The 65,615-nt window shown below is 40.1% G+C and overlaps 5 protein-coding genes across 6 annotated transcripts; 3 read left to right on the forward strand and 2 right to left on the reverse strand.

The window, feature by feature from the left end:
- Positions 1-403: 403 nt before the first annotated feature.
- On the forward strand, positions 404-26,503 carry aldh1a3 (aldehyde dehydrogenase 1 family, member A3). The gene is made up of 13 exons (XM_028435926.1): positions 404-516; positions 592-696; positions 969-1,109; positions 2,144-2,273; positions 10,989-11,050; positions 13,950-14,078; positions 15,005-15,118; positions 17,795-17,897; positions 18,759-18,943; positions 20,462-20,626; positions 22,842-22,999; positions 24,704-24,778; positions 25,951-26,503. Exons 1-13 carry the CDS (start codon positions 436-438, stop codon positions 26,018-26,020), a joined length of 1,518 nt encoding a protein of 505 aa, XP_028291727.1. The 5' UTR covers positions 404-435; the 3' UTR covers positions 26,021-26,503.
- A 1,900-nt stretch (positions 26,504-28,403) lies between these two features.
- LOC114457834 (uncharacterized) lies at positions 28,404-32,757 on the forward strand. The gene is made up of 2 exons (XM_028439947.1): positions 28,404-29,661; positions 31,312-32,757. The coding sequence occupies exons 1-2, from the start codon at positions 28,467-28,469 to the stop codon at positions 32,457-32,459; spliced, it is 2,343 nt and encodes a 780-aa protein (XP_028295748.1). The 5' UTR covers positions 28,404-28,466; the 3' UTR covers positions 32,460-32,757.
- Positions 32,758-35,053: 2,296 nt separating this feature from the next.
- Positions 35,054-51,258, reverse strand: il16 (interleukin 16). 2 transcript variants are annotated; one of them, XM_028443133.1, is made up of 8 exons: positions 51,169-51,258; positions 49,465-50,475; positions 45,811-45,938; positions 45,543-45,675; positions 44,175-44,276; positions 37,184-37,409; positions 35,994-36,122; positions 35,054-35,924 (listed from the first exon to the last, which is right to left on the reverse strand). In XM_028443133.1, exons 2-8 carry the CDS (start codon positions 50,323-50,325, stop codon positions 35,764-35,766), a joined length of 1,740 nt encoding a protein of 579 aa, XP_028298934.1. In that variant the 5' UTR covers positions 50,326-50,475; positions 51,169-51,258; the 3' UTR covers positions 35,054-35,763. The 2 variants fall into 2 exon arrangements, with proteins under 2 accessions (XP_028298934.1, XP_028298936.1); XM_028443135.1 differs by having other exon boundaries at positions 49,465-50,472; positions 51,169-51,244.
- Positions 51,259-60,066: 8,808 nt separating this feature from the next.
- LOC114459318 (uncharacterized) lies at positions 60,067-61,148 on the forward strand. Its single transcript, XM_028441613.1, has 3 exons — positions 60,067-60,461; positions 60,858-61,074; positions 61,143-61,148. The coding sequence occupies exons 1-3, from the start codon at positions 60,067-60,069 to the stop codon at positions 61,146-61,148; spliced, it is 618 nt and encodes a 205-aa protein (XP_028297414.1).
- Positions 61,149-61,283: 135 nt separating this feature from the next.
- Positions 61,284-64,371, reverse strand: LOC114459339 (uncharacterized). The gene is made up of 4 exons (XM_028441627.1): positions 64,038-64,371; positions 63,602-63,883; positions 63,382-63,531; positions 61,284-61,540 (listed from the first exon to the last, which is right to left on the reverse strand). Exons 1-4 carry the CDS (start codon positions 64,369-64,371, stop codon positions 61,284-61,286), a joined length of 1,023 nt encoding a protein of 340 aa, XP_028297428.1.
- Between the last annotated feature and the right edge of the window lie 1,244 nt (positions 64,372-65,615).

Below are 65,615 nucleotides of genomic sequence, written 5' to 3' on the forward strand. Positions count from 1 at the left end.
TAACAATGCTTAATGAGGAACAGATTTTTTCAAAAACAATTACAATTCTAATAAAAATGAATTTTCAATTACACGATTACAATTATAATTGACCCCAACCCTGTGTCAAACAGCTTTCCATGCTATACAAAATTGTGTGGGAGAAGAAATTATACACATTCATATTTCATTTAATCCTTTATTTTTTATTAACAATTTAAATCATTTAGGGCGTAAAATTACGCTTTGCTCTGATATATTTGGAGAAACGAAATAAAGAAATAAAATAAAGTTCATGTTGTGTTACAGGATCCATGTTTCCACTGAGACCAGGACCTGAATGGGTTGGGATTGGGCAGTGTGTGTGTGGGGGGGGGGGGGGGGGGGGGGGGGTATCAGTGGTATAAAAAGGCTGAGGGTGGACCGACTGCACTCGGTCTGCACCGCTGACAAAGGATGGCCCAGAACGGGATCACAGCAGCAGGGAGTCCCGGTCTGCCAGAGCCGGTTCAGGTCCAGGAGGTCAGACACACTAAGGTAAAGCAGCTGAGCACATTATACTCTATGACTGATCCAGTCTAATAACACAAATCAACTATCCATACTTATTAGATCTTCATCGGGAACGAGTGGCACACGTCCCAGAGCGGGAAGACCTTCCCCAGCTTTAACCCGGCCACAGGTGAGAGGATGTGCGACGTGGAGGAGGCGGACCAGGTGAGAACCACAAACACATAGTTTCACTATTCAAAGATGGGCCTTTAAGTAAATAAATGTAACATTAATACATTCTTTTGTTATTTCTAACAGGAATGTGTTTAAAACGATATTGTTGCCTTAAGGCTGATACCCGATATTATATTTGTTCCTTAAATTGATAAAGTAAACTAGACCTTCAGCAGCGCGTGTTTAAAGTGTCTCTGCTGCTTCTAACACAGTATTTTTACAGTATTTTATAGCGGTAGTTATCTTGGCTTTATTCCCTGTAGGAGGACGTAGACCGGGCGGTGGAGGCAGCTAAAGCCGCCCAGCAGAGAGGCTCTGTGTGGCGCCGCATGGACGGGTCGAGCCGCGGGAGGCTTCTGCACAGACTGGCCGACCTGATGGAACGGGACCGGAGACTGCTGGCGGTCAGAAACATACACTATCTATAGTAGGAATTAGATTCAGTTGGGTTTGTAATTGCTCAGAGATTTTGTTGCAATTTGAAATAAATGGAAGCAGGACATTCATTCTTAAATTCCTGTTTAAAATATGTGTATCTATTTGTTTCTATCTATCTATCTATCTATCTATCTATCTATCTATCTATCTATCTATCTATCTATCTATCTATCTATCTGTTTTTTTTTTTTAATTATTTTTATTGAAACGTAGGAAATGTGTAGAATACATTTATCTCTTCTGTTCAGCAACACTGGCATCCACTGTGGATGCCAGTGTTGCTGATCCACATCTGGCTCTTCTGTGAGTGAGAAAACATTGTCATCATCACTGAATGGAGGGTTGGTTAATCAGCCCAATTTTACCAATTCTTTTCAAATTGAAGTCTACAAACTTCTTACAAGTCTTACAAACTGATTTTCAGTGGTAAATGGTCATCAATTAGATTTTTGATGATTTCCCAAAACATTTTTTTTTTTTAAAAACACTCCTTGTTTGTGTTTGTAAAAATTAAATAATAATAAAAAATAATCGACTCATAGTTGTCAATGATATAATCATGATTAATCAATAAGCGGTTTGTTTTTTTTACATTACCTCTCCCTGCTTCTTCAGTCGTTTTAAGGTTTATAGAGGGATCCATGAAAAGATCTTTAAATTTATACACCTGGATTGATAGTTCATTAATTCATTATAATCTTCACTGATTGGCCAAATATATAAAGGACAAGTAATGAATAGTTGTGAATAAATCATGAAAATGCATCATTTACTTCACAGCAGGCTAATGATGGTAGTTCACACTCACTGTTATAGATGCACAATCCAATGCTTTGTACATTTCAGGTAAAATAATAACTGAATCAATAATTGTAAAAGAATCAAATTTGGTCTCTGGTAACAGGAAATGATCAAGCTTTTGTTTGTGATGCATATTAATCATTATTTCCCTAAACAGACCTTTAAAAGTGAAGTTTTCTTTCTTTTTTTTTTCTGTCAGACACTGGAGACCCAGGACACAGGAAAGCCTTTTCTCCAATCCTACTATATTGACCTTGAAGGCAGCATCAAAACATTGCGTTACTTTGCTGGCTGGGCGGACAAAATTCATGGGAAAAGTTTGCCTGTTGGTGAGTGACCGTTCTCTTCTACTGTACCTTTCTTTGCTTCATTAGAGATATTAGAGTGTGTGTATCAAGCAGCCACAGTTTAATGTGGAGGGTCTCAGTCTTCTATTGGTGTGCCATCTAAGGAACCCCACGCACCCAGTTAGGGTGCTACGATTCAATTATTACGATGTTAACGATTATCACAATTTTTGATGCATCTGTTTTTTTTGGGTTTTTAAATAAAGAGTGGATGATAAAGTTACACAATGATTTATTAAATCATGCCAGGGCATGAAAGTGTAGAGGCAAGCAACTCACCATCATCATCATCATCATCATCATCATCATCATCATCATCATCATCATCGTTACTGTCTGCCAGGGTTGGGGTCAATTATAACTGTAAACGCGTAGTGCATAATTAATTACAATTATGGCATAATTATAATGGTATTTTTAATTAAAAAAATGTAATTAAATTGTAATTGAGTTCAGATAATTGACTATGTAATTTTAATTGCCATGAAAATATAATTAAAATTGTCAATTAAAATTTACTGGAAAACTGGGAAACCATTTTACAGTTCTATGTACAGTTCTACATATATGTAGTTAACAATTATTAAAATATGTTTGATATCAAGCTTTCGCACATTTTATCATTAAATTAAATGTACACCAAAAATATTAAAACCCATATTTGTATTTATTAGAATCATCATAGACATTCAAGAGTAGCATCCTGCTTACTTTTGAGTTTGTTTATCGCTACGTTCACACTACAAGCCTTATGGCTCGATTTCGATTTTTTGCTCAGATCCGATTTTTTGTTTGTTCAGATTACCATTTAAAATGTGACTTGTATCAAACTCCAGTGCAGGCCCGGAGTGGATAATCGGGAGGACCGGGACAATTCCCACTGGGCCGGTCTGATGATTAGGCTGCGAGGGCCGGTGTCACAGACTGAGTTTACCTTGTACTGAGATCGATTATGAGCATATATGCGCATGCAATCCTAACTCTAACCCCAACCTAGTCCAATAAACTAATAAAACACACGCTCATCTTGAAATAATTCTACATTTTGAAGCAACCCTTACCTGCACTGAATTGAAATATTTTAGAACAATCCACTGAAATACAAGACTTTACCATACCTGTCCAGTTTTGGATTTGAAAACAGGGGAAATTTTCTGGCGTCCGCTATGAGCCCCCAACACCCCAAACTAAGCTCCAGTATCCCTTATATTTTAAGACAAGTGTGCAAGAAATCTAAAATACCCACTTGTCAACCACTTACACTTACTAATTGCAATTATGTGATTAGAATCTGGTATGCCGACCTTTATTAACATTGAAATGCTTTGAACATTCTGGGCGATATGGACCAAAACTCATATCTCAATATTTTTTCTCAGAAAGGTGATTGATGATATAAATCTAAATAATTTTATCAAATGAAGTATGACCAGAAAGATAATTCAGGGTTAAATTTGCTGATGCAAAATGCCACACAGGCACATTTATTAACAAACAGCTGCACAATATGTGCCACTTTTTGGCTTTTTCACCTGTAAGGGACAGCACGTGTGAGTGAGTTCTGTAGTATGGCTTGTTATGGGGAAGGTCTGGGTTAGTACACACTCATTAATCTATCTAACTGAGCTTTACATGTTGTTCTGAGAAGTAAAAACAGCGACTCCTAAAACTAGTATTTTGATACAAAATAAGCTATTATATATATAATAGCTTATTTTGTATCAAAATACTAGTTTCTATATTTATATATATATGCAGTATTGTAGTTTATTATATCGCCAAAATAGAAAACTTGATACATCTTGAATCTCAATATATTGCCCAGCCCTAATTCCTAATTCATAATACAGCCTAAATAAACATAAATGGGTATATGAAGCACATGTGTTTATTTAATATACTTGCAGTTTATATACAAGTCAACACAGTGATGTTGATAGGTTTTCAATGTAGTGAGTCCCGGGACCCACAGGTGGTGATTTATGTGGGTCTCTGGGAAATTCAATTGGTCCCCAATAAAAAAAAAATATTTCTTTCTATTTCTTATATTCTTCTATTTCTTAAATTGTAGTGTCAACTCTCTTAAAGGTGGAATGATATGGCTATAATTAGCAGATGTATGTTCAAAATGTATCTGAAATTAAACAAATACAATTTCAAATCTGAAAAGTTTATTGCACAACAACTGTCACAGTGGCAGGTTATAACGCACTTTTGTAGCAACATAAAAGAGCACCAAAATAAATTACTAAAATTCAAATGAAAAAAAAAAAAATAATGTCTGTTGTACAAAAACAAATTATCAATAAAAATGCTGATTTTAACACAAACAAAACATTCTCATCATCATGACAGAGTCAAAAAATAAATTGTCACCAAAATAAGACCAAAATCTTCTTGTCTGAACATCAACTAAATCAAATGAAGCATAAAAATTTTACTTAACGAACAGTGCAAAGTCCGTTGAGAAAAATAAAATGATGCAGATTTGTTTGTGGTGTATTGTAAGCAGCTAGTTAACTTGCTAGTTGTTGTTGTAGCGGCAAAACTAACATGTACACAGGGGATCATGTCTGCGCTGAGTTAATGCGTAAAGGGGTCTGCTGACGGCTATGTTTCTTTTGCTAGTTATTGCGATTTTAAACATAAGTTGTTGTTTACAATGTATCGTACCTAGCAACATCACTGCTCATTACTAAGAAGTTTGTATCTTTGACTTAGGGCCTTTTAAAGTCCGTTTTATTTTTTTCCAAATTTCTTTTTATTTTTTCCCAAATTCTGTGTTTTCCACTTTAATTTTTTTAATTCCATTTTTTAATAAATATTTATAATATATATATATAAGATTAGATTTTAAATCCTGTGAGAAAACAAAATAAATACTAATAATAAAAAAAAATCATAATTAAACAAAAAAAATCTGTCAAAAATTAAGGGCGATACAATTAAAAGGTAGATATAAGTTGTAGTGACATGGATTATTCTAATTGCTCCTTTTTAATTATTTATATGTCATATAAAGATGTACGAGAACAGCATTAATGTCACCCAATTTCCTCTCAGGGATCAATGGTTTACTGAATCTGAGCAGGTTTCATGATTAAGTTTTGATCAACTTAGTTTAAATTAAATTAATTTAAATTATCCTATCTTTTGTAGCTCTGAGAGAAGTTGTTAGAATGTAACATTCTAATAACGTTGTTCCAACTGACTTTTATTTTGTAAAGTTCCCACTGAAACTGTTGTACTGAATGTGTAGCTACAAGACACGGACAAAAGGACAACAGGGATTGAGTTATTCTTAGTTAAAGCTGATGACGTTCTCGCGGAGCCCCGCGGCACTACATGAAAAACGGACGGAGCTTTCAGGGGGAGGGCGGTGCACTTAATAAGCGGTCCAAGGAAACATTGCGTTAACTTGCTAGTTGTTGTAGCGGCTAAACTAGCATGTACACAAGGGGATCATGTCTGCGCTAAGTTAATGCGTAAAGGGGTCTGCTGACGGCTAGGTTTGTTTTGCTAGTTACTGTGATTTTAAACATAAGTTGTTTGTTCACAATGTATCGAAAAATGATTTACTGCGTCCTTTTAGATTTGTATGCATCAGGTACGCAGGACGCGTACCTAGCAACATCAACACGTTGCATGTTTACTGTTAATTACACGTTGCTTGTCTTTAAGTTAGACATTTACATTTTATTTTCATTACATATTGTCTTTTAATTTCTCATGCTCACTCATGTGGTTCTCTGGTATTCACTAATGACTTGTTGGACACATTTGTTGCAGACTTTAACACTTTTTGAAAGCAGTGTATATTTGTGGCGCTTGTGATTGGCTGAAATTTCATGGTGACTTAGATGGTTCCTTCCCCCATTGGAGACATTCAAATCTCAGTTACTAATCTAACAGAAGGTGTAACTGTGTCCCATCCTGCTGCTCTTTAGGAAGATAAACTCTCTGTCACATTTTACAGGACAGCGTGCTATTGTAGACTCAACATGTAAGGTTAGAACATGATTTTTATAATAATATTTGTTTATCTAAAGTGGGCCGGTCTGAGGTATGAAGCTCCAGCGCTGAAAATGAGTCCCACTCCGGCCCTGCTCCAGTGTGAACGTATGTGGCTCCAATCTGACCCGCATGCACATTGTCGTGTTTGTCTCAAAGTTTTTGTGCAGTGGAACCAGAGGAGGATGAGGAGAAAGAAAAAGCTTTTGGCTGTGCACAACACTTTTTTTTTTTATGCAGCGCAGCCCTCACTGCTGCCTACAGTTGTGTTATAAAGTGACGTCAACGTATGTCAAATGCACATTAAATCCTCCTTGACCGTTCACACAGAGGTCGCATTGACAAAGATCAGATCGTCCTCAACCGAGTCCATCGCGTATCTACAGTAGCTGCAAATGTTAAGTCAGGACAGGTGGACTCACCTCTGCCCATTCTTTTTGTTAAAAAAAATTTTTTTGATTGCATTGAGAGACCAGCTGTTCAATTCCATAATTTTGGATTTGGAGAGAGATGTAGAGAGAGGCTCCTATTAGATTCAGACAAAAGACAAAGCAGCAAGCAGGGGCAGATAAGGACAGGAGGGAGCGAGAGAAAAAAAAGCGGAAAAAATGCTGGTCACTGTAATCGAAACTGAATTGTAATAGAACGTGGATAATTGAAAATGTAATTGTAACTGAAAAATGTAATTGACCCCAGCCCTGTTATGGGCCAATGAAAACAGTAAAAAAAAAAAAAAAGAAGGATTTTTTGGGATTTTAAGATGTCCCTTTAAAGATGTCTCTTTAATAGACCTTTGCGCATCACACAAGAGCTTTTGTTTCAGAAAAATTCTCATCCAGTAATTATTCAAAAGTTTTTAAACTGGCTTTGATAATTTCTCTCTGAAGTGTTTGGACCAAATAAAGTCACTTTCTTTTTATCCTGGTTAAGAAGGAGAACGTTACGGCTCATCCAGGATGTGATGTCTTTAAGACGAGCCTGGAGTTTTACTAACTGATGAGTTTCTTCTGATTTAACTGACAAATAGAGCTGTGTATCATCCGCATAGCAATTGCAATTTATATTATGTTCTCTGATAATGTTACCTACTGGAAGCATATATAATGTAAAAAGTATTGGTTCTAAAACTGAACCTTGTGGAACTCCATGATTAACTCTGCCGTGCGCCGAGAAGAGATTATTAACCTGAACAAAGTGGGTTCTGTCTGATTGGTAGGATTTGAACCAACCTAGTACCGTTTCTTTAATCCCAAAAAATCCCAGTCTCTGCAGCAATAAATGATGATCCACTGTATTGAAGGCTGCACTGAGATCTAAGAGCACCACAACTGAGATTAACCCTCTGTCTGAGGCTAAGAGGACATCATTAGTTACTTTTACTAAGGCAGTCTCTGTGCTGTGATGGGCTCTAAAGCCAGACTGAAAGCTCTCGTATATATTTAATGTTTACATTGTTAGATAGAGCACAGTTCACCAAGTCAAATTTCTCATGTGTATAACATACATTACATGGGCCAATATAGTTGATTCTGATTCTAAGATTGGATATTGGCCTATAATTGGACAAGTCCCTTGGATCAAGGGTAGGTTTTTTTAAGAAGAGGTTTGATTACAGCAGTTTTCATGGCGTACATACTGTATACATATACATATATATCTAAGGCGCTCTGTAAAGAGATAACTGGTAAAACCTGCCTCCCATTCAGCTCACCGACCTTCTCCAGTTTCCACAATGACTGATCTAAGACTTACAGAGTCACCCACAGCAGGACTTGTCTGTGTGCCTTTACACTGTATAGTCCCAGATGAATCACTGAAAGCTTTCTGTCAATGTGTAACACAAGATTCAGAGGAGCAGACCAATGAGCCGTATCGTTTTCATATGTCTTCCATCACACACTGTGAAATCTGATTTAACAATTAGATTTTATTTTTTTAAAGCTGATGAAGATTATAATTATTTTTATCAGGTAAAGACATCAGATAGGGCCTCAAAGATCAATAAATCAAAGATTATTTGATGTTAAAATAAGATGCAAAACCTTGAAACTGCCACATTAGGTTTGTTGATTTTCAACTGTAAACACTCGGGTTGTTGTTGGAAATGTTTAGTGCAATGCATTGTGAGATGTGGAGTCCCATAAACGGATGCATAGAAGTGTTTTTACTTAATGGAGCAGTATCATGAAAAATTAACTTTTTAATGGTTTTGCTACAGTGATGTACTGTACATCCCTTTAGCCTAATTCAGAAGGCCATAGTTGAAAAGTTCTGTTTCCTCCCTCCTTTGCTATTACACATTTTGTAAAAAGTCAGCTCTAAGCGGTCGAGCGTCATACCGTGAGATTTTTCTCACGGTATGACATCATAACACAGAAACTCCTCCTCCTGACAATCCTTGCTCCTCTTACTCTACATAAGAATGTGAGCTCCTCCCTCTCAAACTACCTCACAGGTAAAACGAACACTGTGGTTTAATATAGAATATACATTGTAATTTATTGTCATATATGTAAAGCTCCATACACAAAAGCACCCAGGAAGCAGTTAGGGTTATTATAAGGGACTAAACAACATCACACAGTAATGGACCAGGTGAGATTAGAAACATTGAGCCTACGATTACAAGCCTGCTCCCTTAACCACAAGCCCCCTTATCCACAGATAATATATTTACATTCAGTATATACAGTAGATAACCCAGTATATACAGTAGATAATCCAAAGGGCAGTATGATCGCTCACAATCAGTTCCATTTTTAGTAGCCGTGATACCGCCTCGTATTGCCTTTGACATGATCTGATGTGTTTGTGACCAATGCGACGCAGTGGTTGGACATAACAGTGGACTATTGTCTTAAATTGACTATTGCTGTGGTCAGAATTTGTGCAGATGACAAGAAAGTGACGTAGCAGCTCTGGTGAGTGTTTGAAAAAGCTGACAGACTCCGCTGCTGATGTGATAAACCGTGGAGCAGCGTTTGTTGGACTCACAATCACAATAGCCGCATAAATAGCCATGTGTTTTACCGTAATGTGCAATTTTTTGGTTGAAAACAATAACAAGAGTGTGTGGATAGCAAAAGAATATTGCTATGGTGTTCTGATCACCCTCTCCAAGAGCGAGGCATGAAGTCAGCATCTACAGACACACCCACTCATGCATATGCATGAAGGCCCCAAAACAGCCTGTTTTTAGAAGCGTCATGAAAGTGACTTTTCAGAGGGCTAAAACCCCAGAAAACAGGCGAGTTTGGGAAAATAAACCTCAAACCTATGTTGTTGGAGTTCTTTGAACAAATAGAAATGTGTGAAAAATAGCATTATACTGGACATTTAATTGTTACTGCGATTTCTTGTGTTTGCCCCACAAAAATTCTGCCAAAGTGACTTCCCGACATCTGGTGTTTTCACGGACTGAACAATAGACTTTACAAACGTGCACACTGTGTTTATGTCATGTGCACAGAGTATATCAGAAGTATATTAACTGTAAGTCTCCTCTCAGCCTGTCATCACAGCTGGGTTCACATTCATTAAAGCTGTGTGTGCTACAGCTCAACAGTAGAAGCACATTCATTAAACAGCTAATAACATTTTTGTTGCTACTTTGTATTTTTGTTTTTATTTAAGTCTGTACATTGTAAAAAAAAAACATTTCTCTCTACATTTTTTTTTTGTAAATCTTTCATATTTGATCACTGTTTGAGCTCCACATCTAAATCTACATCTTGTGCTTTTTGATAAGTAACCAAATCCCTAAAAGTGCAGTTTGCGACTCTCAGATCCCTCTCTCCCCCTCCCTCCCCGCTGCTTGCCCTGCCTCCAAACTTTTCAAAGTCCCTCCCTCAGAGGAGCTAACAAGCTAACGTTAGTCTGACAGCAACATCACAGTAATATAACATGCTCTGTTAAAAGCATATTACTGCAGTGCTTCTCTCTCTCAATGTGCACACAGTACACCAACCTAGCAGCAGCAGCAACACAGTGTGTCCTACAGCAGCTCAAACGGATGCTGCTGCGCGCACACACAAACACATGCACCACAGAGTTCTAGTGTAACAATTACAAATCAAACATAATGTAAATCAAGCAGCAGTAATTACCTTTCAAGCAGAAAAGTCACCAATTCCATCTTCTACTCCTCCAGACCATACACTGTAAAAAACCGGCGTTCCAGCCCGGTAAAGGTACGGGGCCTGTGAGCAACAGCTGTCAGACAGCCCATCAAACACAATCCTGGCTCTGATTGGTTCTTTTTGCTCGGTCGTGGTGCATTCTGGCAATCTGCCAAAGGCTGCAGGAGCAGCAGGCGGGACTCAATGAGCCTGTTTTTTCACACAAACTACTAGTTTGATGTAAAGCTGTCCTTACATAGTGACAGCTTTAGCAAATATGACAAATATCACTTTTATAAGAGTTGCAGACGGCACCTTTGAATTTGAATATTTTTGACTGTAAGAATATTAGGCATGTGTGGACTTCTACACAGTACGGTAATCTTATATAAGGTGAGACAAGTGAACAGTACTACAGTTATTTTTACTGTATTGCTTTGTTTAATAATGCAATGCTTCACCATTTCAAAAAGCTGATAGAGAATAACAAAATAAATATGAAAATGGAAAATGTGTCCACTGAACATCCGTAGTAAATAAAAACATTTATGCTGTGTGTGTTTTACAGACGAGAGCTACGTGTGTTTGACCAAACACGAGCCTGTTGGAGTCTGTGGAGCCATCATTCCTGTAAGTGCTGAGTGTTCTGCATTTCTGCTAATAATGATAATATAGATTTATGTTAACTGCTTTAGTTATGACAAGAAGTTTTAATTTAGTTACACGTTTTATCTTTTGACACTAAATTCACAAGTAGTTTAGTCCACGAGAACTGTCTAACATTTAGGTGACTAAAATGATTATTTTATTTTATTTATTTTTTTATTACTTCTCATTCACGCACTAAACATGATCATACTGAGCTTCTTACACCTCCACTCATTGAATTTAGGACAATTAACACTTTTTGTAATAGTTTGTCATTCTGCTTTGTTTATATTTGGACATCTTAAAGTTTTTGTCAGATTAAAAAAATCACAATGATGAAAATTATTAGTTGAGAAAACCCTCCACTGATAAGATTCAGGAACTTTTCGTGGGTGCAACCCCAGGGTTGGGGTCAGTTACAATTCTGTCTTCAATTATCTATGTTTAATTACAACTCAATTCCATTGACCAGCATGAACACCTGGGAACACAAAGACAAGAGTTAACACATGAAACTAGAACTATAAAATAAAACAAACTAACAAAGACTTACAGAGCAAAAAGTGGACCACAAGACAAAAAAATAAAAACAGCACCTGACACCTTGTTGGCTTCTTTATCCATGAAATATTAGTAATGATATTTTTGTTGGTGGCTTCTGAGCCTTTTTTCTGTCGCTATACACCTCGATTTCAATTTTTTTTAAATGGTAAAATGATCCTCAAGAGATCTGACAGGTAAACTTGATCTAAAACATATTTTAATAATTATTAACTACATCTGTCTGAGCCGTAGAGCAGGAACAGGTTCCACAGGTTTGCGTTTTAATTAAGTTGTAAATATTAGTTTTTATAGAATTACCATGCCAATACAATTACAAAGTCAATTATCTGAACTCAATTATAATTCAATTATGATTACAACAACAAACTTTTTTTGTAATTGAAATTGTAATTACACCATAATTGTAATTAATTATCAATTACAATTATTATTTAACCTCAATGCTGAAGCTCTGCTGCTCATCCAATACATTTTCCTCACAAATGTGGCGCTGTTGAAAAGGTAAATAAACAGGCTTTCCAACAATATATGATTTATTACTAAGAAACAAAGAAATAATCCAGCAAACACACACTTCCTTACTTTTTAATAGTGTTGTGTTCAAGACCACAGTTAAATAACATTCTCTCTTTAATTTTAGTTTCTTTTAAATACATTTGACAAACAAAAACTACTACTGCTACTGATAAATTCACAATTATTCTACATATTTGAAAACAATATTTTTATGTCAGCTGAATGTACAGCAAGTGTTTAAAAGCATTTCTGCCAATAAATAACATGGCTTGTCACCTACACGCCGCAGAGTGTTTCCTCTTTGCTAGGGTTGGGCATCGTTTGGATTTTAACGATTCTGATTTCGATTCTCAATTTCGATTCCTGTTCTAAACGATTCTCGATTGCGATTTTTTGAGTTGTGCAGGTCAACAGGTCACAGATTTCCCAAGATAATTTCTCAGTTTGAAAAAGCCTTTAATTTGGTTGCTGTAATGTAACTAGGATATTCAATTACTAAGGTCCCCAACTGTAACTGTAAAAGTGTAACTTGCTGAAAAAAAACTACACACAAGTTGTCATCAGTGTAAAAAACAAAGAGCTACAGGTAGATGTGAAACTAAATAAAACAAACTCAAACCCTGGAACAGTCATGTGACAAATCAATCAACAGTTCTTGTTGAGAAAGATTATTATTATTCTGGATACAGTGGAAACAGAAACGATAAAAATTAGTTATATTATGAACCTGTTTATATTGTAGGGAACATATTATATACATAAATGCAATTGGAGTCTAAAGACACAAAAAAACACCACTTTAAAAAGAAAATAGACTAATATAAGACCTCTTTACAATTATTTGAGTCACTCTGCGCTTGCGCGACTTGTGGCGATGACGCGCTAGTGACGACATAATCCAAGATGGTGGCGGCTCGGACTACAGTCGACACTATGTAATAAAAGCCTTAAAAGACATGAATATAATGAAAAGAGTGGATGGACAGAGGCATAAACATGCAGACTTTCACACGGACACACACAGATTTATTAAACACACACGGACCTCGGTAAATGGAACAGGCGCCACCGGCCGGTAGGCACTAGGACCCAGAGGTGGAGTAAATGCGTCCCCGTACTGCATGTACAGGTTGTAATATCACCAGTTTATCATTTTACCTGTTGTTAAAGCTACTATCTTTACTATGGAGCAAATATTTATTCCTGGTGATTGTTTTCCAGAGTTTTACTGGGCTTTTTACCAGTGATATGTTTCTATCTCCCTTCTGCTCCGCGGTCCAAACTGAAACCGTAGCCACACACACACACACACACACACACACACGTATGCACAGTCACAATAAGGAAGGCTGTGGTCATTATACGGGGTTTATTAAAGAATGAATAAAGGATTGTTTTATCCTGTTCTTCTCCTTGTTATTATCACATTATAAAAAAGTTTAAAAATAGCAGGAATTAGTGCTGGTTTGGAATGGTCTTGAGGGAAAATCCCGAGCCCGGGCAGCCCGAGTCCGAGACAAGACCGAGTCAAAATGCTTCCGAGACGAGACCGAGACCTTTAAAATTTGGTCTCGAGACCAAGACCGGTCTCGACTACTACAACACTACTTTTTAAACTAAGTGGTTTTCTTCACCACATGAAGAATATTCAGGACTAAGATCTACTCGGTGATTCTTGCATTTTCACCGCAGATTAACAGTTCATCATGTTTTCAGATATCTGACTGCTACACTATGGCCTGTGTTATTTACTTCATGTACTTGTGTTTTATTTGACTGTGTGTCAATGCTTGTTTCACAGTGGAACTTTCCCCTGCTCATGTTCACATGGAAGATCGCCCCAGCACTGAGCTGTGGAAACACTGTGGTCATTAAACCAGCAGAGCAAACTCCCCTCACGGCCCTCCATGTTGGATCGCTCATCAAAGAGGTCGGATGTTAGACTGTGGCTGATCGAGCCCGGAACTCAGAGGGGTTTAGACTTTAAAGCTGCTGGAGACTCATAAAATTGACTCTTTTTTAACAATCTCCTATAGACATTGTCAGAAAAGTTTCATGCATTGCATTGTGGGATGTGGTGTTACGTAGACAGATGTATAGAAGTGTTTTTACCTCTTTGTTTACCTCTGTTTGCCCCAAAAAACTCTGCCACTTCCAACACATTTCTGATGATTTTACTGGAAGTTGCTACAAAACAATGGCAGATGTTTATTTTGGAAGTTACACAGAAATATCTAACTTCGACAACCTAAATTTCAACGTCTGGTGGAGTGAAGTGATGTCACAGAGAATACTGGGAACAAACTAGAACAAAAATGCAGTCAAGCCAATCACTGTCCTCTTGGTTTGGCAAAGAAACACAATAAATCACAGTTAAGCAACTTTTGACGACTAGCGAGAAAAAAGCACGACTATGTTCAAGTGACTCATCATGGGAGGTTTAACCAACTATAGTCACTGAAGTTGCGTTCGGTGTGAACGCACCTTTAGAATGAAGTAAAAACACTTCTATGCATCCGTCTGCGGGACTCCACATCCCACAATGCAATGCATGAATCTTTTTCCACAATGTCAATCAGAGTGTTTACAGTACAGATTAAAACAAACTTTTCAGCGGCAATATCAAACCTTTTACATCTTTTGTTCAAGCAAATGATTTGCATTTGTTGATCTATGAGGCCTACACTGTCTCCATCTGATAAATATTTATCGTCTCCAGCACCTTTAATAATTGACTGCAAGGTCGTTGAAATATGTAATTTCATGGATTAATAATAGTAAATGTCATCTGCTGTTCACTGTTCTATGTAAAACAGACCTGCTCCTTTAATGCATTCTCTGGGTTTCCCTTTGAAGGCGGAGTTTCCTCCTGGAGTCGTGAATATTGTTCCAGGATTTGGTCCCACAGCAGGAGCAGCAATAGCCAACCATAAAGACATCAACAAAGTGGCATTCACCGGCTCCACAGAGGTATGAAGTGTTGAAATACCTTTAGCATACATGTTTTGGATACATAAATAACGCTAACATTAGGCTACGTTCACACAAATTCAGATTTTTAGGCGGTGTGAGCACTCAAATCGCTTTTAAGCCATCCACCGTTGATACGTACCTTTTTCTGCACAAGAACATGGATTATCCTTAGCTTTGATACATGGATTATGTAAGTACGTCCACTGGGTCTCTGTTTGTACTTGATGTTGGCTTGTTGCCCTGTGAACTGATCGAACGTTGACATTAATTAATTGTTTGTTGATGAAACGTGAATATGTTATTTGTATGAGGAAAAAAATGGGGTTTTAACTGTTGGTTTTGGGTCAGGCTTGAGTATAAATATCTGAATGTCTGTTGTGTTTGGGTCAAAGCTTGATGTCCTAAATGGTTTGTGTTTAAAAGCATGTCAGGACTGTTTCCTTTTCCTTGTCCTCATCTACACCTGCTCATTCATTCTCCGGCTCCCACTGCACAAAAACTTTGAGACAAACCCTAAAATGCTAACTTCCTCCGTGTTTACATTTGTGTAAAAGCGTGCGTCGTCTGATGTAATTTTTCCTGTTCTTTTGCGCATGCCAGTCAGTTCGGAGCCGCAAACAGTTCACATCGAAGTCTGACACAGGTCACATTTTATATGGTAATGTGAACTGCCAAACAGAAAATCTGATCTGAGCAAAAAAAAAATCAGAATTGACTTTTGTGGCCAGCCAATTAGCTCTGTGTTTGCACAGAAGAAGCATGTACTGTATATTTGTCACAAACATATTGCACTACGTGTTGTTAATAAGCCTTTTTTCACTCTGCAACTGCGCATGCAAGACCTGTAGGGGTGGAAAGTAACAAATTACATTTACCTTGTTACTGTAATTGAACAGCTTGAGAATCTGCCGTCTGAAATAATCAAAATGTCCATGTTTTGTGTAGTTTAGGGCTGCTCCAATCGTTCTAACCGAGAAAAGGAAAATATATTTTGTAGAGTACCAAAAATTGTCCTTCACAAAGGTGAGAAATGTAAAAAGCTCACAGAACAACGGCGTAAAGAGTGGATTTTAAACCTACGTCTGTTGGAGGAGCAGAGTCTGCTGATTCCCATGTTTGTAGCGACCACTTCCTCAGAGGTATGTTAACGAACTAACTTTGTTTTTATGGCTGTGTTTATATAGCATTAGGTTGTCGTTAAATGCTCATTTACTGTTATTTACCTTCTTTCTTTCACCCCTGCTGCACACTGTGCACATAAAGCTGAACACCCTAATATTATTTCACTACATATCATAAAGTACTAGTCAGTATGTATGTGACAAAAAACCTCATGTATCCTTAACTGTCAGGCTAACGTCGTCGTTAAGATGTTTTGCAAGTTTATTTACGTTATAGCCGTTACTGATGAGGAGGTTGTAGACCCACCCGCTCAGAAGTGTGCAGATTTTGGTGGGGGGGGAGGGTCTCCCATGCGCCTCGTCCTCCAGCAGTGCCTGATAAGCCACTCTGCATCCTTAAGCATTGTGAGTGCGTAATTACGCAATTGGCTGCTACAGGTGTTGCAGCCAATTGATCAGCAGTTTTGGGCAATGATCATGTGATTTTAATTACAGTTACTATTATTAATATAAAACTGTATCTGGAGGCACATGCACGTCACTCTGGGGCGTCACTATCATTTTTTCCTCCTTTGTTTTTGGCAAATCTATCCTTCATATATGTGTTGTGAAATATGCATTGTTTGATTATTTCACACAAATGTATCAATTTCACAGAGCTGTCTTTAATTTCATCCTTCTCCTGTTGGGGGTGGAGTTTCCCGTTTCTCATGATTTTGTACGTATGGCAGGGTCAGAGCTGCCGTGGAGGTGCGTACGTCATCTCGCCAGGTTTTTTTTTAATAAGTCCCAAATGTTGCTTATACGTGGCGTACGCTTTCTTTTTTTACGTATTCAGGGTTTATAAATGACACCCCTGAAGAATGGTTCTGTTACTTGAAAATGTCTGCACTGACACAAGCACTGTTCAATTCAATTCAATTTTATTTATATAGCGCAAAATACAACAAAGTCATCTCAAAGTGCTGAACAAAACACAAAGTCCATAGTAAAAAGAAAGAACCCAACAAGATCCACATGGACAAGCATTTAGCGACAGTGGGAAGAAACAACTCCCTCTTTTTTAATTTCTTTAAGCATTTTTTGAACGTTTTCTTTGATGTTTATGCACAATTTATGCACAATCAATGTAATCTGTTCATTAGACAGTTTGTTTTAAATGCATAGGTGCATACAAAGTTTTTGACATTCCACCGAGAATGTTTTATAGACTTTATATAACATACTGTTTGCAATTCTTGCTTTCAGAGATTCCTAAAGATAGGAATTGTTCTCTTACTGGAAAATGTTTCATTGGATGCTCTGACACATTGGATGTATTGACACAAGCGCTTACCTCATCGAACTGACATCTTTGACATTTATTTTATTTTATTTACCAGGTTAGCCACACCAGGTCTTGTTCTCATGCACGTTATTTTGAAATGGTGTTCTGTAGTAATAATAATAAAAAGAACCTAGTATGATCTTTATACACGTCGTTGTACTTTTTTATTGCATGGTAGAGATGAGAATGTTGCTTGTGTTGAAGTGTCGACTCGTTCCTGGACAGGTTGGTCAGCTGATCAAAGAAGCTGCAGCTAAAAGTAATCTGAAGAGAGTAACGCTGGAGCTGGGAGGGAAGAACCCATGCATTGTGTTTGCTGACTGTGACTGTGAGTAACTAAGCTTTGTGTTGTTTTTCATCTAAACTGCCTCAACACATGCTGGAAAGATAATAATAGCACAGAGTTTTACAACCTTAGGCTCGTGATCTCATGCGGGGTCGTCTGAAATGTCTAGGAATTGATAGAAAATAAATGATTAAAGTTATATTTTTGTAATTTTTAAAAAGTATTATTCTTTTTCAAATTAAAACACCACACACAATCTTAAACTACTGTATTCTGTACTTTCACTTCCTGAAATATAAATCTAGTAAATAAAAAAAAAATCTAATCTGTATGAGAATTAAAATAATAATGAAAATTTAAATTATAATTTTGTAATTATTCTTTTTAAAAAATAAAACACCACTTGGAATCTCAAGCAACTGCATTCTATATTTTAACCTCTTGAAATATAAATCTTGTTTCAGAAAAATTACATTATAAAAATTAAACAATCATAAAAATAAAAAATATAATTTTATATTTTTTTTCTTTTTCTTTTTCAAATTAAAACACCTCACACAATCTCAACCAACTGTATTCTATACTTTCACTTATGCCTCTAAATGTAGTTAAAGAAAAAAAAAATACAGTATACAAATGAGGTGGCGCATCTCGTCACTATAGTGCTACTCTTAACACTACATCACATATATGATCAAAAAGTAATAATAAAAAAAAGAAATTTGTGATATTAAGATGGGGTCACGGCCTAAAAAATGTTGGGAACCACTGGGTTATGTTACTAAGACGTGTTCTTTAGTTCCCATATCCACCCAAAGGAGGATTCTGTTCTGTTATTACTCCTCTACATTCAGGTCTAAGGCACAAACCAAAGCTCTTTTCTCGTTCTCGTTGCTTCCACAGTGACGATGGCTGTGGAGGAGATCCAGAAAGGAGCTTTTTATAACCAGGGCCAGTGCTGCACCGCCGCCTCACGCGTCTTTGTGGAGGAAAGTATTCACCAAGAGTTTGTCCGTCGCAGCATAGAAAACGCCAAGAAGATCGTCATTGGAGACCCCCTGGACCCCCAGACCACACATGGACCACAGGTGGAGGCAAATGCTGCGCTGTGTTATCTGCTCTATAGAAGAAAACCTGAATTTTTATTCGATAATATGGATTAAATTTTTTTTTTTTTTTTTCATTAAAACACAAACTCCAGTTTATCATTCTGGGATTCAAAGATCAGCTGGAACAGAGCTGCTGATAATTAAAAAAAAAAAATTGGACTTTTACACTTTTAATGTGTGGGGTGTAGATACAAAAAGAACATGGCTTCAAGTTTATGATTACCTGGAAATTGAGAAACCAAATATCAGTAAGAAGTATCTTGAGAAAGACTAAATGCTCATTTAAAGAGTGACTAAACCCTTGCTTTCTGCTGAGCTGTCACTAGGAGGGAAATTCAAAAAATGCCAGTAAGACACGCCCAGTCAGGCACCCGGTCAACGCTGTTTGCAGAGACAGAAATACACACAATGATGTGTCTGTATACACACAAAGTGAGATTACAGCTGAGCTTTGTCTGTACAACCACAGGCACACGCAATCATGACGTGAAGCTCACAAACAGCCCTACTTTCCCTCCACCTCACGCACATAGTGATAAGACATACACACACGTCCGCGCACACGCAGAGACAGACGGGAATACACACATGATCTGTCTGTAAATACACACATGGCTTGATGAACCTTCTGATAAGTGCAGAATCTGCTCTTTATAGAAGCACAGTTACAAACATTACCGCTAAAGCGTGCTGTTTTACACGGAACACAGTGGACTTCCTCATTGAGGCTGTCACTCAATGCTCACTGAGGGCTGCAATTGGAGGAAACCCTCCTCCCTCCTGTCAGCTTTGATCGAAAGGGCGGGGCCAACAGTGAAAGTTGATGACGCAGGGGAATCCAAAGAATCCGTTTCAGCCAATAGCAAAATTCAATTGTAATAGCCGGCGTTCAACCCTTAGAGGCCAGTAACTCTAACATTTTACAGCGCGCAGCTGACGTGACCTACATGTGTGTCCAAATCCGGACAGACCCGTTTGGTTCTGTCGGGCTCGGGTCAGTTATGATATCATCCAATCCATCCTGTGTGAGGAAAAACAAGGAGGGATAAGTATAAACTGACATCTGGATAAGGGATCCCTGTTTTATTTCTACCTGGTTTCATCCCAGCCTTCAGCTGAAGCAGAGAGGGGCGGGGCTTATGGTTAACACACCAGGCTGAGCTCCGAGCATGTTAACATGTTGCTTTTTCTGAATAAAAAGCAGCGCTGCAGGTTGGTCGCTCCACATCACTGGGTCTCATCAGTCCCGTTTACAGAGTGACCTGGAGCTGCAGAGCTGCTGAGGTGTTGCTCGCTTCTTATATTAATGAAGCCTTAATCACTTCACAAGCTTCAATTTTTAAAATTTCCTTTTTATTCTTATAAATTCCTGTTAATTCCAGTTAAAAGTTTCCAACTTTATTATTTCCATCCTTTTGCAACTCCGACTCTGTGTGTGTGTGTGTGTCTCCGTGTGTGTGTGTTTGCGTGCATGCGTGTGTGTGATCTTTGTTGCAGATTGACCGAGGGCAGTTTGATAAAATCATGGAATTGATCAAAAGTGGCATAAAGGAAGGAGCACAGCTGGAGTATGGAGGAGCAGCTGTTACAGACAAGAGCCTCTTCATCCAGCCCACCATCTTCTCTGGAGTCAAGGACCACATGCGCATCGCCAAGGAGGAGGTTAGCACTCACTTTACTGTACACACCATTACTGACAGACCAGGGTAGTGGTATTGTGTGGAAACCAAGCCTGATGCTATGTGGAAACGTGCCTACATTACACCACTGTAACACAATGAATGGTGAGCAACTACTGTAAATGTGAACTAAACATGTATAATATTAATAATATATAACAGGTTAATTAGAGTTTCTACTGTGACTGTTGTGGTGTTTTTTTTAAAAAAGGGTAAAGATTGATTGGTTAATTGACAAAATGGTATATAATATATAATACTGGTGTCAAAGCAGTAAATCCAAGCAGAATTAACAGGAATTAGTTCCTATTTTCTCACAGTAATTACACTGGCACTGTGATCACTGTTGATTTGCTGAGATAAGTCACATGTATGTATAATAATTAGTGGTTAATTAATTAATCTAATAAATTAAAGACTTTGTAATGAATTAATCTCGATTAATCAAAATAATTGGCCGAACAGTATTTGACATGAGAATCAAAGTTTTTCCAGTTTAAATGTATTTTGGTATATCACAATCACAATCAGAAGTACTTCATTTATCCCAGAGGGAAATTACCACAGATGCTTGAGAAATATTCCAAATAAAAGAAAAAACAAAGAAAGAAAAAGAAAAAAGAGAACGTACATAATTAAATGAAAGACTGTTAATTAAATAACGATTAAATACAATATATGACTGAATCAATGAAAACAATAGATTAGCTTAAACAACAAAATAGTGTTTATTATTTTCTTCACTGAGTGCTAACATAATGTTTTATATGCAGGGCTTTAAATTAACTTTTTAGATCACCAGCCAGCATGGCACGATCATTTGCACTAAACTCGGCTGTTGTTTTCCATCCGATGTTATTATAAACTAAAATTAATGCCCACAACTTCTCTGGTTCTACTGTTTCTTGAGTTGTGGTCTGTGTATCAGTATTCGGGGGTTTACTGGGACTCATAAAGTGAGAAAAACAAGCGATTAACTGCGGTTTCTTTTAGTGCGTTATTATTCGGAAATTTATCAATCACGTTTAACTTTTTAAAGTCCCTGCCCTAGTAAAAAGTTAAAATTAACCATGGATATGTTTCTCTTTGGTTTACAAGCGATTTATCCCATCTGTTCTTGGTATCCCTTTGACTCGGTATACTGAGTCAGAGAGACCCCCGTGAGTCCGTTTCTTCTGAGTATGTTTGTCCTTTAGACTGTTGTTACACCACGTCAGTCTTCCTTTTTCCTCTTGCTTTGCCGTGTAACCGTTGTGTCTAACGCTGTGATGGAGACTTCTGCTGGAACAATCACCATTACACTTTAACTATCAATGGTACATGAACGTGCATTAACTTTAGTCAAGCAGCCAATAGTAACACCCAAAACAGCTGATGGAGCAGTCAGTTTGTAGATAGACCTCTGATTGGCTGAAATCCATCATCACGCTCTTTGTTTTCTAAAGCTCATTTACAGAGCCACGATAAGGAGAAGAGGTCCAGTTTCCTCTCAGAACACTTTGATTTACAATATGCTCAAAGGTGATTTATGAATTTTTAAACAAATAGCGCCAAAAAAACTTACCTACTGCAGCTTTAAATTAGTATTTTAATGTAAGCTTTAGAATAAAAATATATTGATATAGACGATAGCGTATATTTTTTATCGCCAAAATATAAAACTAGATGTATCTTGATTATCGATATATCGCCCAAGCCTACCCGTGATATCACTTCATTCTTGCAGAAATGTATTTTTAGCTGGACTCTCATCTTTCTGTGTAAGCCCCGAAATAAACATCCTCCATTGTTTTGCCGCAAGTTTCAGTGAAAACATCAGAAATGTGTTAAGAAGTCACTTTGGCAGAGTTTTTGATATGAGAAATCACGGGAACAATGAAGTAAAAACATTGCTTTGCATCCGTCTGCGGGACTCCACATCCCACAATGCAATGCACGACACTTTACCGGGTATGTCTAGAAGAGAGTCTAGAGTTTACAGTGGAGATCACTTTCGAGGGGCAATTTCAAACTCATACAGCTTTTTTTAAGAGCCAAATCTTTGATTTAACAACAACGCTGACACTGTGTCTATATTTGATCAAATGTTTTTTTTGTCTCCATCAGCTTTAATACAGTATTTGTGTAAATGAAGGTTTTTTGTTTTGAATAATGTTTCCCTGACATCCTTCCGAGTCCTTACTGGTGTCTCGTTGCAGATCTTTGGTCCTTTGCAGTGTATATTCAGCTTTCAGAGCCAGCAGGAGGCGATAGACAGAGCAAACAACTCTCAGTATGGGTTGGTCTCAGCCGTGTTCACTACCAGCATGGATAAAGCTCTGTCTGTGTCTGCTGCTCTGGAGACTGGCACCGTCTGGTAAACCCCTCCTCACTGTACAGAACACTCAAGCTTTCCTTTATTTCTTTTTATTTCTTTTATTCATTATTGCAACCGGTTATAAAAAGGTAACTGTATTGTTTGTTCCAATCAGAAACATTTTAAAGAAAACCTTAACCAAACTAAGTTATAATTTATTCATCAACAAATCAATACTCAGCCTCCTTTATTCACTCTGCTTTTAGGCTTTAAAACTCAAGATGTGTCTATATTATGTTATATACTGTATATATTATAATACTCCTGGTATAAAATCAGTCATATTTATTGATAATAATAATAATATATTGCTGAACAGTGTTTTGTGTGGCACAGAGTACGCAGACAAGTTCGCAAGGTTGTAAAATTTTGCTCTTAATTCGCCTGCCGCTGGGAGTCTGTTAGAGCCTTAACTGTTAGAAGTCAAATTACAAGAATTGATCAGGAAGAGTTCACAGTGCTTCTCGTTATTATCAAATTAACTCACTCAGTGCCATTGATGAGATAACTCGTCATTTCAAATCTAAATGCTCAGTGCCATTGACGAGATAACTCGTCATTTGCGTTTTTTCACGGGGATTACTAGAAAACACCCTGGCGGAGGTCCCTCATCAATATCTAAGCTGTAGGGTGTTGTAGAGACCAACTGTGCCCTGAAGATGGCAGCAATACACCTTTAGATGAGAGATTAGCCACTGATGCTAAGGAGGAAGAAGCAGGAACGAGCGAGATTGTGGCGCTAACGGAGTGATATTGTGACGTATCCAGCAGCTCACAGCTCCACATACTAACACAGAACATGTATGGACATGAGTAGATTATTAATAATGTTGCGATGGTGAGATAAAACTATCAACTAACCGAGCCAAACGGGTCATTGCTGTCGTGAGGAGGAGGGGGGGGTACAAAATGCCCCCAGCCTGTGGGGGCCTGTGAGCCAGATAGCAAAATAATAGGTGACACGTAGGAGGTAGCAGCGCACCTTTGGATGGGAGATCATCCATGCTCAGCAGAGCTAAGAGGGAGAGGAGGAAAGGCATTTACGAGACAGAAAATTGCGCTACGTACGAGAGTTGACATTCCTAGCAGTGAACAGCAGCGCACAGCAACGCACACTCAACCAGAGCATGTGTGGAACTCATGGATAGTGTGGCGATGGTGAGATAAAACGATATAAAAAAACGGTGAATGCAGTGACACTCAGCATGTCCAGGAGGAAGAGGAAGTTGCGTGTGTGCAAGACTGATGGGAGAGAAACTTGGAGGAACGCCAAAATACAGTAAGAAATCCATTCAACCCAGAAACTTGCTCTATTCAACGGCTGAATACAAAATAACAAAACGAGCCAGAAACAATCTTTCAGAATCTGGTGTCATATTTCAGATAGTCATAGTAGAAAATATTCTGTGGGTCTTTGAAATCAGTCAAAATGCTCAAAAACTTCTGGCACTGATGGGGGGTAGAAAATTTGAAAATGGCTGGCACTGAATGAGTTAATGAAGGTGAACAATAGCAGATCTGTGCTGGTCTTAACTGGTCTTAATGGAAAATCCTAATTCTGGCCAGTCTGAGACCAAGACAAGACCTTCAAAATGTGGTCTCTAGACCAAGACTGTTGAGTACGAGAACAATGTCATGTTGTACTGCTCTAATAACATGTATTAATTAATCTCTTTCTGTGTGTGTGTGTGTGTGTCTGTGAAGGATAAACTGCTATAACGCCCTCCATGCTCAGACTCCTTTCGGTGGCTATAAGATGTCAGGAAATGGACGAGAGCTGTAAGAATCATGATATCATATTTTGTGTTAGATGTTTGATTCTCTGTGTGTGACCTCAGTGCTCCTTGTCAGTGCCTCATCTATGCAGATCCTTTCAACGCATGTACAAAACGTGTCTACATCCGGTCGGCCTATTTTACGGCAATTCATGTACTATTTAAAAGGTGCAAACCCTGCAATTTAGAAATAATTTGTAAATTTTAAACCAGCTGCCACGATTTCCCAAATTATTGGATATTAATGTTTTAATAATAACTAGTGCAGTGCCTGTAAGAAGTCTGTATTCATACATGTATGGGTAGAATATCTAGGCTCCGCCCCTGGTGGACAATTTTAAGAAATAATTCATTAATGGCATCATTACAGTTCAAACACACTCTTGAACCAAGCAGCAGCAACAATAACTGTAGAGGTAGGACCAATGTTCCATTGTTCTAACTGATGACATCATCACTGTATCAAGCTAGGACTGATGACATCCGTCGAATCAAGAGGTGGGCGTGGGGCGTTCAAACAAATCCGACGTTGCACACCCTTGAATCAAGCAGCAGCCATGTTCCACACACAGATTCCTTGCTTTTATAGAGAGATAATGCACTGGATTTTATATAGCGTTTTTTCATAGACAAAGTGCTTTACATTGATGTGCATTATTATTTCACTCCACACACAGTGGTGATAAGCTACTATTGTATCCACAGCTGCCCTGGGGCAGACTGACTGAAGCCAGGTCCCATCGGTCCCTCTGACCAACACCAACACTCACTCATTCGTACTAGGCAATGTGGGTAAAGTGTCTAAGGACACAATGAGTTGACCAGAGCGGGATTCGAATCCCCAACACTTCAGTTATTGGACGACCTACTCTACCACTGAGCCATGGTTGTTTTGAGTGAATTCTGCTTTATTTTTGTTTGTCAATTTTGTGTATTGTGTTGTGTTGCATTTTTATATATATCATCTTGTGGAGGTTTTACCTTTTTGTGTTTTTTTATTTTTCAATTAACAATTAAAAACATCACAAAAAGTGTACTAATAAAATATTTAACAAATGTCATATGGTCGGTTTACATTCAAAGGAGCTCTGTCGTATAGATTGTGAGTAAAGGAAGTGACATCGTATACGCTCATACATTGAAAGGATCGGCACTGACGCTCCTTCTGTCCCTCAGAGGGGAGTACGCCCTGGCTGATTACACGGAGGTGAAAACAGTGACCATAAAGCTCAGCGCACCTGTTTAAGAAGAAGAAGAAGAGGGGAACCCGAGGTCAGGGGTTCTCTCTCTGATCGGACTTTGTTTCACACGTGAAGTTGGAGAATCACTGTCTTGCAGTGTATGCTGTTAGACACAGAGCTGTCACTCATCATTCTGTGCACCAACATGTGTGTATGTGTGCCTTTTAAATTCAAATCAAAACAGCTGTTCACAAACATTTACACCACTGTTTATCAACCTTGGGTTTGTGACCCCATATGGGGTGGCCCTGGGGTTGACTGCAATGTCTAGTTAATGATAAATTTTAAAAAAAATCAGGTTATTTCGTAGATTATTATTCCTTTTCAAATTTATTTCACCAGATTATGTATTATTTACTTTCACTTACTCAAATATAAATCTAGTTTTAAAAAATACTGTAGAAAAATGTAATAATTAAATAGTTATTTAAGTAATAATAAAAATAATATTTTTGTAATTTTTTTAATTATTCTTTTTATTTTCAAAGTAAAACACCAAACGCTGTGTTCTATACTTTAACTTTCTCAGATATAAATATAGTTAAAGAAAACACAGTAGAAAAATTAAATAGTCATTGAATAATGATAAATATTTAAATTGTATTTTGTTGTCTTTTTTAGATTATTATTATTTTTCAAATTAAAACACCATCAAACAATCTCAAACAACTGTATTCAGTAATTTCACTTCCTCAAATATAACTCTATCTTTACAAAATACAGTAGAAAAATTTAATAATTAAATAACAATAAAAACAAAAATCTAATTTTGTAATGCTTAGATTATTATTCTTTTTAAAATCTCAAACAACTGCATTCTATACCTTCACTTCCTCAAATATAAAGATAGTTTTAAAAAATAGTAGAAAAAAAATTCAATATTTAATTCAATAAAAAATATTTTTGTATTTTTTTTTTAATTGAAATGAAAACATCATCACAAAATATCAAACAACTGTATTCCATAGTTTCACTTCCTCAAATATAAATCTTTTTTTTTATTATTATTTTTTAAACTGTATAAAAAATATCTCAGCTGGTGCATCTCGTTACTATAGTGCTATTTCCTCAAATATAAATTTGGTTTTAAAAAACTGAGTAAAAAAAAATTTGTTTATGAAATAATAATAATAGAAATAAAAATCTAATTTTTATAATTATTTTTCAAATCTCAAACAATTGTATTCTATACTTTCACTTCCTCAAATATAAATAGTTTTAAAAAATACTGTAGAAAAATGTAATAATTCAGTATTTAATTCAATAAAATAAAAATATTTTTGTAATTTTTTCAAAAGTAATATTCTTTTTCAAATTAAAACACCATCAAACAATCGCAAACAACTGTATACCATAATTTCACTTCCTCAAATATAAATCTATTTTTTTTAAAACAGTATAAAAACTATAGTGCTACTTGCAACACTTTACCACAAACATGATCAAAAAGTAATACAAAAAAAAAATTGAGAAATTAAAACGGGGTCAGACCCAAAAAAGGTTGGAAACCACTACTGTACACAGTGGGAAATGTCATTCAGTTCATGGAGTCTAACATGTTTGAATATTCACTGAACAGCCATTAAATTATGACCACAGGGTTCCATGATCCATGTTCTGCAGTGAGCTGTCCTGAGGTAAAGGAAAAGCATATGTATGGAGCTGCAGAATTACAGCATGTACATTATATTACATTCATTATATTATGACTGTAAAAAGTGGGAAGATTCTACTTAAAATGTACACAACTTAGGGCTGGGCGATATAGACAAAAAGTCATCTCGATATTTGTTCTCAAAATGGCAACATACAATATTCAATTCAACTATATTTATATAGCGCAACAATTACAACAATAGTCATCTCGAAGTGCTAGCAAAATATATAATTCTTAAGAAAAAAACAACAAATCCACATGAACATGCATCAGCTACGGTGGGGAGGAAATAAATATAAATCTTTTTAATTCTAAAAAGTCTTACCAGAAAGATAATTCTGGGTTAAATTTACGAATGTATGTATGTGTGTAGCAGCAGCTCACTGTGACTGTTAGCTATGAGTTTTCTCAGGTGTTGAGAAGACTGCATTAAATTAAAAAAAACTAAATAAATCTGAATTTGTATCCTGTCATTATGTGTAATTCTGCCTCGCTCAATGTCCTTATGCCTTTGATTCTTTTCTTATTTTCTGTTCTTCTCAACCCTGCTTTTAAAGAGATTTTTATTTTCACTCGTGTATCCATGACTCAACAAATCCAATACATATTGTTAAACTTCCAGTGTGTTACATACCACTGTGACCTGCATATTTGTAGGTGTGTGCGTCGACAGTGTGACGTAAGCGGGAGTCCGGTCTCCCGGGGAATTGTGGGTAATGTTAACAAAAATAAAGCTGCTCTCAAAAGCACACAGTCGCCGTCCTCCTGATTGAAACACAATATTGGCGACAAGGATGGAGTTTTTTCCCGTCTCACCTGTCTCTCCGTTCCTCGCTTTGCCGGGCGAGCCGCCGATCCCGTGGCCCCGCTGGTTTGAGTCCTTTGAGACGTTCATCGCCGCCGCCGGTATCGTTGATGCTAGCGATGCTAGGCTAAAGGCTCTGCTCATCCACAGCCTGGGAAACGAGGGACAACGTATTTTCCGCACGCTCGGCCCCGCGGATAAGTATCGGGACTGTGTTGCCTTACTGACCGGACATTTCGCTGCTCCACAGAGCGTCATCGTCCGGCGAATCATCTTCAGACAGCGCCGACAGAGGCCCGGTGAGTCCGTCCATCAGTACGTCACGGACCTCCGATGCTTGGCTAGCGTTTGCAAATTTGAACACCTAGAGGACGAGTTTATTCGGGATCAGTTAGCCGAACACGCAGCTGATCACAAACTGCGTGAGAGACTGCTTTTGTCCCCGGACGACACAACTCTGTCTAAGGCAGTGGAAATGGCGTTTCAGCTTGAGTCGGCTGCTCTGCTAGCATCGCGGCTAACGGCTACAGGTCCACCTCCTTCTCTCTCCACTCCGCTAGCTCAGACTGTGACACCGGCAGACCAGGCTCCCGGCCCCGCTTTTCCTCACACCGAGCTCGAGGTTAACGTCGCGGGACGTCAGGGTGCCTCAGCACGCCGGCCATGCGGGAACTGTGGCTCGTATTCCCACGCCACAAGGGCACCGGTTTGCCCAGCTACGGGACAGAGATGTCAACGCTGCGGTAGGCTCAATCACTTTGCTAAGGTGTGCCGCTCAGCACCCGCTCCCACAAGAACCCAGCGCCACTCATCCCGCCCATCAAGCCCGACCACCATTCACTCGGTGGGTGCCAACAACAGACCTTTCACCTGGTGCACGGTGGAGCTGGATAACGTGTGTTTACCGCTGCTACTGGACACGGCTGCCTCCAGGTCTCTTCTCAGTGAGTCCACGGTTCGGCGACTCTTTCCCAGACACACTATCAAAGCAGGAGCAGAGGAGCTGTACGGCTATGGACACACTAAAATTAACATGTTGGGCACTGCTACCTTTTCTGTTCGTTATGGATCTAGGACCCTCCCAGCATTTACGTTCCAGGTGTCTCGGCATGGTGCCAACCTCCTCGGTTTTGACCTGTTCTGCGCCCTGGGTTTCGCCATCACTGACAATCTGGGTGCTGCTATCCTGACCGTGACCACGCCATGGCAGCTGCGCTGGCCGTCGCTTTTCACTGGGCTGGGCTGCCTCACCGCCTTCAACCACCAACCGCTCATAGACCCAGCTGTGAAGACTGTCATCCAACCTCTGCGCAGGCTGCCCCTCACTTTGCGTGATGATGTCACTGGCGAGCTACAGACACTGCTGGATGCTGGCATCATCGAACGAGTCGATGCATCGCCCTGGATCTCCAACCTGGTGGTGGCAAAGAAAAAGACAGGCGGCCTCCGCCCCTGTGTCGACCTCAGACAGGTAAACAAAGCGGTGGTCCCGGACAGATACCCACTGCCCACAGTGGAGGAGCTCTCTGCACAGTTTCATGGCTCAACAGTCTTCTCGAAGCTTGACCTTCGCCAGGGCTACCTGCAGGTTCCCCTACACCCTGGCAGCCGCAACCTCACCGCCTTTGTGACCCACATGGGGGTCTTTCGCTACACGCGGATGCCCTTTGGACTCAGCTCCGCTCCCAGCTGCTTCCAGAAAATCATGGCCACCATCTTCGCAGGTATTCCTGGGGTGGTTGTGTACCTGGACGATATTGTGGTGCACGGAGCAACATCCGCCCTGCATGACGACCGCCTTTCCAGGGTGCTGGATGTGCTCGCCGGTCACAACCTCACACGGAATGGGGAGAAGTGCATCTTCGCCGCTCAGGCTATTGAGTTTGTGGGGTTCCGCTTGACCGCTGAGGGGCTAAGTCCGCTGCACTCAAATGTCGATGCTATCCTGCGTCTGCCTGAACCCTCCTGCCCGGCGCAACTATCATCGTTTCTGGGGATGACTGCGTTTTACTTACGTTTCCTTCCCCTCTACTCAGACACTACTGCGCCGCTGCGTGCTCTCCTGAAGCAGGATGCACCCTGGATCTGGTCTCCTGCGTGCTCAGCTGCAGTCCGCCGGCTTAAGTCACAACTGACCTCTTCACCTGTTCTGGCCCACTTTGACCTCGACAGCCCGACGTTCGTGACCTGCGATGCATCCAACACTGCGGTAGGTGCGGTCCTGTCTCAATCTCACCAAGGGACTGAGCGTCCAGTGGCGTTCGCTTCTAGAGCGCTTACTCCAACGGAACAGAAGTACTCTGTGGGAGAAAGGGAGGCGCTAGCCTGCGTCTGGGCATGTGAGCGGTGGCACATGTACCTCTACGGTCGACATTTCACACTACGGACCGACCACCAGGCCCTCACGGCCCTCCTAGTCACAACAGGTTCAGGCCACAAACCGCTGCGGCTTTACCGGTGGTCTGAGAGGCTGCAGGCATACAACTTCTCCACACAGTTTACCCCAGGCAGGGAGAATGTGGTAGCAGATCTCCTCTCCAGAGCCACACCTGCCTCTGCACCAGACACCAGCCAGGATTCCTCAGAACCGGAACTGATCCACTTGCTTCACACGCCCCTCGAGGCAGCTGTTTCACTGAAAGACCTTCAGTCGGCCTCTGCACAGGACCCTGTTCTCACCCAGCTCTGCACTTTCATTCGTAACGGCTGGCCTGCCAGGGTTCCTGAGGAACTAGCGCCCTTTCACCGGGTCAGAGGGGACCTCTCCTGCTGGAATGACGTCTGCGTGGCGAGAGGGCTATGCACAGTGGTCCCGAGCACTTTGAGAGAACGGGTCCTGGCCATGGTCCACGACGGCCATCTGGGCGTCGTGAGGGTCAAACAACGCTGCAGGGGCCTGGTCTGGTGGCCGGGCATTGACCGCGACATCGAGGACCTGGTCAGAAACTGTACAGCCTGCCTCACCAGTGGTAAGACCGGCTCTCCCCCGCCCCCACCCTTGCAGCCCGTGCCGTGGCCTCGGGCTCCCTGGACCCACATACAGGTGGACATTTGTGGTGAACTTCATGGCACCCCTCAGCATCAGCGCTTCCTCCTGGTAGCTTACGATCTCCACTCCAAATGGCCGGAGGTGCTGCCTGCCGGGTCTGTCACCACTACAGTGGTCATCGGTTTCCTCTCCTCTTTGTTCGCTCGCTGGGGTGTCCCTGACGCCATCACCACTGATAACGGGCCTCAGTTTGTTTCGGCTGACTTTGTGGCTTTTACAGAGGGGAGGGGGATAAAGCACATTAAGACTGCCTTTTACCACCCGCAGGCCAACGGAGGCGTGGAGAGGTTTAATCAGACCCTTAAGAACGGGCTCAGAGCACACATGGCAGATGGCCTGTCGTTCTCAACATCACTGCAGAGCACCCTACTGCACTACAGAGCAACACCCCACACTACCACTGGCAACTCTCCAGCCCTACTGATGCTAGGGCGTGAATTACAACTTCCGTTGGACCGACTGCGCCCTCCGGTGAGAGTTACTTCAACAGCAACACCCTCCCCAGGCGACAGAGTGGATCAGCAGCAACGTACAATGAAGCGGTGGTTTGACAGGAGACACCGTGTGAAACCGCCTACACTCACAGTATCAGACTGGGTCCGAGTCCGGCGACCCACTCGATCGCACAAGCTGCTCTCTTTCTGGTCTGCACCAACACAGATCACAGCACAACTGGGGCCAGCCACCTTCCGCGTTACCGATGGTTCACGCTGGCATGTCAGCCGCCTCCGGCGGGTGAAGCAACCGTCTGTGGCGGATCAGCAAGCCGCAGCTCATCCACGCTGCACCAGTGGGGTCTGGGACCTTCCAGATGTACTGGCGGAGACCCAGGCTGTACCAGATGTGCGGGCTGAACCCCTGCGGGTTGGACCCCGTCCGGTCCGAGCTCGCCAGAGGCCCTTGTACCTCGATGACTATTTTACTGACTTTTAATGCACCAGCATAGTGTATAGCCTGTGAGGTGGCAGAATAATCCACCGGGCTATGCGGGTAAACCGGCAGTCTACCCGGTTTATCTAGCCAGGTTGGCCGTTTGGCCTTGATGTTAGTTTGTGCACTAAAGGGGGGGGGTCTTAGCTCATGACCATTGTTCAGATGTTTTAAGGGGGGGGGTAAATGTTACATACCACTGTGACCTGCATATTTGTAGGTGTGTGCGTCGACAGTGTGACGTAAGCGGGAGTCCGGTCTCCCGGGGAATTGTGGGTAATGTTAACAAAAATAAAGCTGCTCTCAAAAGCACACAGTCGCCGTCCTCCTGATTGAAACACAATACAGTGCCTAGTGATGACTTCTTGCTGCACATTTAATAATGGTTGCATGTACCAAAACCACAGAAAATGACAGAAGAATAAAGAATATGATAATAGAAATGCACAAAGGGTGTCATTCCATGTCATTTTAAAACTGGCCCACACATGCTGTTTCATAGACACCATGAAGAAGAGAAGAAGAGCAAAAAATACGGACTCAAACCATACCTTCAACCATTTCTGACGAGAACAACAGGTCTTTGCAGCAGACAGATTCAACGTGGGTCGGCATTAATGAGCACTGGATCCTGGTTGTCTGTATTTACATGCACGAAGCTTTTCTTCATGGTGTCTATGAAACTGCAGTGATGGAGCTGTCACCCCCTGTGGTCACAGATTTTTTTGGCTCACGGATTTTGTTTATCAATATTCGGTAAACAAAAGAGGTTTACATTGACTTTTTTAACTTTTACTGATTTTTAGAGCAACCCAAAGCAGCACAAGTTGTCATTTTGACTGAAAAAGCTGCTAAATGATCCTGAATGCTTCGCCTCCCATAGAGAGTTTTCATCAACCCGGAAGTCACCATTTTGGAGTTAAGCAGCCAGTTTACAAACAGCACACAAACGAGCAAAACCCAAATTTTGAGAGAAAATGGTGAACAGCGTGTTAGTACAGCGTGTTTTTGGCTGTACTAATCAGCCAGACCGTGAAAAACGTGGAGTTTTATAGACTGCCAAAAGTTATAACAGATCAGGGAAGAACAATGTCTGCATTTTATAGTCAGTAGTTCTACATCAGGAGAGCAGTGACAGGTGACTAGCTCACCGTTGTTCCACCAGTTGTTATCTGTGTATAAGCAAACACAGCCGCCCTCGTCTCCCGTCTTGCATTTAAATCCAGCTACAGGTAGCCCAGTTTTTCCTCCATGGAGTGGACATTAGAACACAGGATGGAAGGAAGCAGCATTCTTTGCAGGCATCACTACGTCAATCACAGGGTTATGAAAAAGTGGATAGGAAAGGAGATAGGAGCAGTGACGCGCAGTCAGGGTAGGCAAGGTGCCTACCTAAGGGTGAATTGATATTTTGATTATTTGTTTTAATTATAAATTATTTAATTTTCAATTTACAATACCTATAAGTTTGAAAGTGTCAGCATTTTGTGCTTTTCATAGCCCAAATCGCTAAACATCGCTAGTTCCTAACCGCTGTAAGGCAGGAGGAGGCCACACCCCAAATAAAGTTGAATTGAACTGAATTAACACTTGTCAGCAGAAACATATGAAATTGTCATTGGTGTTGACATTGGTGGTCTCGATTTGGAACGCCCTGCCTACCCAACCCTAGTGCTCACGGCACGTCACTGGATAGGAGGGACTCTTCGGACGCAGCCAAGGTCCTTTAGGAGAGCTCTTCTTCTCTACTTTATTGTCTACTACCCAGGGTTGGAAAGTAATGAATTACATTTACATTAATGTTTTATTGGATGCTCTGACACATTGGATGTATTGACACAAGCACTTACCTCATCGAATTGACATCATTGACAAGGGATTCTTTTGACAATGAAATATGAAGGAAAATAGTACAGTATTTTCTAATTTTTTTCCCCAAAAAAATTATCGTCATCATTTGTCTACAGTCCCATTTTGTAAAATTAATCGTGAGAGATCATACATTAACTTAGTATCGTGAATGGAATCGTATCGGGAGTTGAGTGAATCGTTACATCCCTATATTTGAGTCATAAATATCAGACACGATGCGTTCCTCAGTTCAGTCTGTGTATTGACTGAGGAGAAAGCGGACGCACGTTATTGTACATTACTCAGTTCGATTGCTTCCCCTGCTGGTGTCTCCTACTTACTGCCTCCACATCTTACAATAGTTTTCACATAAACTTAACACGTCTGTAACTGACTGTATTTATTGCAACAGGTTAAAATATCTTAAACCATTTCTAACCATCACACTACTACCAAACCTCGGAGTTGGAACTGTCGCCCACTGCTGTCTTAGATTTTACTGCTTTTATCCTCTTTCTGTAAACAAGAGGTTAATTTTGACATCTTTAACTTTTCCTGATTATTTAGATCAATCAACAGCAGCACAAGTTGTCATTGTGCTGAAAAAGATGCTAAATAACCTAAAAAGCTGCTAAATGATCTAAAAATCAGGCTGAATGCTTCACTCCAATAGAAAACAGTGGAATGTTTACAGTACTGTGTGACATCATCAATATTGTGATTTCAAGATTGCGTAACAACGGCTCTAAAAGTATAAAGTAGTTTATTTTTAAAAGACAAAAAAATGAATATAATAATAATAATGTGTTTTGTAAAACATAGATCTACTAATGAGGACATTTAAAAGATTTTAGGAAACATTTGTGGAAGATCTCTCAGAGTTTCCCTCATCTCAGGATTTTCTTTAGGATGAACACGTGATGAATCAATGTGAGTATTTACAGATTCCTTCAGAGAGGAAATCTTTGCACAGAAAATCAGAAGTGCTCCATGTGATGAACTAATCAACTATAAATCAGCTGATTGAACATGTGGTGGACACAGAGTGAGTGGGAACAGAACCAGAACCTGTGACAGTGTTAGTGATGCTGAAGATCACCTCAGACCTCAGGGAGTAACAATCATACAGATTTATAGAAACATGACGTGTTTAATATGAACTCTGCGTGTGTTGGATCTATCCAGATGTTTGATCTGTGTCCATGTGCTTTAGTTTCTTTCATATGAACAGCTGATGAATGCATAGTGTCAGTGACCACAGCACACCTTCATAGCTGCTCTAAATGATGACGGATCTTCAAACAAAGCTAAAGTGAGCAGCCACTGAGCCGTGCTGAGATTTTCTGCTCAGGTTAGATGATGATGGTCCATGGTTAGTCCATCTTGGGTCTGCTCCTGACCACAACACGCCTTTAGAGCTGTTCTTAATGGTTCCGTGGTGAGATGTTCTGTTCTGTTATTCCACCCTGGTTCTCCTGACCATGGCCGTCACTGGTCCTTCGGGTAAAGCTTTGATCAGGTTCCAGGCCTCAAAGCGACTCATCTCCACCACGCTGATGTCCTGGATCATCAGCAGCTCATTTCCACACTGCAGACCCTTCTGCTCTGCTGCTCCACCTGAAACAAACATCAGCTGATGTTTTCTGACACAGTAAGCAGATCATCTCAGAGATGTTCCACCTTCACCTCGAAAGATTCTGTTGATGACCAACGGTCGGTCTCCATGGATCGAACCTTTCCCTCCATCCAGAGTGAAGCCCACACTCCCCCCCATCTTCTCCAGCTCCACCACATGGACCACAGCCTCTACAGCCTCTACAGACACACACACACGCGCACACACACACACACACACACACACACACACACACGCACACTCTCGCTGGTTAACAAGATGATTTCTTCTGGACAAATGAACTCAACTCTACTTTTTTTTATTTCTATAGAACCTTTCATACAATGAACATGTCGCCCCAGTTTTGGGGCGTCAATTGTAAAGTTGCACACGATAAAATAAACAGCAACATTTAGCAACAAACCACGTTATGTTATTTTTGACAAATTTACAGCAAAATTTGTGAAATTTGTGATATTTCTTTCTTGAAAAAATATAACTTCAATGTTATTAAGAATCTGTTAGGGATCTGTTATGAATCTATTAGGAATCTGTTAGGGATCTATTAGGGATCTGTTAGGGACATAAAACCAGAGAAGGCTTGTAATGTATGCAGGAGCTTGAAAAAAATATTGAAAGAGATCTATTTTTTTAAATGTTCAACTCTCTTCTTTCTGGATAAACTGTAGGTTTTTTTATGACTCTTGGGGTAATCCAGTAAAAAAGATTAATTGACGCAGCTGGAGATCTGTGTGTGTGTGTGCGTGTGCGTGCGTGTGCGTGTGCGTGTGTGTGTGTGTGTGTGTGTGTGCGTGTGTGTGTGCGTGTGTGTGTGTGTGTGTATGTGTGTGTGAGTGTGTGTGCGTGTGTGTGAGTGTGTGTAGTGGTTTTGTGTACAATTAGCTATATTTATAAGTCTTTAAGTCGCTTGTAGGGCTGGTTAATCTAACTAATTTGATTTGAACACAAAATAATTTTTGATTATTGCTGATTCTTGCTGATAACATCAATTACCTGCTGAATGATTAACGCCTTACAGTACATTTTACACTGTGAGGAGAGTAACTGAAATTAGGTTTGGATTACAGTTAAAAAAAATGTGAATTTTTGGTAATGTAAGAACTATTGTGATAATTTTATGGTTATTGATTATTTTTTCCACCCTCAGACATTTGATGATGAAGAATGGTGTGTGTGTGTGTGTGTGTGTCATCTTGTGTGAGTGTTATCAGCAAAGATGTCAGAATCTGTAGAGTTTCACCTTCAGCCTTCCTCTCATCCCTCCCTCTCTCTCCTCTTCTCTCCGTCTCACTCGTCTTACAGACGACGACCACGACCAGCGTCAGGTTTCGGACGTGTCGCACAGCGGCGGTGGCAGCAGAGTGTGTGACGCCATACAGAGTCTCCCCGTTAATTGACAGGACCACGTCTCCTTTCTCAATGACTCCTCCCACAGCAGCCACGCCCCCAGGAAACACTTTGTGGACCTGAAGAGTGACAGCGCAAAGACTCACTGGGGTCATTCCATGACATTTCAACACGTTTTAACGACATCCCACACACGTTGGTGTCAAAAATTCCGACATTTTTACGTGATTATTCAATAGTCACACTGTAAAATTTTAGTTTGATAGGATGAATGTGGACAATTTAGTGAAAGGGGAATGTGTCAATTTTCACTTGTCCTTATTTTTCTTTGATTTTCAGCTTCCGATATCTCAGGAACTACACTAGCTCGGAAACTGAAATTTGGTATAATAATACAGATGCAGAGCCAAGTTACAATGGCCTCATGGAAAGGATTTTCAGTATTCTCGAGTGGTGAAATAACCCAAAATTAGGATCCAAAATAAAAATGAAGAAGTCATATCAAGAAAAATTGTTTTACATTCCAAGAAAGAGTAAACTTTATACTATTTTTTTTTCTTATATTCCCACATGCAGATATGGGCCAATGAAAATGGTAAAACAAAAAAAAGTATGTGTTTCAGATTTCCAGTGCGTGTCACCCAAAAACCAAAGCATATATGTGACAGTCTATGGACTGTATACAACTCAAAGCTGATCAAATTACAATGAGCTGAGGCATATGCTAAAACGAAATGTTATGTCTATAACTTCTGTTCCCTAAAGGAGAGGAACAAGAGGTACAACACATGTAGAATATGATATCACGCCCCTGCTTGGCCTACTGAAGAACCCACTAATCACGCCTTTTAAGGCAGATGATCTGTGATTACGTAAGTGAGGCTCCGCCTGCCTCATAAAGACCTTGTCATCACAGTCATCCTTCAGTTCAATAGCCGCTCTTCACCAAGCCCAGCTGTGTAGCGGGGCAGACAATAAAACCGAACAAAAGTGTGTGGTGAAGACCAACTGGTGGCACAACAGATGTCACTCAAAGATACCCCCGAAACAAAGCCCACGATGTACATATGCCGAGTGTTGGGCGGTTACAAGTAACGCGTTATTGCCCCAACATCACTTTTCACAGTAACTAGTACTGTAACGCAATGTTTTTCTAAAGAAATAACGCCGTTACCGTTACAATGTGGTGCGTTTGTCCGTTACTTTGCTAGCTGCAGTGTACTTCCTGTTCACAGTGGCGCTACATTTTTTTGCGGTACGCCGTGCCAAACACGGTAAAACAGAAGAAGAAGAAGCATTGTCAGTGTGTTTCTGTTTACATCACGTGCGCCAATCATGGCGAGTCAATGCGAGAGCAGGACGAGCTTCTCAGAGTGGAAATACGTGCTTTATTTTTGTCTCCAAAAGATGCATCAGTGAAGCTAAGCTAACGCTGCGGCTGGATTTTAACGGACTGTGACTGTTATCCAGGAACAGGTCAGCCAAACTATTGCACGGTATGTTGTTGTAAATAAGCAGCCTGTCGCTGCTGCTGAGTCACTGCTAACAGCAGCTCATTAGCCTGATATGTTTAGCACTGTGTAGCTGAGAAAAATGCTGTGAATTAGTTTTTCCACATTTATTTTTATAAGCATTTTTAACAGCAGAATGTGCATCTGGAATATGCACAGCTTACTTTACATTACTGTGCTAAGGCTGAAAAATTACAGTTTTAATTTTGGAGCAGCTGTTTTGTGCTTTATATGCACATCATTATATGGTTGTTTTATAGCAGTTGATCAAAAGTGGATTATTATATTATTACAGCACTAATATGAAGCTGTATGGACACAAATGACCCAAAATAAATAATACACTCTTTAATTCTAAGTAACTCAAAAGTTACTTTTTCCAGTAACGCATTACTTTTTGGTTAAGTAATCAAAATAGTAACTGAGTTACTTTGTGAATGAAGTAACTAGTAACGGTAACTAGTTACTTTTTTTCAGTAACTAGCACAACACTGCATATGCCCTTGGTCAAATGTGCTCTCACACCCTGAGGTAACTGAAGACTCCTGCTGTTGTAGGCCCGGGCCACAATGCAGTGAGAAAGCCGCTGTTCAGACAAGGGTTTACCCTTAGGATTAGCAAAACACACAAACAGCTGGTCACACAAACGCGTACTCACAGACATAAGGAATGTAACCTCCTTTGCTCCTCGATGCAAAAGGAGGAGGGCAAAAACTCATTCGCTCAAAAATCATGGAGCTATGAGATGAAGGGATGACCTTAGGCACATACGCCATATTCGGGCGTAATGTGACCTTGGAACCATCTGAAGTGAACTTGGTACAAGAAGGATGCACTGACAAAGCATGAAGGTCGCTCACTCACCTAGCCTATGACTCCATAGGCTCAAAAGGGGGCCACAGAGAACATCCAGCACTACAGTCAAATCCCATGAGGGGATGATGGATTTCACCACAGGCCTCAGCCGGCGAACTCCCTTTAAAAACGCATGGTCAGTGGATGCGCACCCAGCATCACTCCATTGAAACCAACATAGCAGGCAGATATAGCTGCCAAATGAAATTTAATAGTGGAAAAAGTCAGACCTTTATCCAACAATTACTGAAGAAAAATCAAAACCTCCATAATTGAACACTGAAATGGGAGTACATTTCAGTCCAGATCCTGAGCCATTAAATTTGACCTTTCAACAAGTAGGCATGTAGCTGCCACAATTCTGGGCATGGATGAACCACTTCTCCACTCGCCTGCAAGAGAAGGTCCCCGCGTAGTGGAGGCTGCCACGGCTCCGCGGCCAGCAGATTGATTATCTCGGCATACCATGATTTCGCAGGCCGTGAGTGGCTCTCAGAGACAGAAAATAAACATTGCACCACATCAACAATAAGTGAGACAGTTTTAGCAGGGAAAGGGATCATGTCACCCCCTGCCTGTTTATGCGGGAGACCACTGTAGTGTTGTCTGACTTATCAGAACATGTTGGTCTGCTAGCACAGAGCGAAAATACTTCAGGGCCAAGAAGGCTGTCAGCAGCTCTAAATAATTTATGTGAAGCCTGCTCTGTACTGAGGTCCAGAGTCCTCTCATTGCTGCTCCATCGCACAGAGCCCCCCCACCCCATCAGCGAAAACACACCCTCCCCACCGGGGAGCCCTGGCTTAGTAACGCGAGTTCCCTCCAACAGTGGAGGGTCATTTTCTCTTGTTTTCTTTCTCTTTTTTAATACAAGACGGAGTTATTATCAACATCTGCTGGAGGTGACGCTATGGACACAGCCGGTGTGAGCGAGACCAGCACTGAAAAGCATGCATCTTTAACAGCCCGAGCGGCACTACAGCAATCATAGATGCCATCATGCCCAAAAGCTGTATGACCAACTGGAAACACATTTTGCATCCCAATTAAAATTGAGCGAGGCAGTGGTTGAACGTGCTCTTTGCTCCAAGCTGAGTGGTGTGGAGCATGATGTGGAGCCTGAGGCGCAAGAGGCTGCACCTTCTCCGGTTGTCCAGAGGTGTAGCCCTCTTGTACGGTTGGGGAGGTGGCACTGCAGGCCTGCAGGCACCTGCAGGTTGATTAAGTTTAACGTCATGCCTGGGAATGATGCTGCGCAGGGCATCAGCTTGCTTCCTTCCCAACTCAAAACGCACCTGAATTGATTGCCCGAACAAACTCAAGAGACACCAGCTCGTCCAAATAAACGGCCCGGTCTCTCTCCGGTACATAAGACACAGTCAGCCACATGTGTCTCTGTGACACCATTGTAGACGTCATTCCTCTGCCGAGGGAGAGCACTGCACAGCTGGGCACCCGGAGAATATAATTCGTGGCGATCCTCACCTCATTAAGGAGAGGAGCCAGAGAGCTGTTGGGGGGAAGCAGCAAACTGAGCTCAGCCAGCCGCATAGCCTGATAGGTCTGCGGCATGGTGACAGAGCTCAGTGCAGCGGTGCCTGCCTGCACTCTGTAGAATGTATCCAGCTGCGAGGAGGACAATCTACATTGCTTTGAGGGAAGCGATGTGGGGCCGCTCACGCCATGGTTATAAGAGGGCGCCAGATACGCAGCCAGAGAAGGCTCCACAGGCGCTCCATCTAAATCTAGATACTGTTAATAGCCGGTTTGGTTTGTTCCATGTTAATTTTAACTCTGAAATAAAATCAGGGAACATAGGCAGGGAGGAAAAATCCCGTAAACTGTGACGGTTTTTGAACCGGGGGAGGAGAGGGCCACTCCACTTCCAGTCTCTCAGCCGTACGGGGGCGCAGAGAGTAGAAAGATATGCATCTAGTTCATCCTCCGACAAACCATGAACGTCCAGACCGAGGTCCAGAACGTCATCGTCCTCATGGTCAGCGTCTACCCTATCAGAGGCAGGTTAGAGCCCCCGGAGAACTCCGGCTTGACCTCGGCCAACCTGTGCACGTACTCCAAGTGGTCGGCCCAGCTAGTAGCAGGGACTTCGACCACAGGCTCCTCATCATCAGACTCAGGCAAAGTCGGGTCCCTAGACTCGGATAGGAAAGGGTTGTGCCGTGCGACCGCAGCTTTTCCCAGAACCTTCTTCACAAAAGTGACCCGCCTTTCCAGGGTTGAATACCGAAGCTGGTTACAAAATGCACAGGACTCGGGCTGCGTCAACTCTCTCCTGGCGTGGACTATGCCCAGACGGGACATGCTTCAAGCTGGACCTTATTGTGCAAGGAGAAGCCGCACCCCTGAGAACAGGGGCGAACAGAAGACTTCTTCTTTGCTTTAGCCTTCGTGCTCATTTTGAAACACAGAAGCCTGGAGACAGAATTAGTGCTTTGCAGGCAACAACGCCAGCTGCTAACACCAACAGGGGCAGTTAAACTAATTCTAGGCAGTAGCCAAGGCAGAGCTAACTAGCAGCAGCTTGTTTTTAATATCGATCTTTTTTTTTTTTTTTAACCCTAACAAACCGTGACACGGTGACGTCATGAACCCGGAACCGGAAGTTGCGCGCTCAATACCGCGCTCTTACCGAAGAAGCCTTAATCTTAAAATTAACGTTTTGACCGTTTTGCTTCACCAAATTACTCCAAAATAACAGATGCACACACTTGGGGTATTTGGAACCCGTTTCAGGTCGAACTCACACCGCGTCGGGGAGACATTTGCTCCACACACAGACACACACTCACACAGACGTTCCTTTCTTTTATAGATAGATTAGACATACAAAGTTTTTCATAAAATATTTTCAATATTCTCAAGTGGTGAAATAACCCAAGGTTAGGGTCTACAATAAAAATGAAGTCAAATAAAAAAAACTGAAGGCACAAACATGTTCCAGACCCAAACACACACAAACTTTTTACAATTTTTAGGAGCTGGCATGTCCACCACATAGGATATATAGCATATCTTTTAGTATATTGTAAGCGAGTAGGTGGAGCTGTATTGTTTTACCAAATTTCAGTTTCCTATGTGGTGTATATTCCTGAGATATTGGAAGCTGAACATGGAAGAAAAGTAAGAACATATACCCCCCTCACTAAATTGTCCATATCTCAAAAAGTATTCATCCAATCAAACTAAAGATTTACAGTGTGACTACTGAATAATCATGCAACAATTGGTAAAACATTGAGGGGCGGATTCACTAAGATCTGAAATAAAGGGTGGTAAACCAGGTGCGTCCCTAATTCCTTTGGTGACGAAGTTTCCTCACCTGCTGCGAGGAATTAAGAAGTGGTGGAGACTGCTCGTTCATTGCGGAGAAGTGAAGCGCACAGAAGCACACAATGACATTTGAGGAAGTAACATTGGAGACAGATGGACTTCTGTCTGCTGCACAAACATTTAATAATGTAGAAAAAATGTAAACAACTTTAAAACCTAATATTTTCCCCCTAATTTATTAATGTGGATGCTCTATTGGGTCCTGTAACTTTGCTCTGATCAGTCCATGAAAAATAGGCAGATTTGGACAGAAACAGTCCCATTGATCTGAGTTAATGCAGCAACACAGTTTGTCAATCACTCTGTACCATTTGATGATGATCTACTGACCATCATCCAGCAGGTCTGAGCAGCGCTGTGTAACGCACACTCTCATATGTGAACATTGCGCCATCACTGCTTAAATTACACATCTGATCAGCTGTTTCTGGCCATCAACGCAACATGAGAATTTATTGACGGTCAAAACATGGAGATAAAGACACAGAAGCTCACTGGAGCTGTGGGTTTGAAGCGACATTCATGGAGGTCCACGCACAGCATCCTCTTGCGCTGCACCGCAGAGGACACACACGTACCAGACTCCACACGAGCTTCAGGCATCCAGCTTTTTCTCTTCCTCACACACACTATTATTTTCTTATACTAGAAAGGTGAACTGGAGCCTTTTTTACATCTCCGCTGTGTTTTGTGTAAACATTTCCTGCTGCGGATCTCTGTGCGTTTGCACCTGCTTGTCAGTCATACTATTTTCCTGTGCTAAGACAATCATCGCAAACAGTTTCAGATTTGATGACCTGCATTGCGCCACTGCATTCATTTCTTTGCATGTCCTCCCCCCATTTTTTTGCTCGCCTTGTGAGCTCCGCCTACTATACATTCATTAGAGGTAAATGCGCTAAATGGATTGAGGGCGCATTGCAACGTGCAGCAGCCGTGCACTCCTGATTCCCTAGGGTTTGTATGGTTTATTAGCGCGTGGAGTGACGTTTTAATACCCCTAAAACTTTAGTGAATCTGCCCCTGAATGTTCCTAGACATGTAATGACCCACTGTGTGAATGTTAGCATGCAGCATGACACAGAATGTCTGAGTGTGATAATGAGATCAGCCTCATGTGTTGGTGGACGTGTGCATGTAGAATCCATGATATAATCATGATCCTACTGTAAGATCTTTGTTCTCCAGGTCACAGCCTCCAGCGACGCTGAAGCCCAGCCCGACTCCTTCCTCCTTCTGAAAAATCACTACATGGACGTCCTTCAGCATCTGGGACACAAACACACATCTCTAACTTTTTACCTACAGAACATTATCAAAACCTAAAGTCCTTTACTGTGTGAAACGGGATGTTACAGACTATATTTATTCTTCCTACAGACCGAAAGCTAGAGAATCTGACATGAGTGCATTATGCTTTGACCTGTATGCCACAATAACAGGACTCACTACACTAATAGTGAAACATCAAAGGATTATCTTTCATCTGATACCAAAGTAAAGATGTGTGACTGGAACATGATGCGAAAACATGCTATCAGAGCGTCCAACGTGCACCACCGGAACAGATAGTATAAAGATTGTAAGGAAAGAATCATCATTGACTTAAATATTCTCTTGTGAGGGCGACAATTTCATTAGGGACACATTTGGGAAAAAATATGTCCAGGTCTGATACTTTTTAACATATTGTTATATTTTTGATGAGAATGTTTAAAAAGCCAATGAAGGACATTAGGTATTAGAACAGGAACCATTGAGTTGTAGCTCAGTGTGCATTGGCTATTACTAACTTTCATGTTGTCCACTCCACTCCGTTACCACTAAAAGACTGTTAGGAAGCAAAAGCTCCCTCACAAAAAAAAAAAAAAAAAAGATTATATCATTTACATATAGAAGTCAAACATGTATTTAATTTGTTCTGCAAGAGGAAAACATGTGTTTAATATAATTTGTTAATTTCTTGTTTTATTGTAATTATAAAGGGTTCAGTTTTGGTTAAAAAAAGAGAGGCAGAGATTGAGGAGGAGGAGCCTCAGGCCTATAAGACTGAGCAGGAAGTGAAGGTGAGAGGGAAAGAAAGTCAAAATGGCTCTTGCTGCACACCTGGAGTGGAGATGTTTGAGCAGGTCTGAGCTGAACACTTGGATAATTAGATCATTTGTTTTTGGAAGATTCTCCTCTTTTTCCTGTTGTTCGAAGAACAAATGCTGTTTTGGACTGAAAACAGAAAATAAATCGACTGATTTTTGGAACTTTAATTGATCCCAGTGTTTTTGTCCTAAGCTTGCCATGACACAACCCCTTTGCCTTGTAACAAAGACCTTCATCATTCAACCCCATATTTAACAAACATTAGCTGCTATGCTGCTCCTACAGCACAGCTAACATGAAACATTAAGCTAGCTACTGCTACCTTTACATTACACCATTTACAACATCACAAATGTGATCCCGATGAACATTTCCCCCAAACTCACTCCCAGATCAATTCTGTATGTTTTCAGTTGTAAATAACGGTTTGATGTGTTTTACCTTCAGCGTGTCCTGGTTCAGATGGTGGACTTCCTGCCTCATCGTCTGTAAGCAGTGTGAAGGAAGAGCTGAGAGGATGGAAAGGTCTGGAGATGATGAAGATCCTTCATCCTCGTTCCTCAGTGCAGCCAGACTGTGTGCGACACATCCAACATCAGGATATCTACTCTGACATTTCACTCAGGAACAGGAAGTGTTTCTCAGTCATAGATGATTATCTCACTTCTCTGTTTCAGAGAATGAGAATAATAATAAAGTATTGTCTGACCTGAAGGAGAACCCTCTGTGGGAGGAGTCCACATCCGGAAGCTCAGCTGATGAAGAGTCATCCACGGAGGGAGGATGAAGGTCTGGATGACAGCAAGTGGGTAGGAAGTGCATCAAAGTCTTTGACACCTGCAACAAAAACGAAGGTGGTAAATAATAATAGTAATGATAATAATAATAATAAAATGAAATAAACATTTGTAAATGTATTAAATGCAGCCTGTGGGTGTTTACATGGACTGATGTTGGACTGATTTGAGATTGATGGTTGATCGTGTTAGTTCACGGAAGTCAAGCTAGCCCAGCCCCATCAGCTGACAGCATCCATCCCCTAAATTCAGTTAATCATCTCGCTGATCATGTTCTATGCTTCCCATTGGTTAGAGTTAGTCACGGTGCTGTATTTAAACCACAACAACACGCCTACTTCCGCATGCTTTGTCCACAAACGCCCCGCAAACTGCCAACCCCCACCCCAGCTCCTCCTCGTCTAATTAAACAGTGTCTCCTGTAGCCATCTAATGTCTGAGCTTCTGTTCCATAAGATCCTGCTGACCGCTCTCTCTGCTAAAGCCTCTCCATGTAGCTCATGGAAGAGCGAGTGGGAGCTCCCTTAGCTTCAGGCTTTCCACTCAGCTGCTCAAAGGGAAGAGAGGTCCCAGGACAGAGCCTTACCGCCAAATCTAAAATGCATACTAAACAAAACAATTTGACTAAAGTGATCCTGACTGAACCGTAGTTTGATGACGTTGGTGACAAACACTTTAGTTCATTAAGCCCGAGCGCCACGAGCTGGCGAAGGGCCTCTTGCTCTCGTAGTGGCCACACTATGTGGAAAGGGGCGGAGCCTATGCGAACGCCATGTGCCCGTCAATGACCAGGGACCCTTGTAATGTCGTAGGCATGCCATGTTATTGGAATAGAATATTATTCTTTCTTTCTTTTTAGGCCCGAGCGCCACGAGCTGGCAAAGGGCCTCTTGCTCTCGTAGTGGCCACACTACAAGGGAAAGGGCAGAGCCTATGCGAATGCCAAGAAGCTACGCTTCTTCTATCGTCGGATCCACTGCATTTCTGAGAACATGATAGGTTAAGAATTTTTTACGTGAATAGATCGATAAAATTGATCGAAAAATCTGTTGCATTGTACTAAATATGTAAATTCTGTATCTTTTATACCTTTTATATTATTTTTTATATTTATGTTTTTCTAATTATATTTCATTTTATATATAGCTTCTGTTATTTTATTGCTTATTTATCTTCATTGCACTAGTTTTCAGGTGTTTTTGGGGGCTTTTATGTGTGTTGCCTTCTTTTGTCTTTTTTACTGCACTTTATCTGATGTGAGCTGCCATGACGGTGGATCAATAAAACTATCGATCTATCAATCTATCTATTCTATCTATCTATTCTATCTATTCTATCTATCTATCTATCTATCTATTAGTTTCCTCAGATGATCTGTCAATGTAAAATACAATAATTACATTAGCACAAAGCATTTTTTTATAAGGCCAAGCTTTCTATTATTTGTCATGACATTGAATTTAGTAGAAAGGGTTAAATTTGATACCATTAGATCGTAAGAACAGTCGTAATCGAGTGCGTATTTATATTAACGGTTTCACAGTTTACCCTGGGAAGTATAAAAATCTGTAGTTTGATTTATTGTTGTATTTGTGTGTCCATTAAAAAGGATGGCATGATTGGTCCTATTTAGCAGAGGTTTATCACCTTCAGGAGGAACCCGGTAGACTACGCTCCTCTCATCATCTATGGTGACCTGGTGGAGAAAGTATTGTCCTTCAGGTTCCTAGGTGTTCAAATCCAGGAGGAGCTCTCTTGGGCCACCATCAGAGCCATCCTCTCTGACCTTTCTCTGATTTTTAGTATTTTATATTTATACGTCTTTCGTTTTCCAGTATTTTATTAAGTGTGTGTTTTATGTCATTCTTGGAGAGCACCTTAATGTTGTACATGTGTACAATGACAATAAAAGCTTCTATTCTAAAAGGGAGTTTTTTCTCCCCATTGTAGTTGATGTTTGTTTATGTGGAATTGTTGTTGTTTTTTCTTAATTTTGTATTTTGTTATGAGCACTATTGATGTGACTTTTTCTTTTTGTTGGCTTTTATAAAAAAAGTTGAATTGAATTTTAATTAAATAAAGACATAAACAGAAGTCTCCCTTAAGTTTCATTGTGTTTACAGCCCCTTGAATTTGTTTAATATTGTTATTTGTGTTGATCTCACGTAACTTAATTTGTACTTTTTTTTTTACACTACTAGATATTTCCTTTTGTCAACCTTGTATTTGTGTCTGTCTGTCTTCTGTTAGTGCTTGCCAAGATAAGTTTTAGTGGTTCAAATGTAAATGTCTTTGTATCTGGCATTGTATAGGTTAATAACAGTATGCCTATTCACAACTTTAACAAAATATACATTTTTGTATATTTTACTGATGTCGTTGATATTAGATTTATGATATATATATTGTATTTTAACGCATTTTTCCTAGGGCGTTTCATTGATGGGGTTCAGAATCGCAGGAGATCATCTAGAGAAGTGGGACACCTAAACCTATCCATAGATTTTTGATTACTTTTACGATGTTTGCAGGGTGGAGCCGTGAATTTTGGGCAAAAATGACATATTACATTTTTAGAAAATGCTCCCATTTGCACATACAAACTCCGATTTGCGTCAAATGTGAATCACTTGTTTAGCTCCTGTCCCGAAACCAGCTCAACGTGGCAAACGGACATTGGCGCGTTAGTGCCCCCTACAGATTGAAGAGAATTTAAAGGAGACATATCATGCTTTTAAATCCTTCCTTTTTACATATAAATCATACAGTTGTGGTCTATATAAAGCAGAACTGCAATGCAAGAGCAACTTGTTTTGGTGTGGCCTCTTTAAATGCAAATGAGACACTTCATACCCCGCCCCCTCTCCAGGTTGTAGAGGTGACACTCGGTTCAACTCCACCCTGTTCGGCCATTTTTGTATTTTGATAGAAGAGATACGATTATCTAGCAGCGCAGAAAATGTTTATTCACACGTTATTTACAAAATGTCAGCAACGGAAGACTTGTCCATCCAGCCTTAAATGTTCGAGCCAGAGTCGGACCCAGCGGAGCGAGATGAAAATGAAGATGATGAACCTGAGCTAACACAAGCACCGAGCTGTGTTAGTACAAAGACAAAAATCATAAATATGTCTAAGTTCACATCTCAATAGTACATTTCTGTCTAAACAAATCAATAATAATGCATTGATAGTATAAAATGAACTGTTTTATTATGTCTTTGTCTTAATTTGAGGCAGACCATCGTTGGCAGCGCATCAAAGCGGGCGCATCGAAGGCTGCAGATTGCTAAAGGCGGTGCAATTTGGTGAAGGCAGTGCGGCGAAGGTGGCGTGGCAAAGCGGCATGGCAAAGGGGTGCGGCAAAGGCGGCCCAAAAAAAGCGTTGTGGGAAAGCGGCGCAGTGAAGGCAGCGCGGTGAAGGCGAGGGTTGTTTATTGCCACTTGCGGCTATATTTTGATTTATTATTGGGCAAAAATTTGAATCGTGATCATTCAAAGCTTAATGTTGATATTAACTCTTCTTCTATCAGAACATCATCATAATTTATTATAGATATTCTTACCTGGTTACTGATGGTAATGATGGTCTCTAGCCCATCGGACTCCAGGGGCTTTCCCTGTGTGGGAGGAGCTTTGTTCCCATTGGCCCTGGCTAATTTCTCTTGTCTCTGCTCCTGTCTCCCTTCTGTCCCGCCCCATTGATCACTTCCTTCACTACGATTGGACAGGACAGGAGATGATGAGGTCCTGATGAGGTCTAGGTTCTCCGCTATAGGAGGGAGAGGGGTGATGGCATCCGTGGAAGGAGCTGAGGCTAATGGGAATGAGCTGTGATTGGTTGAAGCTGATGGGAGCAATCCATCAGTACCAGATAAATGCTGACTTTTCTTCATCTCCTGATGTATCTCCTTCCTTTGCTGCTCTCTGTGCTGCTCTATGTGCTGCTCTCTGTGCTGCTCTATGTGCTGCTCTCTGTGCTGCTCTATGTGCTGCTCTCTGTGCTGCTCTATCTGCTGCTCTCTGTGCTGCTCTATGTGCTGCTCTATCTGCTGCTTTCTGTGCTGCTCATTCTGCTGCTTTCTGTGCTGCTCATTCTGCTGCTCTATGTGCTGCTCTATCTGCTGCTTTCTGTGCTGCTCATTCTGCTGCTTTCTGTGCTGCTCTATCTGCTGCTCTCTATCAGAACTGGAGGAGAAACTCTCAAAGGACGAGATCTTCTGTTTGATGGACAGACGAGACCTGATCCCACTAAGCTGCTCCTCACTCTTCCTCTGTCTCCTCTGATTCTGCTCATCCTGGATCCTCCTCAGACTCTGGAGGAACCAAGCAGGCTTGGGGGCCACTGGGGGCCCCTTCTTTGGACCTGAAGCATCACATAAATGTACTGAGTTGTCATTGAGGAGTGAGTTCTCCTGTGGGTTCATAGTGTCAGAAGCCTTGGGGGGGGCTCAGAGAAGTCTGAGCAAGGAGAATCCAGGGATCCTGATCGTGATCCTGTTCCACGTACGTCTGCCTCCTTCGAGGAGATCTGTGTGTCTGAGAGCAGAAGCCTACACCAGGAAGTCCTGCTTCTACTAAGAAAAAGAACACACACACAGCAATGATGAGTCATCACATTCTCGACTAGCACCCACCCAGAAGCCAGACACACACACACACACACACACACACACACACACACACACACACACACACACACACACACACACACACACACACACACACACACACACACACACACACACACACACACACACACACACACACACACACACACACACACACACACACACACTCACGAATGCTCGCAAGCATGCACGCACACACAAACACACATTTAAATGTAACATTTAGATTTAACATTCAGATTTAGATTCAATATTTAACATTTAGATTTAGATTCAACATTTAGATGTATCCATCCATCTATCCCTTTTCTGACCCAATTGCTCCTTCTCTCAGGGTCGCGGGGGTCTGCTGGTGCCCATTTCCAGCTCTCAATGGGCGTTAGGTGTAGATACACCCTAGACAGGGTTTTAATCCATTGCATTTAGATTCAGATTTTAGATTTATATCTAAATGTAACATTTAACATGTAGGTTTTGATTTAACATTGACATTATATTTCACAAGAATTGCTGTAAATCTGGTCAAAAGTAACGTCACATACGTTTTTTAAATGCGGTTTGTTGCTAAATGTTCATTTCAGCATGCACATACTGAACCAGGAACAGAACTTTATAAAGAAATGTTTCCAGTGTTCCTACCTGAGTGCAGGTGGTTATCGGGGAACGTTGAAGAATCAGAACAACTGCCTTGTTCTCTCAATCCTTCAGCTTCCTGTGACACAAACTGACACAAACAGGAAGTGATCTGTCACGCTGACTTCTCTCTGGCAACCACAGAGAAGTAGGACACGTCCCTCACATCAACCACATCCACTTCTTTAGTCACTCAGTCTGTAAAACAATTGCTTCTCCTTCCTTAACGCAATGCCAAAATGGTATTAAATGGAGGTTATTTTCTCAGTTTTAGAGTTCATAAATGTAGCTATACTATAAATTAGATAATATAGATAATAATAAATCAAATGAATGTAGCTATACTTTTTTATTTGAATTAAATTCATTGTTGTTATTTTATTTTTCAAAAAAAGTTGTACATTAGGACAAACTTTTTATTTTATACAGATGCAGTTGTGGAAAATAAATTAAGTTCACATTGTACATGTGTACATGAGATGTTTACTGTATGCAAGGGAACAGTGGCAAGATTCATTACCATAAATAAATGTGGGGAGTGAAAATAATTAGTAAATTTTACTTTGAGTACTATTTAATTGAGCCTCTTTTTACTTGCACTTGAGTATTTTATGTATGACTTACATGTACTGATACTTAAAGGGATCCTCCACCATTTTTACAAATGTGGCCTAAAACCTTTTAAATGTCCTTATTAAAAGATCTATGCCTAACAAAATAAATTGTTTTGCACCATAATGGTTTTATTACCTTTTAAAAATGTGTTTGGAATAACGGCGTTTAAAATAACGGCGTGATGTAACGGCGTCTGTTTTTCAGTAACGGGGTAATCTAACTAATTACTTTTTACGCCGCTACAATGCCGTTATCGTTACTGAACGTTAAATGCGGTGCGTTACATGCATTGATTGAATAAAATGTTATCGAAAGCATCCCCGGCTTCTGACCCAGCTGTTGTGAGGAGGTGGGTTAAAAACAAGGTGAGCGATTATGATTGGCTAAGGCGACGTGCCAGCACACACACACACACACACACACACAGAGCAGATTGGATGAAGCAGCAGTGATGGCAAGCATGAAGCAGTCTGATGAAAAGTTGACATTTTTAAGGTGACGATACAAACACTACTTTAAAATCATTGTGGTGAAAGGCAAGACTTTGTTCACATCCTTTGTAAGCAACTCAAAATTAATGAAGCACCTCACAACAACACAAGCATCTAAAAAATGTGAATTATTTGACATAGAGCAACTTTTTTTTTTTTTTTTTTTTTAATAGTAACGCAAATAGATACTTTCCTTGGTAATGAGTTACTTTTATTATAGAGTAATTTAGTTATTAACGCAGTTACTTTTTTGAACAAGTAGTGAGTAACTATAACTAATTACTTTTTTAAAGTAACGTTCCCAACACTGAATGGGACTACTTTACTGTTTGAGAGTCTGTGCGCCGCCATGTTGAAATGACGTCACTGATGAAGCCTCTTTCAGTCCAATGAGATCTAAAGAGGGTTTTCACGGTGCGTCATCAACCCGGAAGTCGCTATTTTGGAGGTAAGCAGCTGGTTTACAAACAGCACACAAACAAGCAAATCCCAAATTTTGAGAGGAAATGGTGAACTATTGCCGTGTTTTTGGCTGTACCAATCGGTCAAACCGTGACAAACATGTGGAGTTTTATAGACTACCAAAAGTTATAACAATGTCTGTATTTTATAGTCAGTAGTTCTACATCAGGAGAGAAATGACCGGAGACTAGCTCACCATTGTTGTACCAGTTGTTATCTGTGTATAAGCAAACACCGCCGCCATCATCTGCCATCTTGCATTTAAATCCAGCTTCAGGTAGTCCAGTTCTTTCTCCAGGGAGTGGACATTAGAACGCAGGATGGAAGGAAGCAGCGTTCTCTGAAGATTAGCTTTTAGCTTGATTGCTAGCCCCGCTGGGTATTCTCGCTCTTGCTTCTGATCACACCATTTATGTAATCTCCGCTGGCAGACACCACTGGTACGAGGCTATTCCAGCGGCCTACGAAGTCTCGTACCAGTGGTGTCGGCCAGCGGAGGAGATGCATGCGGTGTCATCAGAAGTATAGGGCTGCCAAGTTTCAGAAAATGACAAGAGTGAGACTTTAGTGACATGATGCATTCCGGCGAAAACATTTTTGCCCCTTTTTATCATCGCTTTGGCTTGTTTTAATGTTGATTTATACCTTAAGACTGATGTCCTCACCTCCATGCCAGCGGCTCTCCCTGCACTGTGTAATTAACCAGAAATTAGAAATGAAAACTGTAACAAAAAACTTGACAAAATACATGTATTTTTTAATATTTCATTTCAACCAATTCTCCATCATTTAGCTGGGGACATGTCTCATGTTATAGGTGTTTGTCTCAGATGTTGATGCCTTGACACTGCTACCTTTACCTCAGTTCTCTCCCTATTAACTGACAACTCTGCCATTCAGAACGGGGAGGTAGGCGGGCTGCTGTACTCAAGTTAGGTTTGATGGAAATGTCCGTGTTTCAACTGATAAGTTTCCTATACTACATGAAATCTCCTCTTCACTCCCCGACATCAACATATCAGTCAATTTACAGCTTTTTGTGATCAGTTTTTACTGGAACCAGACTACTACACCGCTTCGTCCGCTCTTCTTACCGTGATCTACCGCAAAGCGATCACAGCGAGTCGAACTCTGAGTCAGAATACGGACGCGATCTACATATATTATGTAAATAACACGTTCAAATACATTATATGCAGAGATATAAGTAACTTTCAAATATAAAAAGATAAAAGACTTTAAAATTTCATATATAGAGAGATAAAGGTCACTTAAACATACAAAATATAAAACGATAAAAGTCACTTTCATATACATAATATACAGAGATAAAGACACTTTCAAATATAAAAAGATAGAAGACACTTTCAAATACATAATAAAAAAATAAAAGTCATTTTCAAATACAAAATATACAGAAATAAAAGTCACTTTCAAATACAAATAATAAAAAGATAAAAGTCACTTTCAAATACAAAATATAAACTGATAAAAGACACTTTCAAATACATAATATAAAGAGACAAAAGTCACTTTCAAATATGAAAAAGATTTTAAAAAAAAAAGCACTGTCAAATACATAATATAAAGAGATAAAGTAACTTTCAAATACAAATAATTATAAAAAAATAAAAGTCACTTACAAACACAAAATATAAAAAAGATAAAAGACACTTTCAAATACATGATATACAGAGATAAAAGACACTTTCAAATACAAAATATGAAAAAGATAAAAGACACTTTCAAATCCATGATATACAGAAATAAAAGACACTTTCAAATACAAAAAGAAAAAAGTCACTTTCAAATACAAAATATGAAAAAATAAAAAACACTTTTAAATACATAATATACAGAGATAAAAGTCACTTTCAAATAACAAATATAACACGATGAAAAACACTTTCAAATACATAATATACAGAGATAAAAGACATTTTCAAATAAAAAAAGATAAAAAACACTTTCAAATACATAATGCAAAGATAAAAGTCATTTTCAAATACAAAAGATAAAAGTCATTTTCAAATACAAAAGATAAAAGTCATTTTCAAATACAAAAGATAAAAGTCACTTTCAAGTACATAATATAGAGAGATAAAAGTCACTTTCAAATACAAAATATAAAAAAGATAAGACACTTTCAAATACAAATTATACAGAGATGAAAGACACTTTCAAATACAAAAAGATAAAAGTCACTTTCAAATACAAAATTAAAAAAAAAAAAATCACTTTTAAATACATAATAAAAAAATGAAAGTCACTTTCAAATACAAAACATCAACTGATAAGACATTTTCAAATACATAATATAGAGAAACAAAAGTCACTTTCAAATATAAAAAGATAAAAAACACTGGCAAATAAATAATATAAAGAGATAAAAGTCACTTTCAAATACAAAATATGAAAAAAAAAAACACTTTTAAATACATAATATACAGAGATAAAAGTAACTTTCAAATATAATCAATCAATCAATCAATCTTTTATTTGTATAGCGCCAAATCATAGCCAATGGTATCTCAAGACACTTTACAGTAGAGCAGTCTTAAGGACGGACTCTTCATTTTTTGGATACACACATATGCATATATACTTATATACACATACATATGTATACCACACCCAACATGAATTCATCATGGTGGCAAGGAAAACCTTCTGTTAAGCAGCAGGAACCTTGTGTGGATCCCATTCCTATGATGAACAGCCATCCACGTTATGCTGTGTTGGGTGTGTGCAGAGGAAAGGGTGGAGACAGAGTTGGTGAGACTCTGTAACTCCACACTGAGGATCCCACGGACCTGCAAGACAAAAGCCAGAAGGAGTACAGGAGCAAACACACAAGGGAAGAAGCAGACATAGAGGGAGTGTTAGAGAGAGGAATGGGACCCTCTCCGGTCCCTCTCTAACCTAAATGACCTCTCTCTTAACGCCCTCTCCAACCTCTCTCCAACCGAGCATGCCAGACCCCCCCCCGGCAGTCTATGCCTATTGCATCTTAACTATGAGCTATGAGCTGGTTCCTAACTAAAAGCTTTACCAAAGAGGAATGTTTTGAGTCTAACCTTAAAGGTAGAGAGGGTGTCTGCTCCCCGAACCGTAGTTGGTAGATGGTTCCAGAGAAGTGGGGCCTGATAACTGAAAGCTCTTCCTCCTATACTACTTTTAGAGACAAATGGAACAACGAGTACTCCAGCTTTTGAGAGCGTAGTGTTCTGGGGGGATTGTATGGCACTACAAGCTCCTTGAGATAGACTGGTGCCTGTCCATTTAGGGCTTTATAAGTGAGAAGAAGAATCTTGAATTCTAATCTATATTTTATGGGAAGCCAATGCAGAGAGGCTAATACAGGAGTAATGTGATCTCTTCTCCTAGTTTTAGTCAGTACACATGCTGCAGCATTTTGAACCAGCTGAAGTGTCTTAAGCGACTTGCTCGGGCAGCCTGCTAAAAGAGAATTACAATAATCCAGTCTAGAGGTAACAAAAGCATGGACTAGCTTTTCGGCGTCGCTTTGAGACAGGATAGATCTGATTTTAGCAATGTTACGGAGATGAAAGAAGGCAGTTCATGAAGTTTGTTTTATGTGAGAGTTGAAGGATAAGTCCTGATCAAATAGAACCCCAAGGTTTCTAACAGTTGTGCTTCGTGCCAGAGTAATGCCATCTAGGGCAGTTAGGCTAGCATAGGTTTCTCTAAGGTGTCGTGGGCCCAGTACAATGACCTCAGTCTTGTCTGAGTTAAGAAGAAGAAAATTTTGGTCCATCCAGGCCCTAATGTCCTTTAGACAGGCCTCAAGTTTAGATAGCTGATTTGTCTCACCTGGCTTCATTGATACATACAGTTGGGTATCATCAGCATAGCAGTGAACGTTAACAGAGTATTTTCTCATAACATTACCAAGGGGGAGCATATAGATGCAGAAGAGGATTGGACCTAGCACAGAGCCCTAAGGAACCCGTAGCTTTCTTTAGTGTACACAGAAGACCTATTATTCACGTGTACAAACTGGTACCTATCAGATAGGTAGGACTTAAACCGGTTTAGGGCAGTCCCTGTGATTCCAAGTAATTCCTCTAATCTCTCTAGTAGAATATAGTGATCTATAGTGTCAAAAGCTGCACTAAGATCTAATAAAACCAGCACTGAGAGTCGTCCTTCATCTGAAGCCCAGAGTGGATCATTAGTTACTTTAACTAAAGCAGTCTCTGTGCTGTGTTGAGCTCTAAAACCTGACTGGAAGTCCTCGAACCGGCTGTTGTGTTAAAGGAAGTCACAGAGCTGAGCCACCACAACTTTCTCAAGAATCTTTAAAATAAAAGGAAGATTAGATATAGGCCTGTAGTTTGCTAAAGTGCTGGAATCAAGAGTAGGTTTTTTGAGAAGGGGTTTGATTACAGCTACTTTAAAGGACTGTGGCACGTAGCCTATTGATAGGGATATATTTATTGTCTTCAACAAAGATGGGCAGACTAGGGGAACAACTTCTTTAAACAGCTTGGTTGGGATCGGATCTGAAAGGCAGGTCGATGGTTTGGAGGATGAAATAACAGAGTTAAGTTCCTGAAGTCCTATATGTGTGAAACAGTTTAGGTTAGGCCTATTTACATTTAATGGTACAGCAGGCCCAGGTGAAGGCAGGGAGTGGCTAATTTTATCTCTAATCTTATGAATTTTATCGTTAAAAAATGTCATAAAGTCCTCACAGCTGAGGGCTAGAGGAATCATGGGCTCAATAGAGCTCTGACTTTGTGTTAGCCTGGCTACAGTGCTGAAAAGGTACCTCGGATTATTTTTATTTTCTTCAATTAGTGAGGAATAGTATGTAGATTGACTATGTCGTAAGGCTGTCATGTATTTACTATGGCTTTCTTGGCAGAGTATTCGTGACTCCTCTGTTTTATTGGAGCGCCACATTCTCTCTAATTTATGGGTTGTTTGTTTGAGTGTGCGAGTTTCAGAGCTAAACCACGGAGCTTTCCTCTGACGTTTAATAGTTTTTTTCCCTCAATGGGGCAATTGAGTCCAGGGTAGACTTTTAGTTCATTAATATCAAGGCCATATGTTAGAACAAGATCAAGAGTATGATTTAAACGATGAGTAGCTTCATTTATAGTTTGAAAAAAGCCAACTGAGTCTAATAGGGACATAAAGGCTGAGCTCAGGCTATCACTATCTTTGTCAACATGGATATTAAAATCTCCTACTATCAGTATTTTATCAGAACTGAGGACTAAGTTTGATATAAACTCAGAGAATTCTGATAGAAATTCAGAATAAGGGCCTGGAGGACGGTAAATTATCGCAAATAAGACTGGCTGGCAGGTTTTTGATTCGGTATGAGATAAATTTAGAACCAGGCTTTCAAAGGAAGTGTAACTGGCCTTTGGTTTAGGATAGATTAGGAGAGAGGAATGATAAATAGCTGCTACACCACCTCCACGGCCTATGTCTCGTGGCATATGAGTATTTAAATGACTGGGAGGAGTGGCTTCATTTAAACTAACATATTCATCTTGATACAGCCATGTTTCAGTTAAACAGAATAAATCAAAGTTATTTTCCGAGATAAGGTCATTTACTAGTAGAGATTTGGATCTCAGTGATCTAATATTTAATAGAGCACATCTAATGGTTTTATGTTTTGGTGTTTCTATATTTGAGATTTTAATTTTTTTTCAGATTTTTCTAATTGATACCTCTTTTATTTGATTTTATGTTAAAATCATTGTGAAATTTGGGTCGGGGGACAGACACCGTCTCTATAAAATAATATTCATCACCATCACAACAGTTGTCATGGCGATGAACACAGCTATCATAACAGCAATGGGAGGGAAACTGTCCTAAGGCAAGCGCAGAGAGGCGTGGAGGACTCCACCTCTGTAACATGGCCTCATTCATGAGATGTCATAACAGTGACTGTGCCATGTTTTCTGATAGTAGAGATGCTCCCTCCAAAGTAGGGTGGATTCCATCTCTTCCTATCAGGTTCGGTTTTCCCCAGAAAGATCTCCAATTATCAATGAAGCCCACCTCGTTTTCTGGACACCACCTCAATAGCCAGCGGTTAAATGATGACATGCGGCTATACATGTCATCACTGGTCAGATTTGGTAAGGGACCAGAGAAAGTTACGGAGTCCGACATTGTTTTAGCATAAGCACAAACTGATACAATGTTCACTTTGGTTGCTTCCGACTGACGACGTTGGGAGTCATTAGTGCCGCATGGAGGACTATCCTATAAAACTTACGGTTACTCTTTGCCAGCAACTTTAGATTTGATTCTATGTCGCCCGCTCTGGCCCCTGGGATGCACCTCACGATGCCCGCTGACTTCGCTAGCTTCACGTTTCTCACTATGGAGTCGCCAATTATCGGAGTTTGTTCCCCGGTGAGTGTGTTGTCCTCACGGAGGGGGGAGAACTTGTTTGAGACGTGAACATGGTGGTGTCCCGAGCGGCTTTTTGACCTTCGACTATGCTTACCACGAACAGTAACCCAGTCATTGCTGGCCGGGGGGAAGCTAAGCTAGAGCTTGCGCTAGCACAGTCCGCACCGGCTAGATCCTGCTTGCTAGCTTCGGGTTTGGTATCAGGGGTGTGGAACTGCTTCTCCAGATTGTGGATCCTCGCCTCCATATCTAACAGTACGCTAACTTTATGCAACTACCATTGTCCCTAAAGGAGGACGAGGAGTACCTAAACATCTGACACACCTGGCAGGAGAGCGGAGGAGAGGAGAGAGAAGCCATAGGTGCTAAATTTAAGCTAAGCTAAGCTAAGCTATGGACAAAAAGGAAGTTTAAAGGAGATTACACTGCCTCTAAGAGGCAGAATATCAATGACAACAAGTTTGATTAGCGTTAGCAGAACACAGTAGTAGAGCGCTGCAAGCAACGGTAGATCGTAAACAGGAAATGATCGATACGTCACCACGTCATCACGTCACCCAAGCAGGAAGAGATCAGCCAGAGGACTGCCCAACACACTAATACCCAATAAGGGATTAACAAAGAACCCCCATCGACCCCCCCCCCAACACACACACACATGTGTAAAAAAACATAACACAGAACTCTGTTGTCAGGACAACTCTGTTTACATCACTCATTGTAACAGCCAATAGAAAAAGAGTTATCTCCTGCTTTCATGTTCTAAAGCTCTTTCATCTTCTCATAGAGCTCACAGTGTTCACTCGTGTTCCAATATAAGCAGTTCTTCAGCATCTTTTCTTCATTGATCGCTATTTCTTTGACTCATTTACTTTTGTTCATTATTATCTGTATATTTCCTTCTCTGAGTGTATTTTTCTGAGCATCGATGGAGCTTTTTCAAGAAGGCACCTATCGTCCCATCGGGGTGCTGTTCGACACTCCTGTTTATAGACAGATTTTTCAGAACTGTTGGCATATGCCCTCCTACAAAGTTCATGTAGCTATGGTGGCTGAACTCCTGAGGTTACAGAAGGAGAACCAACTTCTGTCTGAGGTGACTCCTGAAGACATGGCTCGACACCTCCATGTAATGAGCAAACGCAGTCTAAGGGTGCAGCTGCTGGACTTTCAGCTGCAGGAATACGATAACGATGATGATGATGAGGTTAGGATGCTTCTCAGCATGGCGAGGGAGGTCAACGACAGCATGAGGATGAGGGATATTCAGCTGGATGCTCAAAGGCTGATCAGCGCTCCAGAGCTCATGCCTCCAAACTTTATGTGAGTTACATACAGAGGTGTAAAGAGTAGTGATATATCCTACTCAATTACAAGTACAAATGCATTTAAATGTTGTCTGGTCATTTCATTTTTTATAGTTTCACAATGTCCATTGATCATTTTAAATGAAAAATAATAATAATTTTCTCAGTAATGATTGGGTTTAAAAATGCAACGAATGACTTTATTTCTTGAAAAACGTACTGAAATACATGTAAAGTTACGGATTTAGAAATATACTGAAAGAAGTACAAGTACCCATAAAATCAACTCAATTACAGTAACATTAGTATTTGTAATCCATTACTTTCACCTCTGGTTATATTTGACAGACATTTGCACTTTAAACACCTGCTGCTTTGGGCTGTTTTGAAACTTTATGATTTCATTTCATAGATCAGCAAAGATGAAGCAAGAGGCAAAGGCCATTGGGGAGGTGCTCACTGAGAGGCATCAGCAAACCTCCTGCTCTGAACATCTCCAGCAGCCCCGGGACGTGGTTTTGGACGTGGTTCCAAAGGTGCTTCAGGGCTTGTGGGTGCCTAAACCAAGGTTGTTCCTCACCATGCCTTCCATGAAGCTGGATAAGATGGCAGTTGGAGTCACCAAAGGGGTAGAAGATGATGTTCTAGCAGCCCTAGGCTCCACCACACATGAAGTAAACATGTCCCGCTCATCCAGGGATGAGATGATCACCTCCATCATTAAGACACTTCATGAAGCCTACCCCGAAGACATCAGGAGGAAGATGCTGAACTCATTTTCTCCACAGTTGATGCACCACGTTGCTGAAGTTACAGCTGAACAGATCATGGCTTTGTTTCAGCCTCGGGGGAAACAAGATGATACCAAGTCCCTCCCTGAGGAGCCCACGTTCCTCCATGAGGAGCCCACGACCCTCCATGAGGAGCCGACGTCTCTCCCTGACGAGACCAAGTCTCTCCATGAGGAGCCCACGTTCCTCCATGAGGAGCCCACGACCCTCCATGAGGAGCACACGTCACTCCCTGACAAGACCACGTCTCTAAATGAGGAGCCCACGTTCCTCCATGAGCAGTCAGCAGTGAAGGTGGAGGAATCTCGAAAGAAGAAAAAGAGTCAAATGAACCGATTCATCAGGTGGATGCAGAAGAGGCTCTTCACCCGCATCCATCCTCAGTGACACAAACTATTTTTCCAACAAATATTTTAACATTAGTTAAAAAATGTGGAAACATTAATGACTTTATGTTACAACCTGATACAATCACTTTGTAACAATGTACCATTTATTGTGAAAAAAATAAAATAAAATGTGCAAAACAAAACAGATGAAGTGATTTGTTGATTTAAAACACACATGAATTATAACCAATAAGGGATTAACAAAGATTAATGCTTGATAATGATATTATATACAAAGTAAAATGGATTATAAATGAGCTCAAAATTATTCATTATTACTGCCTCACTAAAAATAATAATGCTACATACTTAATTACAATGGTAACTGAAGAGAAAAAAAGGAGAGAAGAGAACTGCATGAAGATAAGAAATTAAAGACAATAAAAATAACCAAAGGAGAGTTCACTCAGACACCCAAACCTCCTCCAAGCTCCAAATCTCCTCTTTGTCAGATATTGTAAGTTATCTGGATCAGTGATCCTGGTACCAGGATCATTCACACAATAATGGCTTGGAACAAATCTATATCCCACTAACTATCATACAGTAGGTCACAATCAGTGCTTTAAATTAACTTTTTAGATCACCAGCCAGCATGGCTAGTAGATTATTAAAGTTATAAACCCACCAGATTTTCCACCAGCCAAATTTTTTTCTAGAAAAAATAAACTACATTATGAGCCACAGAATAGATTTAAGCCTTCAAGTGTTTTAAAAATAGTTTTTAATTCAGTTGATTGCAAAAATACATCAAAATAGTAAAAATATATACATTTATTTTAAAAACAATGCTGTAACAAAGCCTAAAAGGTGCAATATGGAACTTTGGGTGAGTCAGAGAAGTGAACCTTTTATAAAGTATATTCTCATAACTTAATAAACAAACTTAACTCTGATGAAAATTGAATCCCTGGAACACTTTGAATTTAGAAAGAATTCAATACTAAGAATTACATGTACAGTAGAAAAAAATGTTTTATTAACATGCATGCTCTTCAACTGTTAACAAATCCCACTCCCCACAAACTGTGTAATGCACATTTTATAGGTGAACAAATGATAGAGATCATGTGTGAAATCTAATCTTCAGAGTCCTCCTCAGAGTCTGTTACTCTGCATATGCTCAGTAGCTGCTTGATCTTTGCATCAGAACTCTACACTCAATAAATATCTCCACGTTTGTTTGTTTGTTTGTTTGTTTCAAACTATTTTACATCTTCATTCCATTTGACTTCTTTAATAACAAACCAACAATCACGCTAACATAAGCACGAAGCCAATTGTTGTATGTCACGTCCAGTTTAAACACACACACAAAAACCCTGAAATGTATTGGTGGAAAACAGCCCAATCTGGCAACAATGACTTGTTGCATCGTTCCAGCTGCCTGTCGATTCAAACAGACGCAGTGGTATTTGTTTCATTCTCCACCAGCCAAAATGGCTAGTACGCTACAATGTTTCCCGCCAAAGTTCATTTTTACCCGCATTTTTCGGGTTGGCCTTTATTATTAAAAAATAATAATATATACAAAATAAAACAAATGAAGTGAAATTTTGATTTGAACACGTGAATAATACCCAATAAGGGATTAACAAAGAACCCCCATCAACCCCCCCCAACACACACACACACATACACCCCTACACACACCACACACACACAAACCACACACACAAACACACACACACCACGCACCACGCACGCACGCACGCACGCACACACACCACACACACACACACACACACACACACACCTTCTTCTGCTGCTCCAGTTTTCCTCCTGGATTTGATGAAAACAGTCAGACCAACTATGACCAGGATGGTCAACAGTCCGACTGAGGCTACGATGATGATGATGAAGATGATCTTGTTTGGAGTCGAATCAGACGTTAAATCAACTGGAGCTGAAAACAATGAAGAACATATAAAGACAGTGTTTACATGTTAAAGGTGAGATTTGATTGGTCATCCTACCTGTAGACACAAGTGTGTAGTCGGCAGATATCTTCATTTTATTGTTTATAACAAAGTGGCAGGTGTATCTTCTGTTGTGGTTACTCTGATGTGTTATTATCAGATCAGAAACACATTTCTTCTGTCTACTATAATAGACTTCATCATCATCTTGCTTCAGTTCATCTCTCTCCTCATCCAGCCATCTCAGGCTGCCTTTTACACAATAGATGTATGTGAACCTCCACAGAGTGCACGTCAGTGTGACTCCTTCCACTGGATCGGTGCTTTGATTTGCTGAGACTGAGGAAAATTTGAAAGTATGCAAATAATTAAATGAACAGTGAGATTTGTGGTCAGTACCAGGGTTGGGGTCAATTACATTTTTCAGTTACAATTACTGTAAGTTTTCAATTACAAATATTAGGAACAGCTGCAATAATGTCATGTTACTCACGTGTTAAAATGTTCAGATATGTGTCAGGATCACTTGTGTTCCCATAGTAACAGATGTAACGTCCTGCGTCCTCAGAGGAGATGTTTGTGATGGTCAAAGAACATCTACGGCCCAGACTCAGTTTAGCAGCTTGAGGTGAATCTTCATGAATCTGTCCATCACTAACAATGATATCAATAGTAGATCTGTCTCTGTAGTACAGCCATTTAATGCTAGAGCATGATGTTTCAGATGAATTCACATTGTTACAGGACATGATGACCTCATCTCCAGCTCTGTGATAGATATAGATGTAGTCACTGCTGCCTGCTGCAAAGAAACACAGAGCAGTCATTATAAAGTTATAAAATAAAACAGGGATGGGGTCAATTATAATTGTAATTGCATAATTGATCATTTATGATATTTATGGCATGATTATAATTGTAATTGTAATTTAAAAAATCTGTTGCTGTTGTGATTGTAATTAAAATGTAATTGAGTTTAGATAATTGACTTTGTAATTGTAATTGCCATGAAAAATCTATAAAAATGATCAATTGTAATTAAACACAAAACTGGGGAACCATGTTACAGTTCTATGTACAGTTCTACACATATGTCGTTAACAATTATTAAAATATGTTTCATATCAAGTTTTACCACATTTTACCATTAAAAAATATATAAATCTAAAGGTAAACTGACACATAAAAGTCTCAGACACCCACACCAAAAATATTAAAACCTACATTTTCATTGATTATAAAACCTAACAAGGTAACTAATAGATATGAAATAAATGAAATGATAGATATTTGTTTTTAGTGTATTTTACAGCTGATTTAGGACCAGTTATCATTAGAGATGTTAACAGAAATCTAACACAAGAGGAAGGTTAACTTTTATTTGCTTATTTATTTCAGGCTCAGTCATTTTGATTCTTTCTAATTGAAATTTAGTCATTGAGAATGTAATTGTAATTGACTTTCTGAGGATAAAAATTTTTTGTCATTTTTTTTGTAATTGGAAAAATTGCTGGCCACTGTAATCGTAATTGAGTTGAAATAAACACACACAAATTATTTAGAGACACCCTGGGGTAGGACATTTACAACCATGACAACACACTGCTCTCTACTTTTATTGTGAAATTGTTGTAAATATATATACATATATATGTGTGTGTGTGTGTGTGTGTGTGTGTGTGTGTGTGTGTGTGTGTGCGTGTGTGTGTGTGTGTGTGTTATGTGTATATGTACATATGTGTAAATACATTTGCATTTCTGGGATTTATAAGTATATCTGTGGTTCTGGTATTGTTAAATGTATTCATAATTCTATTTATATAATCTATTATATTATATCTATAATTCTGATATTTATGAATGTATTTATAATTCTATTTATATCATTCATAATATATTTGTAATTCTGGTATTTTTGCACTATGTTGTGGTTGCACTGGTTCACTGCCTTTTTAGATGTGCCAATTCACACCTTTTTTACAGTCTCTGCAATTATAAATGTGATCGATTATGTAAAACATCTACACTATATATCTCGCAAGTCTCAGTTTTTTATTGAATCATGTGACCC

Source organism: Gouania willdenowi, chromosome 3 (genome assembly GCF_900634775.1).
Source record: "Gouania willdenowi chromosome 3, fGouWil2.1, whole genome shotgun sequence".
In the NCBI taxonomy this organism is placed as follows: domain Eukaryota; kingdom Metazoa; phylum Chordata; class Actinopteri; order Blenniiformes; family Gobiesocidae; genus Gouania; species Gouania willdenowi.

Coding starts and splice junctions, on each gene's coding strand:
- aldh1a3 (XM_028435926.1), top strand. CDS start 436: ATGGCCCAGAACGGGATCACAGCAGCAGGGAGTCCCGGTCTGCCAGAG. Junction 15,119..17,794: donor CATTCACCGGCTCCACAGAG/GTATGAAGTGTT, acceptor GTTCCTGGACAG/GTTGGTCAGCTGATCAAAGA. Junction 18,944..20,461: donor AGACCACACATGGACCACAG/GTGGAGGCAAAT, acceptor TCTTTGTTGCAG/ATTGACCGAGGGCAGTTTGA.
- LOC114459339 (XM_028441627.1), bottom strand. CDS start 64,371: ATGACTGCTCTGTGTTTCTTTGCAGCAGGCAGCAGTGACTACATCTAT. Junction 63,884..64,037: donor ATATCTGAACATTTTAACAC/GTGAGTAACATG, acceptor AATTTTCCTCAG/TCTCAGCAAATCAAAGCACC. Junction 61,541..63,381: donor AACTGGAGCAGCAGAAGAAG/GTGTGTGTGTGT, acceptor TCTTCTTTCGAG/ATTCCTCCACCTTCACTGCT.
- LOC114459318 (XM_028441613.1), top strand. CDS start 60,067: ATGGAGCTTTTTCAAGAAGGCACCTATCGTCCCATCGGGGTGCTGTTC. Junction 60,462..60,857: donor CTCATGCCTCCAAACTTTAT/GTGAGTTACATA, acceptor TTCATTTCATAG/ATCAGCAAAGATGAAGCAAG.
- LOC114457834 (XM_028439947.1), top strand. CDS start 28,467: ATGGAGTTTTTTCCCGTCTCACCTGTCTCTCCGTTCCTCGCTTTGCCG. Junction 29,662..31,311: donor TGACAATCTGGGTGCTGCTA/TCCTGACCGTGA, acceptor TGAGAGAACGGG/TCCTGGCCATGGTCCACGAC.
- il16 (XM_028443133.1), bottom strand. CDS start 50,325: ATGAACCCACAGGAGAACTCACTCCTCAATGACAACTCAGTACATTTA. Junction 37,410..44,174: donor TGGAGAACAAAGATCTTACA/GTAGGATCATGA, acceptor GTCACTCTTCAG/GTCCACAAAGTGTTTCCTGG. Junction 36,123..37,183: donor GGATGAGAGGAAGGCTGAAG/GTGAAACTCTAC, acceptor GTGTGTCTGTAG/AGGCTGTAGAGGCTGTGGTC.